The 72,089-nt window shown below is 43.7% G+C and overlaps 2 protein-coding genes across 2 annotated transcripts in view; both read left to right on the forward strand.

The window, feature by feature from the left end:
• LOC126273429 (uncharacterized) overlaps positions 1 to 12,092 on the forward strand; it is a 19,416-nt gene extending 7,324 nt beyond the window's left edge. The window contains exons 2-4 of the mRNA XM_049976980.1: positions 4,007 to 4,117; positions 5,884 to 7,854; positions 11,972 to 12,092. Of these exons, the coding sequence (XP_049832937.1) occupies positions 4,007 to 4,117; positions 5,884 to 7,854; positions 11,972 to 12,092 (2,203 nt within the window). The remainder of the gene's footprint in view (positions 1 to 4,006; positions 4,118 to 5,883; positions 7,855 to 11,971) is intronic.
• A 14,700-nt stretch (positions 12,093 to 26,792) lies between these two features.
• LOC126272432 (GPN-loop GTPase 2-like) lies at positions 26,793 to 58,800 on the forward strand. The gene is made up of 6 exons (XM_049975303.1): positions 26,793 to 26,972; positions 31,038 to 31,169; positions 31,277 to 31,482; positions 57,314 to 57,428; positions 57,520 to 57,715; positions 58,020 to 58,800. Exons 2-6 carry the CDS (start codon positions 31,049 to 31,051, stop codon positions 58,309 to 58,311), a joined length of 930 nt encoding a protein of 309 aa, XP_049831260.1. The 5' UTR covers positions 26,793 to 26,972; positions 31,038 to 31,048; the 3' UTR covers positions 58,312 to 58,800.
• The last annotated feature ends 13,289 nt before the right edge of the window (positions 58,801 to 72,089 follow it).

Below are 72,089 nucleotides of genomic sequence, written 5' to 3' on the forward strand. Positions count from 1 at the left end.
TGTTTCAAGGTACTCCTCCACGATGGCAGCTCGGTGGGGACCTGCATTATTATCCATCAGGAGGAAGGTGGGACCCATTGCACCCTTGAAAAGCCAGACATACTGGTGCAAAATGACGTCCTGGTACACCTGACCTGTTACAGTTCCTCCGTCAAAGACATGCAGGGGTGTATGTGCTCCAATCATAATCCCACCCCACACCAGCAAACCACGACCTCTATACAGGTCCCTTTCAAGGACATTAAGGGGTGGTGTCTGGTTCCTGGTTCATGCCAGATGAAAATCTGGCAGGAATCACTGTTCAGACTATACCTGGACTTGTCTGTGGACATAACCTGGGACCACTGTTCCAATGACGATGTACTGTGTTCTTGACTCTAGGCTTTACGGGCTCTCCTATGACCAGGGATCAGTGGAATGCACCTTGCAGGTCTCCGGGCGAATAAACCATGTCTGTCCAATCATCTGTAGACTGTGTGTCTGGAGACAACTGTGCCAATGGCTGCCGTAAGGTCCCGAGCGAGGCTACCTGCGCTACTCCGTGGCCGTCTGCAAGCACTGCTGGTGAGATATCGGTCCTCTTGTGGTATTTTACACTGTGGACGTCCCATACTGTAGCGCCCGGATACGTTTTTCTGTCTGCTGGAATCGTTGCCATAATCTTGAGATCACACTTTGTCGCACGTGGATGGCCCGTGCTACGACCTGCTGTTTGACCAACCTCCTGTCGCCCTAGTATTCTACCCCTCATAAAGTCATCAATATGTGTTCTTTGAGCCATTTTCAACACATAGTCACGATTAGCACGTCTGAAAATATCTGCACACTTATTCGCTGCACCGTACTCTGACATGGACCAACACACCTCTGCGTATGTGGACTGCTGCCAGCCCACCTTGCGACTACCAAAGGTCAAATGCACCACATGGTCATACCCCAAGGTGATTTAAACCCGCAAACTGCCCACCAGAGCATTGTTTCACCATGTATCAGCATTATCCTTAATTTATGAGCATGAGTGTATTTCAGAAATGCTAGCAGGGGGTAATTGTTTTCTTTCAGCTTCTTCATTTGCATGGTCAACAATTTTCTGTACTATTTCAGGAGTGAAAAATTTCTTGAATGGCTCACGTATACATGTTACTTTCCCAGCAGTAGTTATTCCCTGAAGTTCACAGACTGTGTTGGCAAAATCCCTTTTACAATGCCTTGGAGCTTCTGCAAGATACACTCTACCAGAACTTGTAACATATTTGTTTGTAGCATTACGTACATGGCTTGTTTCTTCTTCATCTTCCACTACTTCATTATTCGCTTCTATGTCTGTGTGATCCAACTCGAAATTACTGAAATCTGATAATTCGTAGCCTGGTAAAAGTTCTGCAAGAAGTGCTGCATCGTTGAAGCCTCTAAACACATTTCAGAAAATCCACTTTACAAGGAAAATGTTTGCTCTGTCGTGACAATCTGGTAATAATAATATTTGCTTTGTAAATAAAAAATGCCTTCTCTGGCTGCACTGTAATTTTTTCCTCTCCCAGATGCTCTTCGCCTCCCCCCCGCACTTTAAGGCATCATAAGTGGGACACTTTTGTTTTGTTACTTCTTATTTGTCGATTATAAAACAGTTCACCTCTCACTTTTTATGTAAATACGTGGTTACTTACAACAGTTTTTTGTGTCTTTAGTTGGCATCTTCATTTCCTTTCGTCAGGTCACATGCTGGAGGCTGCTCTAGCAATCTATTTACAAAACATAAGCATGCTTTTATGCTACGAACATTTTTCTTCCCACTTTTCATTTTGTTTGTCCTAGATGTTCTGGTGCACTGTCAGTCTTCTGTCACCAACATAGACATTTTATCAAATTTTGAACTTCAAAATGTAACTACTTTTAGTTCATTGTGTATCCCATCTTGTTTGGTTAAATCTCAAAGATGATACCTTAAAGCGAAAAAAGACAAAACACACCTTGGGGAATAAAAAAGTGCAGCAGGAGAAGGCATTTTTTTTTATTTACAAAGCAAATATTTCTGTGCTTGCTGCAGAGAATGACCACACAAACTAACTAGTTGCTAATAATAATGGGTAGTAATCAACAATGAAAATGAGACTCAACAATTAGACTTCCAACAAGACACTGTAAAACTCACATTTGAGGTTGCCAACTGAAATTTAATAAAAGAAAAATATAAAGACAATTTTTCTCCATGCTTGGCAAAATGTGCCTTTTTACGGGCAGTTTTGGTATGTGCTTGGTGGTTGTGGGGTTAAATGTTCAAAAACCTTAAACTGTGCACGTTATGAAATAAAAAATCCTCTAAATAATATTATTATTGAATCACAGCTGGAATCTGGAAAATCATATAAATACTTGGGTGTAACAGTTAGTAGGGATGTGAGTTGGAACAATGAAATAGGCTCAGCTGTGGGTAAAGCAGACAGCAGACCTTGGTGTATTGGTAGAATACTAGGAAAATGCAATCATTCTACAAAGGAGATAGTTTACAAATCATTCATTTGACCCATTCAAGTGCATGGGACCCATACCAAATCGGACTAGCAGGGGAAATTGGATGAAGGGCAGCACAAATGGTCAAAGGTTTGTTTGACCCATGGGAGTGTCTTGCAGAGATGCTGAAGGAACTGCACTGGCAGACTCTTGAAGAGAAACGTAAATTATTCCAAGAAAGCCTACTTGCAAAGTTTCAAGAACCAGCTTTAAATCCTGAATCTAGGAATATTCCTATGTATCTCTCGTGTAGGGATCATGTGAACAAGATTATTTTAATTGAAAGTGCACGGAGACATTTAACAATGATTCTTTCCATGCTCCATAAACAAATGGAATGGCAAGAAATCCTAACACAGTTCTTAGGTAGGGACCCACCTTTTTGTAATGAATGTCTTGAATTAGCCTAACATAGTGGTTATAGAGATGAAATATAAAGCTCTTTGTGATGTGCCAAACTTTACCTAGTTCAGAATAACAAAACAATTGATTGTTAATCGTGTATGGACAGCTGCCATAGAAGGAACCAAGCAGAGAATAAGCTTAGGCACATGTTTTCTTTTCAGCTCTCTCATGTTGTGGTGCTGATCGTAGAATATTGCAGGTGAAAATGTAACTTTTTGGGATTTATATTTGCTGTATGCTTTGAGTGTCTAAACAGCATGTATAATTAATGCAACACAATTCTTGATGTTACTACTTAGCAAATGTAGAAAATTGATATGCTATTCAATCCTATGCAATCACCTTCATTTCAGCATAACAACTGCACCCTACATCCATTTAAACCAGCTTACTATATTCATACCTTGATTTTACTCTAAAATTTTTACCCCCTCACCCCCTTTCCTCAGTAACCAAACTACTTATTCCTTGATGCCTTGGAATGTGTCCTATCAACCTATCCCTTCATTAGTTAACATATTTCGATGTGATTATAACTGCTTATATAGATGCCTGTGAATGGATTGTGTTTTAGAATTGCTTAGATGCTGGAGCAGCTGACCACAAATTAAAAAAAAAAAAATATCTTATTTGTGGTTGATTTCTGTTTTGTGAAATAGCATGTCTCAGTGATCCCGAATAAAGTTCAGAACAGATCTCCCTTTTTGAACATTTTGGTTTGCCTCAGACTTCATATCATTTTGTTAGTATTACATTTGTGAATCTTCTGTGATGATACTTTCACAGCCATAATTTCAGCAGACACAAGATTAAATGTTGGGGTAAAAGAAACATATTTCGTTCATTGATCAGTTTGCAATAGCAGCCACAGTAAGCACTGCTCTACTGAGACAAACAGGAAATGTCAAATGTTTGAAGTTTTTGTGATATGCAAATGTTTAACAATTAGTTTGTTGTCTGTAAATTTTATTGTTTACATGTGTAAGAATGTGATTTTACTTGGTTGTCATGGATTGGTTTGTAGCTGAATTTATGTCTTGTCTGAAACAAGATTAATAGAATTAAAATGACTAAAAAAGTTTTGTTTCAGAAACAAGCTGTTCGTCGTATTGACACAGTTCAAGAAGTTGGGATCATTCATTACTGTATGTAAGGAGGCATCTCGGACAATTAATGGTGTAGCAGATGTTTACCATGTTCGGTGAGTGGTGATACTACTCATTTTATTTTTGTGTTACTTGCAGCAACTTGAGAATCCATAGCTAGCAAAGAGTTGAAAAAGTAAAGGACACTATGCAGTTTACCATCTGTATCTTACGTTGGCCTTTATGGAGAATAATATTTTAGTTTTGCGTTCCTCACACAACTTTGTATACTGACAGTATGGATTGATCAAATTTCCAGTGCAGAATGCTGGCAGTTCTGCATGTCGTGGTTGTCTGCAGTGCTTAAAGTGAAAGAAGAAAATGAGCACTGAATATGTGGAAAAACCAGATGAGACCACCAGTTGCTTCTCTTATTCTCTCCCAATCTGAAAAGTCAAACACTGACTTATTTTAATCAGAACAGGAATTTACTTTTTTGCTGAAGTTTCAAATGACATTTGTCATATTTTAGAGAACTTTTATGGTTGCCCTTCAATGTAGTGTGACATTAATGCAAAGGGAAAACCTGTAGAAGTGTCAAAAGATTGAAATCCATTTTTTAGTTTGAAGAATAACCTTTGATTGTTAACCTGTTGACTTCTGTTGGTGGGTTAACTGGTCATTATCCTCTGTTCCCCACCTGCTATTGAGAAGTTTAAGGGCAGCCTCTGCGTTTTCCTTTAGCAATTAGACAAGTTCACTTGGCTCTCCAAGCCCTCTGAGTGATGACGATTAAAATAATCACACCTCTGCTCAGATGCACGCTTGCCGTTGACAAGTTTAAGTGTACAGTAGATTTTCTGGCTCTTATCTCTGTAACATTTCATAATTCAGATTCCTAAATTGTGTTTGATTATTTGGTCTATTGTGTCTCATTTTGTCACTTTCAATTTAAATTCACTTGGCAGTTCTGAGGAATATTTCACTTCTCCTTTTTTAAATATAATCAATTTGTGAACCATATCAATGTCCCCAAAGCTGTAGCTTTGATGTGTACTGCTCACATACTCTGCAATTTGTGCCATGTCACTCTTCTTAAACAAAAATATTTTCTTACCTTCTTGAACATTCCATTAACCCCCCACCCCAAACCACAGTTCCTTAGAGAATCAAACTCTCATGTATAAAACAGCTTCGAAAGCTCTTGTTTTAGGAAGAGCTAGTTTTTCAAGCATCTCAATGTTTATGATGTCAGTATGTCCTGAACTGTGACGTACAGGGATGAAATTATACAAGTGTATTCAGTGATAAATGTGGATAAAGCCTACAAATTACATTGTGAGTAGAGGTAGAAGTAAGGAAGTAATAAATCAAACTTCATACTTGATAGTGAAGTTTCAGAGCACAAATAGCCTAAATATAGTAAGTGATAAAAAAAAAATCCATTAATTATTTAGCAAGAGTTTGCAGTGAGATAAAGTTTCGATTAGTTTCTAGTTATGTGGAATTTTGATGGAACTATTAAAATGCCCTTATTTTCAAATATTGGACAAATATACTCTAGCATGAGTTACAACAACCTCAGGACAGAGTTTCTAATTATAATTCTTAAATTATTGTGTTAACTCATTAATGGAAGATTATACCCCTTAATGAGCAATTACAACATAATTTAAATTTTTAAAGTTGGTAAATAATTATATGGAAAACTGATTTTTATCCTAGTCATCAGCCATGTTTGCATCTCATCACACATATCGAACACATATCCTCTTCCCCCCTTTTTTGTGCCCATCTCCTTAGCTCCCATTTCTCTGTACATCTCCTCTCCTGTAATTCTGTTAATACTTGGGCCCCCTTCTCCCTATACGCACATACTCAGGCCCCTTACCCCTCTACCCACGTACTCGGGCCCGCTTACCCTTCTGCCCACGTACTCGGGCCCGCTTACCCTTCTGCCCACGTACTCGGGCCCGCTTACCCTTCTGCCCACGTACTCGGGCCCGCTTACCCTTCTGCCCGCGTACTCGGGCCCGCTTACCCTTCTGCCCGCGTACTCGGGCCCGCTTACCCTTCTGCCCGCGTACTCGGGCCCGCTTACCCTTCTGCGCGCGTACTCGGGCCCGCTTACCCTTCTGCGCGCGTACTCGGGCCCGCTTACCCTTCTGCGCGCGTACTCGGGCCCGCTTACCCTTCTGCGCGCGTACTCGGGCACGCTTACCCTTCTGCGCGCGTACTCGGGCACGCTTACCCTTCTGCGCGCGTACTCGGGCACGCTTACCCTTCTGCGCGCGTACTCGGGCACGCTTACCCTTCTGCGCGCGTACTCGGGCACGCTTACCCTTCTGCGCGCGTACTCGGGCCCGCTTACCCTTCTGCGCGCGTACTCGGGCCCGCTTACCCTTCTGCGCGCGTACTCGGGCCCGCTTACCCTTCTGCGCGCGTACTCGGGCCCGCTTACCCTTCTGCGCGCGTACTCGGGCCCGCTTACCCTTCTGCCCGCGTACTCGGGCCCGCTTACCCTTCTGCCCGCGTACTCGGGCCCGCTTACCCTTCTGCGCGCGTACTCGGGCCCGCTTACCCTTCTGCGCGCGTACTCGGGCCCGCTTACCCTTCTGCGCGCGTACTCGGGCCCGCTTACCCTTCTGCGCGCGTACTCGGGCCCGCTTACCCTTCTGCGCGCGTACTCGGGCCCGCTTACCCTTCTGCGCGCGTACTCGGGCCCGCTTACCCTTCTGCGCGCGTACTCGGGCCCGCTTACCCTTCTGCGCGCGTACTCGGGCCCGCTTACCCTTCTGCGCGCGTACTCGGGCCCGCTTACCCTTCTGCGCGCGTACTCGGGCCCGCTTACCCTTCTGCGCGCGTACTCGGGCCCGCTTACCCTTCTGCGCGCGTACTCGGGCCCGCTTACCCTTCTGCGCGCGTACTCGGGCCCGCTTACCCTTCTGCGCGCGTACTCGGGCCCGCTTACCCTTCTGCGCGCGTACTCGGGCCCGCTTACCCTTCTGCGCGCGTACTCGGGCCCGCTTACCCTTCTGCGCGCGTACTCGGGCCCGCTTACCCTTCTGCGCGCGTACTCGGGCCCGCTTACCCTTCTGCGCGCGTACTCGGGCCCGCTTACCCTTCTGCGCGCGTACTCGGGCCCGCTTACCCTTCTGCGCGCGTACTCGGGCCCGCTTACCCTTCTGCGCGCGTACTCGGGCCCGCTTACCCTTCTGCGCGCGTACTCGGGCCCGCTTACCCTTCTGCGCGCGTACTCGGGCCCGCTTACCCTTCTGCGCGCGTACTCGGGCCCGCTTACCCTTCTGCGCGCGTACTCGGGCCCGCTTACCCTTCTGCGCGCGTACTCGGGCCCGCTTACCCTTCTGCCCGCGTACTCGGGCCCGCTTACCCTTCTGCGCGCGTACTCGGGCCCGCTTACCCTTCTGCGCGCGTACTCGGGCCCGCTTACCCTTCTGCGCGCGTACTCGGGCCCGCTTACCCTTCTGCGCGCGTACTCGGGCCCGCTTACCCTTCTGCGCGCGTACTCGGGCCCGCTTACCCTTCTGCGCGCGTACTCGGGCACGCTTACCCTTCTGCGCGCGTACTCGGGCACGCTTACCCTTCTGCGCGCGTACTCGGGCACGCTTACCCTTCTGCGCGCGTACTCGGGCACGCTTACCCTTCTGCGCGCGTACTCGGGCACGCTTACCCTTCTGCGCGCGTACTCGGGCACGCTTACCCTTCTGCGCGCGTACTCGGGCCCGCTTACCCTTCTGCGCGCGTACTCGGGCCCGCTTACCCTTCTGCGCGCGTACTCGGGCCCGCTTACCCTTCTGCCCGCGTACTCGGGCCCGCTTACACTTCTCCCCCCGTACTCGGGCCCGATTACCCTTCTGCCCGCGCACTCGGCGCCCCCCCTTACCGCTCTGCCCGCGCACTCGGCGCCCCCCCTTACCGCTCTGCCCGCGCACTCGGCGCCCCCCCTTACCGCTCTGCCCGCGCACTCGGCGCCCCCCCTTACCGCTCTGCCCGCGCACTCGGCGCCCCCCCTTACCGCTCTGCCCGCGCACTCGGCGCCCCCCCTTACCGCTCTGCCCGCGCACTCGGGGGCCCCCCTTACCGCTCTGCCCGCGCACTCGGGGGCCCCCCCTACCGCTCTGCCCGCGCACTCGGGGGCCCCCCCTACCGCTCTGCCCGCGCACTCGGGGGCCCCCCCTACCGCTCTGCCCGCGCACTCGGGGGCCCCCCCTACCGCTCTGCCCGCGCACTCGGGGGCCCCCCCTACCGCTCTGCCCGCGCACTCGGGGGCCCCCCCTACCGCTCTGCCCGCGCACTCGGGGGCCCCCCCTACCGCTCTGCCCGCGCACTCGGGGGCCCCCCCTACCGCTCTGCCCGCGCACTCGGGGGCCCCCCCTACCGCTCTGCCCGCGCACTCGGGGGCCCCCCCTACCGCTCTGCCCGCGCACTCGGGGGCCCCCCCTACCGCTCTGCCCGCGCACTCGGGGGCCCCCCCTACCGCTCTGCCCGCGCACTCGGGGGCCCCCCCTACCGCTCTGCCCGCGCACTCGGGGGCCCCCCCTACCGCTCTGCCCGCGCACTCGGGGGCCCCCCCTACCGCTCTGCCCGCGCACTCGGGGGCCCCCCCTACCGCTCTGCCCGCGCACTCGGGGGCCCCCCCTACCGCTCTGCCCGCGCACTCGGGGGGCCCCCCCTACCGCTCTGCCCGCGCACTCGGGGGCCCCCCCTACCGCTCTGCCCGCGCACTCGGGGGCCCCCCCTACCGCTCTGCCCGCGCACTCGGGGGGCCCCCCCTACCGCTCTGCCCGCGCACTCGGGGGGCCCCCCCCTACCGCTCTGCCCGCGCACTCGGGGGCCCCCCCCTACCGCTCTGCCCGCGCACTCGGGGGGCCCCCCCCTACCGCTCTGCCCGCGCACTCGGGGGGCCCCCCCCTACCGCTCTGCCCGCGCACTCGGGGGGCCCCCCCCTACCGCTCTGCCCGCGCACTCGGGGGGCCCCCCCCTACCGCTCTGCCCGCGCACTCGGGGGGCCCCCCCCTACCGCTCTGCCCGCGCACTCGGGGGGCCCCCCCCTACCGCTCTGCCCGCGCACTCGGGGGGCCCCCCCCTACCGCTCTGCCCGCGCACTCGGGGGGCCCCCCCTACCGCTCTGCCCGCGCACTCGGGGGGCCCCCCCTACCGCTCTGCCCGCGCACTCGGGGGGCCCCCCCTACCGCTCTGCCCGCGCACTCGGGGGGCCCCCCCTACCGCTCTGCCCGCGCACTCGGGGGGCCCCCCCTACCGCTCTGCCCGCGCACTCGGGGGGCCCCCCCTACCGCTCTGCCCGCGCACTCGGGGGGCCCCCCCTACCGCTCTGCCCGCGCACTCGGGGGGCCCCCCCTACCGCTCTGCCCGCGCACTCGGGGGGCCCCCCCTACCGCTCTGCCCGCGCACTCGGGGGGCCCCCCCTACCGCTCTGCCCGCGCACTCGGGGGGCCCCCCCCTACCGCTCTGCCCGCGCACTCGGGGGGCCCCCCCTACCGCTCTGCCCGCGCACTCGGGGGGCCCCCCCTACCGCTCTGCCCGCGCACTCGGGGGGCCCCCCCTACCGCTCTGCCCGCGCACTCGGGGGGCCCCCCCTACCGCTCTGCCCGCGCACTCGGGGGGCCCCCCCTACCGCTCTGCCCGCGCACTCGGGGGGCCCCCCCTACCGCTCTGCCCGCGCACTCGGGGGGCCCCCCCTACCGCTCTGCCCGCGCACTCGGGGTGGCCCCCCCCCCCCTTACCGCTCTGCCCGCGCACTCGGGGTGGCCCCCCCCCCCTTACCGCTCTGCCCGCGCACTCGGGGGCCCCCCCCCCCTACCGCTCTGCCCGCGCACTCGGGGGCCCCCCCCCCCTACCGCTCTGCCCGCGCACTCGGGGGCCCCCCCTACCGCTCGGGCCCGCTTACCCTTCTGCGCGCGTACTCGGGCCCGCTTACCCTTCTGCCCGCGTACTCGGGCCCGCTTACACTTCTCCCCCCGTACTCGGGCCCGATTACCCTTCTGCCCGCGCACTCGGCGCCCCCCCTTACCGCTCTGCCCGCGCACTCGGCGCCCCCCCCTTACCGCTCTGCCCGCGCACTCGGCGCCCCCCCTTACCGCTCTGCCCGCGCACTCGGCGCCCCCCCTTACCGCTCTGCCCGCGCACTCGGCGCCCCCCCTTACCGCTCTGCCCGCGCACTCGGGGGCCCCCCTTACCGCTCTGCCCGCGCACTCGGGGGCCCCCCCTACCGCTCTGCCCGCGCACTCGGGGGCCCCCCCTACCGCTCTGCCCGCGCACTCGGGGGCCCCCCCTACCGCTCTGCCCGCGCACTCGGGGGCCCCCCCCTACCGCTCTGCCCGCGCACTCGGGGGCCCCCCCCTACCGCTCTGCCCGCGCACTCGGGGGCCCCCCCTACCGCTCTGCCCGCGCACTCGGGGGCCCCCCCTACCGCTCTGCCCGCGCACTCGGGGGCCCCCCCCTACCGCTCTGCCCGCGCACTCGGGGGGCCCCCCCTACCGCTCTGCCCGCGCACTCGGGGGCCCCCCCCCTACCGCTCTGCCCGCGCACTCGGGGGGCCCCCCCCTACCGCTCTGCCCGCGCACTCGGGGGGCCCCCCCCTACCGCTCTGCCCGCGCACTCGGGGGGCCCCCCCCTACCGCTCTGCCCGCGCACTCGGGGGGCCCCCCCCTACCGCTCTGCCCGCGCACTCGGGGGGCCCCCCCCTACCGCTCTGCCCGCGCACTCGGGGGGCCCCCCCCTACCGCTCTGCCCGCGCACTCGGGGGGCCCCCCCTACCGCTCTGCCCGCGCACTCGGGGGGCCCCCCCCTACCGCTCTGCCCGCGCACTCGGGGGGCCCCCCCTACCGCTCTGCCCGCGCACTCGGGGGGCCCCCCCTACCGCTCTGCCCGCGCACTCGGGGGGGCCCCCCCTACCGCTCTGCCCGCGCACTCGGGGGGCCCCCCCTACCGCTCTGCCCGCGCACTCGGGGGGCCCCCCCTACCGCTCTGCCCGCGCACTCGGGGGGCCCCCCCTACCGCTCTGCCCGCGCACTCGGGGGGCCCCCCCTACCGCTCTGCCCGCGCACTCGGGGGGCCCCCCCTACCGCTCTGCCCGCGCACTCGGGGGGCCCCCCCTACCGCTCTGCCCGCGCACTCGGGGGGCCCCCCCCTACCGCTCTGCCCGCGCACTCGGGGGGCCCCCCCTACCGCTCTGCCCGCGCACTCGGGGGGGCCCCCCCTACCGCTCTGCCCGCGCACTCGGGGGCCCCCCCCCCCCCCTTACCGCTCTGCCCGCGCACTCGGGGTGGCCCCCCCCCCTTACCGCTCTGCCCGCGCACTCGGGGGCCCCCCCCCCCTACCGCTCTGCCCGCGCACTCGGGGGCCCCCCTCGGCGCTCGGCCCGCGTACTCGGGACCCCCTTCTCTCTCTGTCCACTTATTCAGCCTTTTTGGTCACCACAACGCCCTCAATCACCCGCTAAGTGTTTCTTTTCCGCACAGTACTGCTTTCCAGACAATAAGTGTAACACACACACACACACACACACACACACACACACACACACACACACACACACACACACTTGTATCCCCTACCCCTGAGGTAGCCATTTAGTAATAATCATACACTGCCACAGTTGGCAACTTGCCTACCATTAGCATAGTTAAAATTATAATATAAAGGAGTATGAAACGGTATGAAATCATATACCAGAGAAGCATATTTGGAAATGTAAATGGTGAGCCAAGATCCAGCATCCACACTCTGGTATTAGAGACACACAACTACTGACCAAATTTGCAGAACAGTTGGAAATGTACACCTAGCTCTCATGGTATTGCGCATGTTCAGTAGTTCTGTGCTCAGGTGACTCGTAGGTTCACACAATCATCCTCGTGTGTGTAGAATGTTCCTGAAATAATTGACACAATTTGTGAACAGTGAAATGGTGTTTTGTGTTGCTGCAGACAAACCAACAGGAGCATACCGTATCATTCACTGGTGACAGGTAGTGGCACGCATATCATGAGCTCCATTTCATACTGTGGAAACATCCTCGACATGAAATTAATTCCACCATCTGCCTAATTGGTGCTGATTAATAAGTGACATGTTTGTCTTATATCACTTAGACATGCTCGTACCATTGCCATCAGCCTATAACTGTGCGTATGTGAACTTTCCAGTCTAGAAGACATTTTTCAATACTTGGAACATCCGATGGCTGTGTTTGTGTGCCCTTGCTAATGTTTGTCTGAGAAGAGTTAATTATGTGGAGCAGTTGTGTAGTCTAAACGGAACAGCGTATGCCAACTTCCTCAAACGAATTCTTTCTCCTCTTCTGGATGAAATGCTGCTAAGAACCAGAATGCTTGTGTGGTATCAACATGCTTGACGCCCAGGACATGATGCCTGGCATTCATGTTGTGTTCTGAACCGAAGGTATCATGCCAGATGGATTGGTCAAGGAGGAACAGCTGCTTGGCTTGCTAGGTATCCTGATTTAAATCCTTTGGACTTTTTTGTTTGGGGATGCATTAAAGATGTCTAATGCAATATTCCAATAACTTTACAGGACATGCAGGAATGTATCGTGCTTGCTTGTAATTATCTTCAGCCAGACAACACTGGAAGCAGTAAATAATTCTTTCATTCAGTGAGTGCCGAAGTGGCTGAGACTGGTCAAAATGTTCATTCTAGTACATTGGAATGTTCAGAAATTTCATAGAATCTTCCAAAAGATTGTAGAATGTTGTAAATCTTGGAGGTAATCTGGAAGTAATAGGAGCTGCATTACTTACATGTAATGGACATTTTTGGCAAATGTTTCCAGTTATTCTAAAATCAACTCCAGCAAATGAAATGCATGTGTGAAGAAATCATTTTGTTGGTCTCTAGTGAGGGATGTACAATTAAGAGCAAACATGTGAGTTCAACTTCCCAATGACGAAGTAGTGAAACATTTTGTTGAAAAACTCTTAAAAATTAGTGAAGGCACCCACCCAAATGATCATGTAAGTAGCCAGATCGAGCTTGTAAATAATTTATATAACATTGCCAACAGACAAAATGAATTATTAGATAAAGTTATTGTGAACATTGTTCAAAATTACTCAAGTTGATTATTTGAAAGAGCCATTTTAGCAGCAAGAAATTGAGTAGTTAACAATATTAATTTAAAAATTCAAAACAAGAAGTGGTTGTGAACAGTTATCAACCAATATAATTACAGTGAAAATAATATCAAGCAAAGATAAAGAAAAAACAGCATTTCTAAAACATTCTTGAATGTTATTTATTTTAGAAGATTCTAGAAAGTTTCCAATTTTTTTTAAAAATGTTCTTGAATGTTTTGGAGAGTTCTCAGTGTTCTATGAAGAAAAGTGATTGGCAGAGTACTTAATTTCAGATTAGTGTTGTGATGAATGCTTCAGTAGATTTGAAGACTGTGGAGTATTTTTGAGCATTCGAAAGTACCCTTTAGCATGGCATTCTAACATTTTTATGATTTTCTATTTTTGAGTGTTCTCAAGTGGTTTTCGAATGTTTGCAGAAAACGAATAAAAATAAAAACGGTGTGGAGTGGGCATTTTTTAGCTAGTACATATAATAAAATTAGATTCAGACACAAATTAAAATCGTATCTGCTTGACAATTCCTCCTACCCCAGGCAAGAATTTTTAAATATAGTGGGTGAGTCAGTACGGAAGTTACATGTTTTGAGGGGCGATAGTAGTAGTGATTCGGAACAAAAAAACTTCATATGGACATATCCCCTATTCCGAGTGGTTTCAGAGATGGAACACATATTATATCACTTTTGTACGTTTTTCGTGAATAACTTGAAAACTGCACCCTCCGGTGAAAATGTACCACAGTACAAAATTAAACTATATTAAATTTCCTACAAAAAAGGTCCTGTTCATTCTCTCTCTCTCTCTCTCTCTCTCTCTCTCTCTCTCTCTCTCTCTCGAACTGATGGTTTGTGTGAAGAGCGAGCGAGAATTTTGGAAAACTCACTCGACGCACATGTGCTGTAGCTTGTATTTTTTGTAGGCTAGTTGAGACGACCAGTTTGATATGGGATACTACCTCAAATTGGCCTACGAAAACTACATAAGCTACAGCGCATGCACGTGGAGTGAGTTTTTCAACATTTTTGTGCTCTCTTTGCACAAACCATTAGTGCTAAAGAAAAAATGAATAGGATCTTTTATATAGGAAATTTAATATACAGAAGTTTAATTTTGTACGGTGACACGTTTTTGTTGGATGGTGTGGTTTTCAAGTTATTCAAGAAAAACATACAAAAGTGATATTAAATGTGTTCTATCTCGAAAACCATTCAGAATAGGGCATACGTCCATATGAAGTTTTTTGTTTCTCCTGACTCATCCTGTATATATCTGTGTGTGTGTGTGTGTGTGTGTGTGTGTGTGTGTGTGTGTGTGTGTGTGTGTGTTATTTTTCTACACAATCTTCCTGTATTTCAACCCACCTTGTCCAGTGTGTCACACGTTTTTTGATTCTATTTGAAAAAGTTTTGTGGTTGCACCTGTAACCAAGTTTGCACCGCTTCAACGACTTCTGCATCAGTTGTGATTCATCTTCCCCTGAGCGCTTCCTTCAATGGTCCAAACATACTGAAATCACTCAGAGCCAGGTCTGGTCTGTACTATGTGTTGTGTGGCTGGTGTTCCAGCAGTTCGAATCTTAACTCCATTATTGTTCCTCCCATCCATTTGGCAGAATGTGGTCGAGCGTTATCTTGCTGCAAGGTGACACATTTTTGCAGTTTTTTGTGTCGTTTGAATCTGATTGCAGGTTTCAGTTTAGTTTGCAACACATCACAATAGTTCTCACTGTTCACAGTTTTGCCATACGGGATGAAATTAAAGGCCAACACATCTTCCATGTCCCAGAATAGTGTTAGCATTATCTTACCAATTGATGGTTGATGTTTAAATTTGTTAATTTCTGGCGATGATGGGTGTTTCCAAACCATGCTCGCAGCCTTACTTTCCGGTTTGTGATGATGCTCCCACATTTCATCTACAGTAACGATTTGCTGTAAAAATCCATCTCCCTCGCAGTAATAACAGACCAAATGTTTTTGAGAGAAGTCCATCCTTTGCGCCTTACGCTGTGCTGACAGTTCATTTGGTATCCACCTTGCACACTCTTTGAGAAAATTTAGACAGTCATATAAGGTTGAATATGTGGAATCATGACTGATATGTAAAGTATTGGCAATTTCGTCCACTGTGATTTGTCTGTTTTCCATCACCATACCCTCAGTGACTACCAAATTTTCGTCCAATATTGACATCAGTGACCTGAACGATCTTTCCTCATCATATAGAGAAGTTCTTCCATTTTTATATCTTGCTTTGTGATAAACAGCTGTCACCGCACTGTGCTTGCATTTGACTAATAATTTCTGCAGGTTTAACACTTTCCACGGACAAAATGCGAATCACTGCCCTCATTTCCTCCTTGGTGCAGATCGACAATGGAGCCGCCATGCTTCACCATCTTCTACAATATGATGACTAACACGTGAATAAGAATGACATGTTGTATAGAATTTTTGCAAATGATAATACTTCAGCCCTGGATACTAGTAGTGTTACCAACCCCTGCTTTACTTTCCGACTTCCCCCTTGTATGTATATCTAGTGTACTTCGGTATAAATCACTACATGGAGATCAAGGGGTCGCTGAATACATATTTTTCACTGAGAAAATAAACTGTAATTGAGGACCATTTTAACAAAACTCAACAAACGCCATTTACAAAATTTTACAGGGGAGAGAGTTTTTAGTTGTATTCAGTATTGACGATTCAAAGAATATAATACTGGTTATCCACGTAGATAGGGGTTGAGGAAAGAATAATTGAAATTCATCACTACCATCCTATATTTAGAAAAAAAATTTGCAACTTTCCAATTTTTTCAGATCTACACATATACACTTTTGTGCATGTTTCTTCTTATGCCAGGTTTTATAAATGTACATTCTAAGCATTTAAATTCAGTGGGTATATTACTTTTTGTAGACAGTATCAGCATAAGAAGTTTACAATGTGTGTGTGTGTGTGTGTGTGTGTGTGTGTGTGTGTGTGTGTGTGAGAAGCTTAAATGACAGCTAAAGCAATATTATGTATTTTAACACAATTTTTAGGTTTAATACTGTATTAAATCCAGAACAATACTGAAACATGGTATTCTTTGATTTAAAAGTTCTTTATAATACAGAATTTTGTCTTCAGTATTACTGGCATTCCCTTGTACAACGTTTGAGTAGAACTCTCTACTTTCCTGTGAATCATTTTCAAAAAAAGAAACCAATTTCTTCACATCATTAGATTTATTTTTGCTTCTCTGATGGCAGTCGAGGTGCTTCAAACATTATTGGAGCAAATCAACATCTACCAGTGAAGCAAAATAAGTATTTTGAAAAAGGTGTTTTGTCCTGGTCATCCGTCTTCCTACATAATGCAGTACTCTTGCCTCAAATACCTTAAAAAGTAGTTTGGCTTTCATTACACATTTGGAAATTGATTTCTTATTGTGACTATACCAATCTTTATCCAAAACTTTAACCTCCCCAATTTTCCTTACATGTCTTCATTTCTGAGGGCAGAGCGATTGTTTCATGTTTTCTTAGTTATTTTTCAGTATGGTCAAAAACAATGTCAGGAGGCAAATAGCTACACCCATATATTGAGAAATAATGCTCAGTACCTTTAAATACCTTTGTAACTCATGGGCATTGCCATCTTTGTGTAGTATTTGTTTTGGTAGTAAAAAAAAAAAAAAAATCTGAGACTAAGATTATCTGCGCCTTCTTTCATTATATCTTGCTCTAAAGGCTTGGTACCACACCTACACTTATTGTCAATATACTATACAGGATATCAAGTGAAATTTGTAACTGGATTGAGGGCTTTTTGATAGGGAGGGTACAGCATGTTATCTTGGATGGAGAGTCATCGTCAGGTGTCGAAGTAACATCGGATGTGCCCCAGGGAAGTGTGTTGGGATCCTTGCTGTTCATGTTGTATATTAATGACCTTGAAGATCATATTAAGAAGAAAATCGTGCCGTTTTGTAGATGATGCAGTTATCTAAAATTAAGTCTGTCTGAAAGAAGCTGAATAAATATTCAGTCAGATCATGATAATATTTCAATGTGGTGCAGTGAATGGCAATTTGACATATATGTTCAGAAATGTAAAAAAAAAAAAAAAAAAAAAAAAAAAAGTATCTTATGACTATAATATCAACGAGTCGCAGATGAAATTGGTGTAACACTTTGTAGGGGTATGAAAAGGAATGATTACATAGGCTCAGATGTGGGTAAAGCAGCTGGTAAACTTTGGTTTATTGGTGGAATACTGGTGAAGTGCAGTCAGTCTACAAAGAGGATTTCTTACAAGTCATTTATGCAACCCATTCTAGAATACTGGCCAATTGTGTTGGACCTGTACCAGATAGGACTAACAGGGGATATTGAACGTACACAGAGAAGGGCGTCACGAATGGTCACAGGTTTCTTTGACGCTTGGGAGAGATGATGAAGAAACTAAACTGGTGGACTCTTGAGAATAGATGTTAACTATCCTGAGCAAGTTTACTAACAAAGTTTCAAGTAACTGCTTTAAATGATGACTCTAGGAATATATTACAACCCCCTACATATCGCTTACACAGGGATCATGAGGTCAAGATCAGAATAATTACAGCATGCAAAGAGGCAGTGAATCAATCATTCTTTCTGTGCTCCATACATGAATGGAATGGGAAGAAATCGTAATAACTGGTACAATGGGACATACCCTCTGTGATGCGCTTTGTGATGGTTTGCAGAATGTGGGTGTAGATGCAGAGGTAAAGAATTTAAATAGTCTCTCTCAGAAGATTCAATTTCATTTTCCCCCCATTCTGAGTCAGTCTCAAGCTATATCTGGTTAAATGCTTTGTGTGTTTTCCTTCGTATTTTAATATCATACAGTTATACAGCTAGTGCTGTCTGGAATAAAATACTTCTCCAATAAACACTTTGAGATAAGGGTTGGTCCCACCAGCAGTCAAAACAGACTGTTTCAGTGATGTTTTTATTTTCATGTAAAATATTGAAAAATCTTTTTGCTTTTATGTTGTGCAGCCTATATTTAGTTCTTATATTATTTTTGATAAGAGATCTATTTTTAACTCTACAACAAAGTATAAACAAGGTGAGCAACTATCAGGATTTCCAAAGCCCAGGTGGAAACATTTGTAGAAGAACTTTTTATAGTTCAAAAGAGAGTGGCCCAACAACTTTTGTTTAGTTTGAGAAGTTTTGTAGCTTTCATGCATTTTTAAGATTTAAGTCTGCTAAAGATACAACTGCTAAACATTATTTATAGACTAATAAGGTGATCTGCATTTATACTTAAGTGTGTCTTTCTTAATTAATTGTGCTCTTCTTCATCTATTTCCTGCAGCTTGTGAGCTCGTCCACATCTATTTTCCTTAGGTAGTACACCCTCCTGCTTGTATCTTTTGGCAGTACACCTGGGATTGCCACCAGACACTCCTGGAAAAATATGTATGAAATAAATGTAACCTGTTCAGTTATTTGCATTCTGCAAATTTTTAATTCAGACTATAAATAAAATCAGACTTATCTGTCACTTTTCTGAAAGTTGGCGCACGTAGAGGAATATCTCAGCCTCCTCCTTTTATGTAGTATCAGATTGACACATACCTTTGTTTACTTTCATCGCCTTCCTTCCTTCTGTGTCTTTTATGCAAAATCTCTCTCATGTATCATAGTAATAAATCCTCCTGTTCAGCTTCTGTCTTACTTCCATACAGGATGTCTCCAAAATGACCAAGATCATTGAAACACCAACATCCTGCTTCGCATTCCCCTCCCCCCCAGTATGGGTGCAGTCTATATTCAGATCTTCATTTGAGTGTGTAGTCGTGCATTTCTTACTCTTTTGCCATTAATGACTCTTTCTTTTTCTTCCACTTTTTCCTTCCTGATCTGTTTAAGAACATTCTGAATCTTTTGACATCCTAATAATGTTCCGGCATGAGTGTTCCAGTTTCCAAAACAGTGGTTGAACAAGAAAAAAGAATCATGCAGAACAATATGCATTGTTGTGTAACAGTCATTTAAGCTGTATGATGCTGTGAGATTACCTGGCAGTTATTGCAGATGAGTGTAAAGACTATTAAATTTAACTTTTAAATTTTATGTTCAAAGTTTCAACCATACATTATACAAGAAGGATTAGTTTAGTTTTGTGGAATCTTGAAAAATGGAGGTGTCTACTTATGTGAAAATTTACTGGATTCAAGCACCTTTTTCAATGGCAAATATTAAGTTTTGTCAAATTTTCTATTATTCATTGTGTGAGGCAAAGTACCAAAATACGTTAAAAAAAGCATTTTGAAAGAAAAATGGGGTTTTTTGAGTTTTACTAAAATGGTCCTTGAAATTAAAGCTGACTTGGTCCACATCACAGTAAGAGATTGCAGTACATACACAAATAACTAAACTAAACTTAGCTCGCAGGTGAAGAGTCTCTTGCATTGGGCTTGCACAACCTGACCGTGTACAAATTGGTTGATACTGCACATCTTTCCCAACTGTCTTGCCTATTTCCAGACATCTATCTTCTGAGTCTCCAGATGTGTTCCTTTGTACACTGATGCTGAAACAATGTGATTCAAATCAGTACTGTGCAGTAATATATGCTTGTCACATATTACACAGCCAGCACTAAACTGGCAGTCAGTTAAAATTTTGCATCGATCATAAATATTTGCAAGCACTGATTTTACACAAACATATAACTGCTTGAGCAGGCTGCAGATCCACAGTGTTCATCAATTAGGTGATATGCCATTAAAATTGTCAAGCAGTAAAGATTCATAATGAAATTCCTTTTAGTTTAGTTTAGTTTAGTTTATTTATTTATTTAACCTGGCAAGATTAGGGCCATCAGGCCCTCTCTTACATCTAACCAGGCATTCTACTTATTTTACAGTCATATGTTTCAGTAGGCATGTTAAACTACATCTAATACAAAAAGTGAGATAAACAATTAGAAAGGTACACCTCGAAAAATACATTATTGAAGAGAAAGATTTAAGATAGGAGTGCTGGCAGCAGGGAGTATGAGGGAGACTCATGGAGAAGGGAGGAGAAGAATAGAGAGACATGATGAAACATAATTAAGGAAAATAAAAAGGAAAAGGAGACTGCGTGGCTAATAGAGATAGATGAAGAGGAAGGCATCTCAGGAGCAAGATAGGAGACGCTGGCTTTGCTATTTGACAGATGAGAGGATTGGCCTTGCACATTAATTTTGTGGAGAATTTTATGCGGATGATAGTAGGAAATGCTTCAACTTCTTCTTAAAAGCAACAGGAGATTGAATTTTCCTCAAGGTAAGGGGCAGTTTGTTCCAGAGGCGGACAGCGGCAACTGAGAAGGAGTTTGCAAAAGTTTTTGTTTTGTGAGTGGGCACAGTTAGGATACCAGATAAGAGTGACCTCGTGTTTCGATTATGATGGCATGACAGGTTTTTAATCTCTGAAGCTAGGTACTGGGGTGCTTGCGCGATGAGGAGTCGGTGAAGTAGACATAGAGTGTGGTAGTCACGCAGTTTGTCCGGCCGCAGCCACCCTAGCTCGGAGTATGAAGCACTAACATGATCATATCGGCGAATGTTGCAGGTGTAACGCACACAGGCATTCATGGTTAGCTCTAGCCGTCTTTTGTTTTCACTACTCATGCCTTGTTGAATCACATCACAATAGTGGAGGTTCGGTAGAATGAGTGCTTGCACGAGCTGGCGTTTCAAGTCCTGTGGGAATATGTTCCGAAACTTTTTGAGAGCATAGAGACAAGCAGACGTCTTTCGGCACACTGCGACTGTATTCTCCGCCCAGTTGAGATGCTCGTCCAAAGTTACACCCAAGTTCTTCACTGTTTTCTGATATGGTATTGGAGTACCTTCGAGCAGAATAGGAGGTAGCCGTTCGCGGAAATCTGAACTTATTAATTTCTGATGGGCTATTAAGATTACTTGTGTCTTTTTTGCATTTAATTTAAGCCCCAGGTTTTTCGCCCATGTCACTACTGAAGACAGATCATCATTCATCAGAGCGATTGCACTGTTAACGTCTTCAGGCCTGACGCTTAGGTAGAGCTGGAGGTCGTCGGCATAGAAATGATGTTTACAGGAGGACAAAACCGACGAAATATCGTTGACATATAAAGAAAACAAAAGTGGTCCTAAGACTGATCCTTGTGGCACTCCCGAAGAAACATGTTTCCAGGAAGATTTTTCATTTGCGCAGACAACACATTGCTGTCTGTCTTTTAAGTAGCTTTCAAACCATCTCATTGCACTATCAGAGAAATTAAGCTGTTGCATTTTTCTGAGTAATATGTCAAAGTTAACAGTGTCAAAAGCTTTGCTGAAGTCCAGTAGCGTCAATATTGTTGCCTTTCGATTGTCGATGGCATATTTCAGGTCATCAGTTACTTTAATTAGAGCAGTGTTTGTGCTGTGATGTTTACGGAAACCGGATTGAAATTTGTCATATAGACTGAATTCATGCAAGTGTTCAGTGATTTGGTCATGAACAATATATTCCAGTGCTTTGGAAACAGCAGGCAGTATGCTAATTGGTCGGTAATCACTAGGCAGTTGCGGGTTTTCGACCTTAGGGATGGGTCGAATTATTCTTCTTTTCCATGCAGTGGTGTATATTCCGTTCACGAGGGAAAAATTAAATATGTCAGTTAAGACAGGTACTAAGATATCGGCAACATTCTTTATCATGGTTATACCGATACTGTCGTTGCCTATTGCATCAGAAGAGATTTTCATTATTGCTTTTCTTGCCGTATTTGTTGTTACATGTTTTAGATGGAAGGTATCGTTGTTAGTTATTCTGTTTGGGGATTCTTGTGGACGGTAATTATCAGCCGTGCTGGTATTCAGAGGTGCAGAGAAGAATTCATTTAATTCGTTAGCTGACACATGAAAAGTAGTTTCCGATTTTGGCTTTCCGACCCCCAAGCTACGGAGATTCTTCCATAGAGTCGTGGGTGTCAGATCGCTGCATACAAGGGAGCGAGCGTGCCTGATTTTGGCATTGCGAATGCATTGTTTCACTCTGTTCCGTAGCTTTCTATATTCTTCAAAACGTTCGGGTTTCGGATCTGCCTTGAAACGCCTGTGGGCAGCATCCCTATTAGTCATCATTTGACGTAATTCAGCTGTCAGCCATGGAGCAGGAGATTTTCTTACACGGACTGTGCGCACAGGTGCATGTTTGTCATAGAGGGCAGTGAGTTTATCACCAAGTTCATTAATTTTGCCGTCGATTGTAGGTTCTCTGATTATTTGATGCCATGAGATTTCTGAGCAATCGGCTGTTAGAGCGTCAAGGTCAATACGTTTCATGTTCCTACAAGTTATGTAACGCGATTTGATCCTTGGGGGCTGCACAGAGTAGGCCAGGAATATTACATCATGTGCTGAGAGGCCAGGGGCCGATGATTGACCAACAACTCTTACTTTGTCAGTCTGTTTCGTTGCGATCACGTCTATAAGAGTATGACTGTGCGCCGTATGGTGTGTAGGTTGTAATGGAAGAATGTTCATGCTATTGCAACTGAACAATCTTCTTAGGTTTATTGCGGAGGGAGTGTCTCTTAGCAGGTCTATGTTCAAGTCACCCATTACGATGACATGTTCGTATTGACACTGAAGTGAATGTAATTCCGACTGGAAGGAACTCATTGAGCTTATTTTTGGCGGCTTGTACACGACGCCAGTCAAGAATTTCCGACTTTGTATATTTATTTCAATGAACATGAATTCAGCCTCTTTTTCTTCAGCAGGATTTGACGTAGATAAGACTTTCGCTTTGAGATCTGTTCGTATATATGCGCCGACCCCGCCACCTCGCTTTTTTGATCTGTCTGCCCTAAGAAATGTGTACCCTGGGAGATGAATAGATGCAGAGGATATGTGTGGTTTCAACCACGTTTCGGATAAGAGGATTACGTGGTAGTTTAGTTGGTGGAAGAGGAGGCTAAGTTCTTCGTAATGCGCAGGTAAAGACTGAATGTTGCAGTGAGCTGCTAAAAGCTCGGACGCGTTCCGCTGAGCAGCCTGGATTAGGGTGGCAGACTGGTTTGTCCCTTTGTTAGGCACTACCTGCCGCGAGGGGCACTGACCGGTGTTTCCGCCAAGTGACATATTACAGGGGTGTCCGAGATTTTGCGCGCCCTGTTTGTGACTCCACGAGAGCCGAAAGAAAAGCGACTGCAAGAGATTTCCTGAGGTTGCGGGAGTATAGAAAATGGATTAGTGGTATTCGGTGCAGGGAGAATATGACCAAAATGGTGACAGCTGTGTGTCACTGAGTATCCTATGTAGTAAGAGGAATAATGTAATTAGAGTATTTGAAACAGCTTAGGGTGGAAATAAGGGAAAGAGGAGTGATTTAAGAGGCCGATGCTGCCAGCAGAGAGCAGTAAGCTTAATATTTAATAGAGTATTGTAGGAAGCTAGAATTAAATTGAAATTTGCTAAAGTGATACTGATAGTGATTTTTGTTATGAACAATTTAAACCGAAAAGATGGTTGACTAATGAACTAAAGGAGAGACTAATAATTGCAATAGAACTATTACAGAATGGAAGAGAATAAACTGAGAAAATGAAAAAAGTATTAGCAGTAACTAAAACTAAGCAATGGCTACAGCTAAAGACACAAAAAAATAGTAAAAAGTTAATACAGTTACAAAAACAATTAGTTGAAGGTACAAATAATTAAAAAGTTAATACAGTTACAAAAACAATTAGTTGAAGGTACAAATAATTAAAAAGTTAATACAATTACAAGACTATATCTGAGTATAGGACTGTTAAAATTTTCAAATGGTGTTAAGTTTGACTTTTGGCTCGAGTAGGTTCACTTAATACTATTTAGTTCTGTCATGTTTGTGACTGTCTTCTTTCCAGCTGCAGTCTTAATGATTACTCTGCCATCCTGAGTCCACACATTCTGAAGACCGAAATGGGATATGGCACTGTTTAAAATCTTTAGCCGCTCGTGTGTCAGATCTTCCCTTATTGTAATCCCTGTCCTTGCTAACTACTTCTTCTGGGTAAAGATCTCAGCCCTTTTTCGGTACGACACAAATTTAATTATTATTGGACGAGGTTTGGTAGTACCTGGTAGTTTTCGTCCCACCCGGTGGCTCCTGTCAATGTCTGCCTTGGTCACTTCGACGCCTAATTTTTCACGCGCAACCTGTATAAGCAGGTTGTCCGTGTCTTCTTCTTTATTTTCTGCTACTCCAAACAGTCGTAGACTATTTCGCCTTTGGTACTGTTCTAGCTCGTCTGTGGCGGCAGATAGTTTCACTTCCAACTCTCGTGCCTTTTTCTCGTATTCAGACACAGACTTTTTTAGTGCTGTAATTTCGGCAGTATTGGCCTCAACAGTTTCACGCATTTTGGCCAATACTGCTGCCGTTACAGTATCTGATATGGTGCCTGCTATCAGATCGAGATTGGTTTTATCGCGAAGCGCAGCGTTTACCTCAGAGCGAACCAGCTCCGCTATACCGGGAGCCGCGGCCGCACCTTCCGCCAGGAGCAGACCCGCCGCACCTGCTGCTTCCCCGCTGCTGGACGCGCTGCTGTTGATTCTTCTGTTTACCATTTTGTCGCAGATATTAGCGGAGCACAGAAAAAAAAATAGCACTACTGCACAGAACACTGTTGTTTACATGATTTCCACTTGTACTAGACATCACCACCTGCGAGAACACCTTCGAATTCGACTAAATTTCGCGAGCCGAACTTAACACGTGTTACACTGCAGCCGCCATGAGCTTGGACTTCAAGAGGGAAGATGAGAAACAAGAGGTTTCCGCAAATCATCAAGATGGAAGTTATTGTCTCGGTTGGCCAGTTTCAGTTGTATTTCAACTGCTTTGGCAACAGAATCCCAGTAAGATGAGGCTATGGACAATATCATAACTTTTTGTAAACCATGAAATGCCCAATGGAAATAGAATCTTCAACTTCGATAGGTTTGTTATGCTGTAGAATTAAACCCAATTTTTTGGCATGTGGGTAAAAAAAAAAAGTGTTTTAGATTGGAAGGGAAAACTTAAATATTTGGTTCTCCCACAATATCTGCCAAAATAGAAACCTGTTTTAAACATTCAGAAAAACATAGAGTACACTGCTTTCAAAAAAGAAAGCATAAGATATTCTTTACATAAATGTGAAGTTATTGTGGCATGTTGAGGACATCAATTCCAAACTTCAGAAGGTTGATCGTACCAAAATGAAAATACTTGACATGAATGCACAGTGCTGCCTGTGGTGTATTTAACCTTGGTGTAAAGTCATCCCTGATATTAACTTTAACCTTTAAATGCTTCTGATGTTAACTCATGATCCGTGTAACATGTAGCTTTGTTGCCTCCACTGGTGTTACATTTAGAGATTTTGCTGTGCCAAAGGGATTAGTTTAATTTGAACATGATGCTTAATTAAATTTGAGAGCTTATTTCTTTTTGTGTACTTGATTTCCTTTGTTTTCGGATGTGCATATATATTCACTGAGCGTGTCCATTTCAGTTTTACAGTTATTTTTAAGTGATTGTTGTAGATTTTGTGTGGTTTCGTGTGGTTTGTGCATGATTTGCCCCACTTTAAAAACTTAAAAGTTGAGAAAGATCACTAACTTTTGTGCCACACTGTGCCAGATTTTATAAATTGCTAATTACTTAACATCCTATGGACCAAGTTAAATCAAATATGATCACTTCGAATGCTGTAGGCAGTAATTTTCATAAGAAGTGCCAAATATACTTTAATATGGAGTAAAGAACTCCATACACATTGTGGTGTACCTTCCAGGTATTTCTTTAAGGTTACTGTACAGATTCTCTCTCAGACTTTTTTTTTTTTTTTAAGTAAGTAGTAAAGTAAAGTAGGCCTGCTGTGGTGCACAAACCAACCCTCAGGTTGTGGACAGCATACTTTGAAAATGTTTTGCAAGACCCTCCATGCAGTTAACCTCCATAACTATTTCTCAGTCCAGCCATGAGTTCATAAAAAGTGGTGTAGCAATGTGTAGTAAAACTGTTCATTTCTGCCCTCTCAAGTTTGCAAAATTAAAGTTAATTCTTCCCTGGGTTACTGTTGTGAATCAGCACTTAAAATGGTCTCCTACCTGCCCTGTGCCATACTCTTGCAGACTTATGGGGTGAATAAGAAAAATCATGTAACTGATTTTTTATCTGCCAAAGTTTTTATTTTTTTCAAATGACGGTATTGTCCCATTTAAAATAGTTCCCTTCTGCAGGTATACATGATCTTGTTATGATGATACTGTGGTGAAAAACTGAAAGCAAAGAGGGAAATTAGGGCCATTTCATTCCCAGAGTACATGAAACCCTAGTAAATTTGTTAATGTAGGGAAATGTGTATCATAAAAATTGTGTGTTGAGACCATGTCTTGACTACAGCAAGCAGGTTAAAGTGTGTATAGGTTGCACTAGTTATACAGAGATGAAGAGGCTTGAACATGATAGACTGGTGTGGGTATTTGCACCAAATAGTTTTTGGGCTGAAGATCACAACAATTATTTTATTGTGTAGCTACTAAGTGCATCTGGTTACTGTTAATTACTTTCACTTACAAAATTCATTAAGGGTGAATAATTATATTTTCCAGGACCATTCAGGGTTGTGAAAATGAAGACTGGGAATTGATGTGTCGCCATATTGCAGAGCACACATGTATGCCTAAGCCAGTGCTTTTTTCTGTATCTTTGAAAAATTATGATTTGAAAACTGTGAAACTTCTTAGAGAAATCATACTGAAGAACAAAATCTGGTGACACTGTGGCTTGCGTAAGTGTACTTTATAATTGCACATTGTCATTTTTAATGTAGTGTGAGATTTGGACAACAGTTCAGATGGTGCAGGTAATGCTAAATTGTATTCATGGAATGGTGTAATGAAATCTACTGTAGTTTTACTCTGCATTATGTGATGCCATCTATCTGTCCTTACCTGTAATAGAATGTTTTATTCTAACTATATCTCACAGTGGGGAAGGGTGGGGGGGGGGGGGGGGGGCAGGGTGGTCTCATTTCACAGTGTACATAATCATATAATGCTGGAACAGTTCCAGAAAATTAATGCAAAAACTAATCCAATATTGGTACTTTGATTACCATGAAAAATGTGTAATAGCAAAAAATTAATTTTCGTATGTTGCTTATTTGGATTGTGAGAAGGTTCATGTTAAGTTTCCAGATGTAAAAATTACTTCCACACATTAAAAAAAAAATAATAGAAATTAATGTAGAAAAGTAAACACAGTGCTAGTATCTGAGAATCACATTTTTTTGAGTAATGGTAGGAGTAAACAGTCACTGTGTAGTTGAGGCATTGGTACACGCAAACAAGATTCTACATAGTCACAGCTGACTACATTGTACCAGCACTGCAGCTTGGCATTTGTCTCTTATTCTTCTCTCCTTTTTAATTTTGGTTAGTTGTATTTTTTTTCTTAATAAACTTAAGTATTTTATTTTTTCTTGTTGTTATTTCAAATTTTTTGTTATGAGTGATGCTTGGGGGAGGGAAGGGGCTTATTAATGAAGCTATAAATGTGAGAGCAAATATAGTCACCAGAATGAATTTTTCAACACTGCAGCAATGTGCGCATCAACTTTGAGTCTCCCTGGCAGATTAAAACTGTGTGCTAAACTGGGACCTAAAGACCCTGGAATCTTGCTGTCCATGGCCAATGCTCTTGTAGGCTCAGCCATAAAGGCGCAACTTATGACTTGCCCTTACAGCTTTGCTTCCACCAGTACCTCTATTTTGCCTTCCAAACTTCACAGAAGTTCTCTTGCATAGTGTGAGGGATTTGCACTCCTGCGAGAAAGGAGATTCCGGAAGGTGTGATGGAAGCAAAGCTCTGAGGGTGGGTCATTGTGCCTGAGTAGATCAGTCAGTAAGAGCTCTGCCTGTAAAAAGTAAGATTCTGAATTAAAGTCCCGGTCCAGAACACAGCTTTAACTTGCCAAAAAGTTTTGAAAATTGCTACTACAGAGTAAAAATTGGTTCTGGAAACCATAACCTAAGCTATTTATCCACAAATATCTTATTTTTCAAGTATTCTAGTCTCATAGAGTATACAGAACTTATTTGGAGTGTGGAAGGTAGGAAATGCTATTTCATAGCTCTATGAACTAAACATTTATGTATAGGAGAATATAGAATTGTGTATTGAATTATTTCCACAGAATTTAATTTGGTCTTCGTGTGCTACCATACTTGTACTCCACATCTTCCTAATAAAAGTCATACATGGGTACCATTACCTTCCTGTAGCTTCTGTCTCCTGGATAGTGGCCACCGATTTTTGAACACAAGAATTTCTGAAAGGGTACAACATTCAGAGTAAATTGCTAAGTTGCCTGCCAAAGTCAGCACCGATATGTTGAAGAAATGGCTTTCTTTACACCCCTGGGTTGGCACAACTGCCCAGAGTTTGTGCAACCAACTTGGAGCAATTAATATTTGTGCAAGGGAGGTGGTGTGTAACTGTTTCTTTTCTCATACAAAATGCTCAGATAGAAACAGTTACTGGAACAGTCATCAGTTAATAGAATATCTGGAAACACTTTCAGATTTGATTTAGATCTTAGGTAGAGGGAGGTGGTTCCCAAATGGATTGCAGATATTATGCTGGACAGGAATCATAGAAATATCTCAGTTCAGATTAGTTAGATCACCCGATGTTGACAATAATACCCTACTAATATGTTGTGAGATTTCTAGGATTCTATGAGTGGTCCATCAGGATACCACTCGGGGATATACAGGGTGGTCCATTGATCATGACCGGGCCAAATATCTCACGAAATAAGCGTCAAACGAAAAACTACAAAGAACAAAACTTGTCTAGCTTGAAGGGGGAAACCAGATGGCGCTATAGTTGGCCCACTAGATGGCGCTGCCATAGGTTAAACAGATATCAACTACGTTTTTTTTTTAAACAGGAACCCCCATTTTTATTACATATTTGTGTAGTATGTAAATAAATATGAATGTTTTAGCTGGACCATTTTTTTCGCTCCTCCATCATGTTGGAAGTACATCGTCATTCTGTCATGCAGCAAAACATCTTGTAGTAACATCGATAGAACATTACGTAGGAAATCGGCATATATCGCACCATTTAGTGGGAGCCAATTATCCTTCCTCCCATAATGCCGCACCATACATCAACCCGCCATGATCGCTGATGTTCCACTTGTCGCAGCCATCGTGAATTTACTGTTGCCCAATAGTGCATATTATGCCGGTTTACGTTACTGCTGTTGGTGAATGATGCTTTGTCACTAAATAGAACGCGTGCAGAAAATCTGTTATCATCCCATAATTTCTCTTGTGCCTAGTGGCAGAACTGTACATGACATTCAAAGTCGTCGCCATGCAATTCCTGGTGCATAGAAATATGGTACGGGTGCAATCGATGTTGATGTAGCATTCCCAACACCGACGTTTTTGAGATTCCCGATGTCGCGCAATTTGTCTGCTACTGACGTGCGGTCGCGTAATTTGTCTGCTACTGATGTGCGGATTAGCCGCAACAGCAGCTAAAACACCTACTTGGGCATCATCATTTGTTGCAGGTCGTGGTTGATGTTTCACATGTGGCTGAACACTTCCTGTTTCCTTAAATAATGTAACTATTCGGCGAACGATCCGGACACTTGGATGATGTTGCCCAGGATACCGAGCAGCATATATAGCACACAGTCGTTTTGCATTTAGATCACAATAGCCATACATCAACACAATATCGACCTTTTCCGCAATTGGTAAACAGTCCATTTTAACACGGGTAATGTATCCTGAAGCAAATACCATCCGCACTGGTGAAATGTTACGCGATACCACGTGCTTATACATTTGTGACTATTACAGCGCCATCTATCACAAAGCGAAAAAAAGTTGTCCAACTAAAACATTCATATTTCTTTACATACTACACAAATATGTAATAAAAAATGGGGTTCCTATTTTTAAAAATGCAGTCGATATCCATTTTACCTATGGCAGCGCCATCTAGTGGGCCAACCGTAGCGCTATCTGTTTTTCCCCTTCAAGCTAGATGAGTTTCATTATTTGTAGTTTTTTCGTTTGATGCTTATTTCGTGAGATATTTGGCTCGGTCACTAATAATGGACCACCCTGTACACAATTCCCAAGAAAATATTTCTGTACCCTCTAGGTGAAATGCCACTAAAATAAAAGATAGGTTTAGTAGTATTCCACATCCTTTTGTAATCAATATGGTTGACAAACATAAAATGATATAAAATGTTTCAGTTAATCTCTATAGGTATAGCATAATTATCAATGACTTCACAGACAATTAACAAAGTATAATCTAATCCTCAAGAAATCACAGCTTTATCAGCTATGAGAAGGCATGGATAGGCATCATACGGAACACAAATCATTAATACAGACAGATTTTTAGACAAAAATATTTGTTGCTATCTCCTGTCTTACGAAGTGTTTAAGCTCTTCATTGTCCAGTGCACTGTAAAAGAGGATTGCTACACAAAAGGGCAGTGACGATGAATTTACATGCATGCCATTGTTCACAAAGGGCTAAATCACTTAAAAAATGCTTTTATCAGTACGAAGTTGTCATCTGGTGTTGTTATAAAAAACAGTTAATTCCTAACTTGTTCTTCATACTCTGTCAGTTACTTACTGTTTCTGGAGGAAGATAACATACCTTACTGAAGTGGAAATGTTCCGTTCTCATTCTAACAAAATTTAAAATCTTGTTTTCGTCGTAATTCTGTCATTGTGACCGTGCTGTATTTAAATAATGTGCTTCCTGTTTCAGGCATCATTAAAAATAAAATGTTGTTTTTTAGTTTTAGGAAACATGGCTGCGATTTTTGGACAACTTGTTATAGGACCTCCAGGGAGTGGAAAGACAACATACTGTCAGACAATGGGCCATTTTCTTAAGAGTATTGGGAGGAAAGTTTCAATTATAAACATAGGTAATTTCACTCAAAACTTCTTTAAGAATTTGAAATGAATATCAAAGTCTGTGCCTTGACATAATAGTATGCCAAACAAGTATATAGTAAAATTCCTTTATCTTTAGATCCAGCTAACGATTCCCTGATTTATGAAGCAGCAGCTGATGTATCAGAGTTAGTTACCGTGGATGATGTGATGACTAATCTGCACCTAGGACCCAATGGAGGACTGATGTTTTGTATGGAATTTTTGGAGAAAAATGTAGATTGGTTACTAGAGCACGTGTGCCGCTTGAAAGATTCTTACATTTTATTTGACTGTCCTGGGCAGGTAGGTAATAAATAAAATAAAAAAATTATGAGTATAGACTATTGATTTGTTAAATGAGCTTTACAAGGTGGTGTCATCGTACACCCCCTCCTCAGAAATATTTATTTTTCTGGGTAAGTTAAGGTAACTGTAGCAGGTACTTATTATGATAAGGTTAAAACACTCACAGCAAATTAATATGAGGCTCTGAAATCATTGATTGTAGTTTTGGATAACAGGGAAAACTCATCACAAAAGTGAGTTCCACTGTATGGAAAGTTGTGCCCAGGTTAGCAGAATCAGTTTTCAGTAGGTTTTCCAGCAAAGTGGGAGAGTAATGAACTCTTAATTTTCTGATCAAAGTTGAAAGGTCTTTCTACTGTCAGATCATGACCGAATCCTGTTCATGCAGGTTGAGGCACCGTGTTGCATGTTCCAAGCTACAGTTATGGTACGTTCATGCACATGCTTTATGCCTGAAGAAAGCCTGTATTCTCCAAATTGTGTATCTCACTGGATTACATAGATTTTCTCTCTTACCACCACCACCACTACCACCACCAGCAGCAATTACAACTGGAAATAAATGGAATAAAAATTAACTCACTACAATTGTGTTTAATGCACCACCACCAGCGATTACAACTGGAAATAAATGGAATAAAAATTGACTCACTACAATTGTGTTTAATGCTTGCAGTGGCTATGACATTCGCAGCAGAGCTTACAGAACACTACTGAACCTCATTGATCATTGGACAGGGCATGACGTAGGTGCACAGAACAAGCCTAAACTCGACTGTCACTATTCATGACTCCAATTATAGTAGCTTAATCTTTTTGTTCTTTACAAGAGTTCCTTACATCTCTGTAAGCAGTGCTACTGATCTATATATACTGTTACAGGTTACGTGTTTTCGTGTTCTTTTTATTTTTATATATATAAACTCTGTTATTGTTTTCTGTGTAGCGAGTCTTTCCAGGACTGAAGAGCTGTGGTTCACAAGGCCCCATGGAACTTGAGATCAAAATTAGGTTACTTCACTGATACCTTTGCATTATATCATCTATCTGCCATGGTTGGAAGATAAGTGTGTCTACCCTGAGACGAAGTTGTCCCATGATTCTAGTTTCAATACTTCATTAATCACACTCTGTTTCAGTGCACGCCATTGATTGTTGTACTGAAATGTAATTTATGTAGTTGTTTTTTAAACAAATCATTTTCAGCTTAGTGCTGTGTTTTCTCATAAAAAATATTGCTCTATTGCGTAAGAACAGCAATAAATAAATTTAAAATTATTGGTTATATCCATCCTTAGGATGATGTTTGGTTTGTGGCTCACTTAACTGTGCAGTCGTCAGTGCCTGTACAAGGTCCCAATTTTTACACAGTCCAATTTTTAGTCAATCCGATATAGCCACTGTCACAATTGGTGGTGGTGGTGAAATGATAAAGACAACACAGGCACAGCACAAACACCCAGTCCCCAGGCAGAGAAAATCCCCAACCCAGCCAGAAATTGAACCCGAGACCCAGTGATACAGAGGCTGCAACACTAGCTACTAGACAACAAGCTCTGGACGTCCTTAGGATGCTCTATTTGCTGCTCTACACAGGAGAGAGTGGGGACTCGAGACTTTTGCGGGTATGTACATGGTGAAGTGTGGCCTTCAGCCATTGCAATGCTTTCTGTCCTCCCGCTGTGTTGCAATGGTCCCGTTCTCTCTCTCTCTCTCTCTCTCTCTCTCTCTCTCTCTCACGCACACACACACACACACACACACACACACACACACACACACACACACACACACACACTAATGACACCAGTGTCTTGACATTGATCTGTTGCTATTCCTTAGGTTCTAATTACACTGCTCTCAATTTCTTAGGTTCTAAATACATTGTTCTCACTTTGAGTAAGACTGAATGTGGTGCTATAAATTTTGAAAGTTGTGCACACCATTTGGGGAAGGCCACCTTAGAAGATCCATGGCATAAGATAACACAGTGTTCCTTGTTATGTGGACATTTACTGCAGCTTTTATGATGTGGTTAGGTAACAGCTCTTGGATCAACCGTGCATATCCATGATTCATACAACTTCCCCACTGCTGTTAAGTTGTTTGACAAAAGGTATTAGCTGGTTTTCACTTTCTGAAAGCAAAAATGGCCTTCAAGCAGAGATGCCATCGTTAATGGAATATTGAGGCATAAGTAAAACACCTGTCAGTTGTTCATTCCGCCTGGGGGTTTGGTGGTTAGAGTAGGCCCAAGGTATCCCCGCCTGTTGTACGGGGTGTATATGACCCGGGACAACCGGGAGATCCAGGAAAAACCCGGGAATTTTTTCATCCGGGGGAAAACTGGGAAAAACCTAGGAATTTTTTCATCCGGGAGAAAACCAGGAAAAACCCGGGAATTTTTTTCATCCGGGAGAAAACCGGGGAATTCTTTTGGAATTCCAGAAATTTTTCATTGTTTTAGTTTTTAGTTAAATTTTTGGAATTTTGACTGGTAAGAACAAATACTCTAACAAAGGATATTACTGTATCCTGCTTCTGCAGAATAATACTGCAGGAACAAAACATGAACGAGAGGAGAAAAAAAAACGAAAATAAAACTTAAGTCGCAAAGGAAATGCGCTGTATACAACAAAACACAGTGCTCATACAACCGTCTGCCAACAGCAAAGTGTGTCAAAGGCTTTTGGAAGACTCTGCAATGCTTCTTAACAACAAATTGCCTCCAATGAGTGTGGCGTGACAGCTGTTTACATTATATTTGTTTTAATGCAAGATCTTTTAATGTTGTACACGTACGAACATACGGCCTTCCTGCGTTATCGTAGCTGCGCAAGTGCAGTGACACCTGTTACTTGGCGCTCCCTGACAACTGCTGAACCGAACCTATTTCTAACAGGTCACAGGAAAATATCGCGAATGGTGGTTTGAAAAGCGTTACTTTGAAAGTTAATTTCCTTTTATGCAAGATGAACTATGTGTGAGAATGTACAATGAATTTCTTAAATCACAGAGTGTTTGACTGTCATTCAAAAATCAACTCTTTGGGGATGACCATCTAGAAGAATTTCTAGCCCAGAAAAGCAGACATTTGTGTCGTTATTAAAAATTTTACTGGCACAATTATGTGATGTATGTTAAAGTGTAACACTCGTGAAAGAGATCAACATAATATGTGGAAGCTTAGCTTCTCTTGCAACTCATTAATCTTGAAGACCAATATTATATGTGAAAGCTTTTCTTGTAACAACAATATGTATATTAATTTAAATCATTAACTTTCCTTATTTGTGTGTTCGTGCTACTTAAGAGTGATTTTGCTATTGGCTAACTGCATCAAGTGTCCTATGCTGTCATCAGCTGGCGAGATCACATGACGTGAGCTATGGCTGGCTCATGAAAGTGCGTCGCAATCTCGATTTCAATGCTTCGGAAAGTAACATGCGGTGTTTGGTGGAATTCAAATTTATACTTCCGTAACATGAAAATATGCAGCGTATATGTTGCTGCACATCAAAGATCTTTCCAAAACCTGTTTTTTTCCCCTGAGTTTCATTTTCTAAAGTGCCGGGTAATTTTACATAAGTGTATAAAAACATAAAAAATCAAAGAATTTAGAAGTTTTACAATGCTGAGGAAAAGTATAGTGTCACTTAACAAGGAAAAAGTGTATTTTCATCCTGGTGAAAGTGTGTTTTCAACCGGGAAATCCGGGAATTTTTTTTCTTTCTCCATGTATACACCCTGTTGTAAGATGCGACTAAAAGGAGTCTCACACTTCTCGCCCATGCAAGTTCAGGTCCCATTTTATGGATTGACCTGCCACTTTACAAAATCTATAGAAGTGTGAGCCATATGGGGGGGGGGTGCCTTACGTGGTGCAAGAGTTATCCATAGTGCCCTTAGATTTGATCTACATCTCTATCTACATGACTACTCTGCAGTTCACATTTAAGTGCTTGGCAGAGAGTTCATCGAACCACAATCATACTATCTCTCTACCATTCCACTCCCTAACAGCGTGCGGGAAAAACGAACACCTAAACCTTTCTGTTCGAGCTCTGATTTCTCTTATTTTATTTTGATGATCATTCCTACCTATGTAGGTTGGGCTCAACAAAATATTTTTGTATTCCGAAGAGAAAGTTGGTGACTGAAATTTCGTAAAAAGATCTCGCCGCGACGAAAAATGTCTTTGCTGTAATGACTTCCATCCCAATTCGCGTATCATATCTGCCACACTCTCTCCCCTATTACGTGATAATACAAAACAAGCTGCCATTTTTTGCACCCTTTTGATGTCCCCCGTCAATCCCACACCGCGCAGCAATATTCTAACAGAGGACGAACGAGTGTAGTGTAAGCTGTCTCTTTAGTGGACTTGTTGCACCTTCTAAGTGTCCTGCCAATGAAATGCAACCTTTGGCTCGCCTTCCCCACAATATTATGTATGTGGTCTTTCCAACAGAAGTTGTTCGTAATTTTAACACCCAGGTACTCAGTTAAATTGACAGCCTTGAGAATTGTACTATTTATCGAGTAATCGAATTCCAACGGATTTCTTTTGGAACTCATGTGAATCACCTCACACTTTTCGTTATTTAGCGTCAACTGCCACCTGCCACACCATACAGCAATCTTTTCTAAATCGCTTTGCAACTGATACTGGTCTTCGGATGACCTTACTAGACGGTAAATTACAGCATCATCTGCGAACAATCTAAGAGAACTGCTCAGATTGTCACGCAGGTCATTTATATAGATCAGGAACAGCAGAGGTCCCAGGACGCTTCCCTGGGGAACACCTGATATCACTTCAGTTTTACTCGATGATTTGCCGTCTATTACTACGAACTGCGACCTTCCCGACAGGAAATCACGAATCTAGTTGCACAACTGAGACGATACCCCATAGGCCCGCAGCTTGATTAGAAGTCGCTTGTGAGGAACGGTGTCAAAAGCTTTCCGGAAATCTAGAAATACGGAATCAACTTGAGATCCCCTGTCTATAGTGGCCATTACTTCATGCAAATAAAGAGCTAGCTGCGTTGCACAAGAGTGATGTTTTCTGAAACCATGCTGATTACGTGTCAATAGATCGTTCCCTTCAAGGTGATTCATAATGTTTGAATATAGTATATGCTCCAAAACCCTACTGCAAACCGACGTCAATGATACAGGTCTGTAGTTAAATGGATTACTCCTACTACCCTTTTGAACACTGGTGCGACCTGCGCAATTTTCCAATCTGTAGGTACAGATCTATCGGTGAGCGAGTGGTTGTATATGAGTGCTAAGTAGGGAGCTATTGTATCAGCGTAATCTGAAAGGAACCTAATCGGTATACAATCTGGACCTGAAGACTTGCCCGTATCAAGCGATTTAAGTTGCTTTGCAACCCCTAAGGTATCTACTTCTAAGAAACTCATGCTAGCAGCTGTTCGTGTTTCAAATTCTGGAATATTCCATTCGTCTTCCCTGGTGAAGGAATTTCGGAAAACTGCGTTCAATAACTCCGCTTTAGCGGCACAGTCATCGATAACAGTACCATCGGCACTGCGCAGCGAAGGTATTGACTGCGTCTTGCAGCTTGTGTACTTTACATACGACCAGAATTTCTTCAGATTTTCTACCAAATTTTGAGACAATGTTTCGTTGTGGAACCTATTAAAGGCATCTCGCATCGAAGTCCATGCCAAATTTCGCGCGTCTGTAAATTTTAGCCAATCTTCGGGATTTCGCGTTCTTCTGAACTTCGCATGCTTTTTCCGTTGCCTCTGCAACAGCGTTCGGACCTGTTTCGTGTATCACAGGGGATCCATTCCATCTCTTACCAATTTATGAGGTATGAATATCTCAATTGCTGTTGCTACTATGTCTTTGAATTTGAGCCAGATCTCGTCTACATTTGCACAGTCAGTTAGGAAGGAATGGAGATTGTCTCTTAGGAAGGCTTCTAGTGACACTTTATCCACTTTTTTAAATAAAATTATTTTGCATTTGTTTCTGGTGGATTTGGAAGAAACGGTATTGAGCCTAGCTACAACGACCTTGTGATCACTAATCCCTGTATCAGTCATGATGCTCTCTCAGCTCTGGATTGTTTGTGGCTAAGAGGTCAAGTATTTTTCACAACCATTTACAATTCGCGTGGGTTCGTGGACTAACTGCTCCAAATAATTTTCGGAAGATGTTTTCTGCCTACCACCGGTTATGAACAAGTATTTTTGCCAACATATCGAGGGAAGGTTGAAGTCTCCACCAACTATAACCGTATGAGTGGGGTATTTATTTGTTACGAGACTCAAACTTTCTGTGAACTGTTCCACAACTACATCATCGGAGTCTGGGGGTCGGTAGAAGGAGCCAATTATTAACTTAGTTCGGCTGTTAAGTATAACCTCCACCCATACCAATTCGCACGGAGTATCTACTTCTACTTCACTACAATATAAACCACTACTGACAGACACAAACACTCCACCACCAATTCTGCCTAATCTATCTTTCCTGAACACCGTCTGAGGCTTCGTAAAAATTTCTGCAGAAATTATTTCAGGCTTTAGCCAGCTTTCTGTACCTATAACGATTTCAGCTTCTGTGCTTTCTATTAGCGCTTGAAGCTCAGGGACTTTCTCAGCACAACTACAACAATTTACAACTACAATTCTGACTGTTCCTTGATCCAAGCATGTCCTGTATTTACCATGCACCCTTTGAGATTGCGGCCCACCCCGTACTTTCCCGAGGTCCTCTAACCTAATAAACTGCCCAGCCCACGCCACACAGCCTCCGCTACCCTTGTAGCCGCCAGCTGAGTGTAGTGAACTCTTGATCAATTCAGCGGAACCCGAAACCCCACCACCCTTTGGCGCAAGTCAAGGAATCTGCAGCCAACACGGTCGCAAAACCGTCTGAGTCTCTGATTCAGACCCTCCACCCGGCTCTGCACCAAAGGCCCGCAGTTGGTTCTGTCAACGATGCTGCAGATGGTGAGCTCTGCCTTCATCTCGTAAGCAAGACCAGCAGCCTTCACCAAATCAGATAGTCACTGGAATCCAGAGAGAATTTCCTCAGATCTAAAGCGACACACGTCATTAGTGCCGACATGTGCCACCACCTGCAGCTGGCCGCACCCTGTGCTCTTCATGGGATCCGGAAGGACCCTTTCCACATCAGGAATGACTCCTCCCGGAATGCACACAGAGTGCACACTGGATTTCTTCCCCTCCTTAGCCGCCATATCCCTAAGGGGCCCCATTACGGGACTAACATTGGAGCTCCCAACTACCAATAAGCCCACGCTCTGCGATTGCCCGGACCTTGAAGGCTGAGAATGATCCTCTGAAACAGGGCAGGCAGCTGCATCTGGCTCAACCAGAGACAGTGCCTGAAACCTGTTTGTCAGATGCGAGGCTTTATGATCAGCCTCCGGGGACGTCTTTTGCTGCCTCCTGGTTCTCTTGTCATGGCTTTGCATCTCCACCTGCAATTCAACTATTTGGGTGAGGACACTTTTCCGGGGTATGTCATCTTCTTCAGTTGTTTCCTGTCCTCTTTCACTCTCATGACAGTATTGGATTTCTCTGCTCAAAATATCCAGCACGGTAGCCAGTCCATTGTGGTGGGGCTGTCATGTACCCATTTGGTGGTAGCCTCCTGACAACACAGGTATCACACTGTTGATGCCTGAGCTGTAGACTCGCAATGTAAGCCAAGAGTAGATGCCAGTCTTCCTGGGGCATCAGGACTCCCAGCAGTGGCCATCATACCATGTGGTGTTTGCTGTGGCTGGGTGGCGCCCGTGGGGAGAGCCCATGATCAGAGTGGGTGGCATCAGGGCAGATGACCCTCAAGAAGTGGACTAAGTCATCTCTTGCTGGTGACCATACGGCACCAGCAGTCTCTAAGACTGGCAAGATCGAGTACACTGCTGACAGGTATGACCTTAAATTGCTTCCCTACTTCACTACACCATGGGAGGAACGTAGGGCTACAGAAAGAAGAGAGCCATATTTGCCTCAGTATTTAGTCTATAGCAGAATAGACGGGGACTCCTTTCTACCTATGAAACCTCAGTTTTTTGTTGAACAATTTGAGGATACGTTGGGGAAGTGACAGTGCTGTCCAAGATGAGAAGCAGTGCAATCTTGATTCAGATAGCATCCCCAGCCCAATCCTGGGTGTTTCACTTGTGACTGGTTGGGTGATATTCGTGTTTCTATCACTCCCCATAAAAACCTCAACATGGCCCAGGGGATTATTTTCCATCACGACCTCCTCTAGCAGTCTGACACGAGCTCCGCATCAGTCTAAATTGGTGGGGTGTTCATTTCATCTGGCGTGTTTACAGGGGACCCAAAGACAAAATGGTTGCTACCGGTTCCTTCATCTCGGCCTTTGAGGGTGATTCATTACCTGAAAAGGTCAAGGTGATGGTTTAGCGCTGTGACATTGAACCATACGTTCCTCCCCCTATGCGGTACTGTAAGTGCTGGTAATTCAGGCACTTCCAACGCCACAAATCAAGACTGCAAACGTCCACTACATCCAGATACTCCCTGTGTGCCTCCTCCCACTTGTATCAACTGTGTAGAGCAGTACTCCCCCTGCTCACCAGACTGCACAGTACTTCAAAAGGAGCAGAAAAGCATGGCGTACAAGACCCTGGATTGGTTGACTTACCAAGAGGCTAAACGTAAATTTGAATGATTACACCCCTTCGGTTGATGTCCACATGTGCTGCAGCTACATTACCATTGCCATCATAAGTACCAGTCGTACCACACACTGTGCCGCAGTGGTCCGTCCAAACCTCCAGAGTACATCTGCCCCCTTGATGGTAGGGCGGAAAATGTCCTTCCATGGCTCCCAAAGTACCTACTTCGGGAGCAAGATCTCCCCCTCCCCCCAAATGCTGGGGACATTGGTCCTCTCTCTCCCAAAGTCTCCACTAACGCCACAGCGGACACTCGCCAGTGGCTAAAGGAGCCAAAAGCTGCTGGACAAAGAGCTTCACGGTCTTCCTCTGTGCCAAAAGCTACTTCGGAGAAGTCCTCCCAGCAAGTCCCTAAAGAGAAGCAAGAGGGCAAGCAAACAAAGAAGTCTGCTAAGAAAAAGGACCCTCTGGTTCTGGTGGCCCCAACACCACCTCTCCCTACCAGTTCTGCACCTGAGGATGAGGTGGAGATCTTAGTGCCCCTGAGTACCTGGATCTCACTGACGCCTCATCCACAATAGGGATGTGTATGAGGGAATATAGAATAGTTGTAGGTAAACAGCTAGAATTCTCTCAGATACAGATTTATTCACACTTGGCTTCTACACAGATACAAGTCCGGAGTCTAACTGCCGTTAGTGTCCAACATCCTGCCCAAAGCCCTCTCCCCAAAGATAGCACACTTACACACTGAACAAATATCGATATTTATGGCGCTCTAAGCCACAAAGCCCCCTCCCCCTCCGCACAGTATGGAGTACGTCCCTGCGAACGGGATGGGTGAGAAGTTAGGAAGGTAACATACAGTTCTTCTACGTCAGGAGGAAGTGGTCGACCGGGGGGTGAAATCCCGGTACGTCGACGGCGGCTAAAGACAGCGTCCCGTCCTGGAGTGGAGGTGTAGCACTTCGTCAGCCGGCAGGCGGAGAATAACCTTGCCAGAAGGCCTAACAAAGGCACGCAAATTGCCACACGCAGCACTTCTGCTCAATTTAAGCAGCACACCACACAGCATTCTGCACTTTCTCCCTCAACATTGTCACATGCGAGTACCCCACACACCGTATTGCCATCTACGATAACAGATAATTATGTATGTCATTAGGGTGTACATGTGTTGTGAAATCTCGGGTGGCACCTGTACGAGCAATGGCAGGGAGGTGTGGGAAAGCCATGGCAGGGGGAAGCATCTGCTAAGAGGGGGGTGGCAGGTGCACTGGACTGCGCAGGAGACAACCTCGGGCGATCAGCTGACAGACGAGGGAGCATGACCGAAGGCAGCGAGGAGCCAACGTGGATCGAATGGCGTGGCAAAGAGCTGTCACACGCAGATGGTAACACAATGGTAGAATCAGAGTGGTTGGCAGTTCGACTGCGAGGGCTGTGAGGAGTGAAGCCCCGAAAAGATTGCCCACTCGAATTAGATGAACGCAAGAGAAGGAGCAGTGCTCAGCAGAGAAGCACGCTGTGGAGAATCAATACCCAAATGCATGGTATGGGATGATGGATGGCTGCTCGAAGCAGGAGTGGGAGAAATAGGGGCAGAATCAGGGAGGTTCACGTGAGGCTCAATGAAAGCTGGTTTCACTCGGTTGAGTGAGACTGTGGTTACAGAGTCTTTTATGAGGAGATCCATGTTATTCTCAGAGCATTTGACGACGTTGTAAGGACCTGTGTAGGACGACTGAAGCGGGGCTTTGATTGAGTCGTTTCTGAGAAACACGTACTCACAAGAGTCTAGCGCGCGCGGTACGTACACACGTGGAGGTGTATGGGCAGCCGGAGGTGGCAGCTGAATTTTGCTGCAGTGCAAGCGCACCCGCTTGAGAAGTGAAGGGAGTTCAGAGGGCCGTGGAAGTGGGGTGGGAGTGACTAATTCTCCAGGCAAACTCGGCTACAGAACCCTTGAGGTCTTCCTTGAAAGTCGCACGAAGGCCAAGAAGCACAAAGGGCAGTGCCTCTGTCCATAGTGTGTCATGGCAACGCAGGGCAGACTTTAAGGTGCGATGCCATCGCTCGACAAGCCCATTGCTTTGGGGGTGGTATGCAGAAGTATGAATTTTGACAATACCACACATTTTACATAAGTCAGAGAAAACTGAAGACTCGAATTGTTGCCCCTGGTCAGTGGTGAGGTAAACAGGTGAACCAAATCTAGAGATCCATGAATCTAAGAATGCTCGACTTACTGTCTCAGAGGTACTGTTCGGAATAGGCACAGCCTCAGCCCACCGAGTCATCCTGTCAATAGCTGTAAACAAGTAACGGAAACCCTCGGAGGGGGGCAATGGGCCTACGAGGTCGACATGAACATGGTGAAACTGGCCTGGCGGTTGGGCAAAACAGCCAAGGGGTGGGGAAGTGTGCCTGGAAACTTTGATCTGTTGACACAACATGCATGCCCTTGCCTGAGACTGACAGTTGTGGCACATGTCTCTCCAGACAAACCGTTCAGCTACCAGACGGGTGGAAGCTTTGACACCGGAGTGTGCTAATGTGTGTAGTTTGTCAAAGACCTGGCGTGGAAGGGGCTTAGGAATGAATGGCCGCAACGTACCAGTCAATTCATCACACCACACTAAGTCAGATATGCCAGGGAAAGTAGAGCGTACCGGTTGGAGAGAGGAGCTGTGGTTTGAAATTAACTGCATGGTATCGGGGTCTGCCAATTGCAACCGAGATAGGTCCGACAAGTCAATTAAGGTTGTGACAGCACCAACACACGAGAGAAAATCAGCAACCATATTGTCCGCTCCTCGAATGTAGCGAATGTCATTCGTAATTTGCAAGATGTAATCGGTGTGACGAAAGCTTCGTGGTGGCGGATCAGCCGCAGGATTTTTTATGGCAGGAACCAACGGCTTGTGATCAGTGAGCACAAAGAAATCTCTTCCCTCAACATCAGTTCTGAAGTATCTTATCGCCTCGTAAACTGCAAGTAATTCTCTGTCGAATGCTGAGTATTTCTTCTGCGCGTTGTTTAGCTTTTTTGAGAAAAACTGCAGGGGGGCCATAACACCATTGTATGTCTGACCCAGTACTGCGCCGATAGCATTGTCACTAGCGTCAGTAGTGATAAACATTGTGGCATCCGCACTTGGGTGAGCAATAGTGACAGCGGAGCCCAACAGCTGTTTGAGTTCGTTAAATGCCTCGTCCATGTCTGGTATCCATGGGACCTGGCGGGTGCCAGAAGTTTGTGGGCCAGCGAGAGCATCTGTGAGAGGAACCTGCACCGCAGAAGCAGCTGGCAAATGTTTTCGTTAATAATTAACTGTTCCGATGAACCTGCGTAATTCCCTATAGGTCTGAGGGCGTAGCATCTCGAGAACAGGCTTGATCTTGTCCTGCGGTGGTGTCAGTCCGTCCGATGACACAACATAACTTAGGAATGTGACGGATGACTGGTGCAATTGAGTCTTTTTATTATTCAGTTCAATACCAGCGGCTGCTAAAATATCTGTCACGACTTGAACACGCTCCTCAATCTGTTCCAAAGTAGAAGCAAAAACCAATATGTTGTCCATGTATACGAAACAAAAGTCTAGATGGGATAAAGTTTGATTGATGGAACGCTGCCAAGTTTGGGGGGCGTTTTTCAACCCAAACGGCATAAATTTGTATTGGAACAGCCCGAAGGGAGTGGTTATGGCAGTCTTTTCAATATCCTCCGGAGCCATGGGAATCTGATGAAATGCATGCTTACAGTCCAAAACAGAGAAGTACTTTGCACCTGCGAGCACATGATTGAAGTCTGCAATGTGTGGGACCGGATAGTTATCAATGATGGTGCGGGCATTTAAACGCCTATAGTCTTCGACCATACGCCAAGTACCGTCTTTCTTTATGTCAAACAGGATAGGACTAGCCCAGCAACCGGAAGAAGGTTCGATTATTCCCTTTTGTAATAGATCATCCAATTGTTCTTTTGCAATTTTCATAAATTCAGGCTCGAGGCGGCGTGGGCGTTGCGATATAGGCGGCCCATCGGTTAGACGTAACCGATGAACCAAGCCATTAGTGACTACTGCAATACGTGGTGCAGCATGACAGTCAGATGTCCATGAAGCGGAGCAGGCAGTGGCGGTCGAGCAAAGCTGTGGCGCTGAGGGCACGGCGGAGCGAAAGGAATATGTTTGTTAAGGGGGGGTAAAACGCAGTATTTTGCACAAAATCTAGTGACAACTGATAGTGCTTGAGGAAATCAATTCCAAGCATAGGTTCTTCAATTGTTGACACTAGAAACGTCCACTCCAGCTTGCACTCGGGCGAAAGTTTCACTGTATACAAAGTGGAACCAGAACACTGTAGGGTAGACAAGTTCACTGCACGAAGTACTGTTTTGTGTGGTTGCACTTTATTGGTTGCTAGGTGAACAGTAAGGTTGGGCAGGCCTGTGATCCTGTGGGTAGTTGCTAGGTGACGGAGTATGTGCCCCAGAGTCTTCCATAGAGGCCGATGCACTGTCGTTGCAGGGGGTTGAAGGTGCAGGCAGGGCGGCTAGTTTAACAAACTTATTAGTAGCACCAGACAAAAACGTGGCATCAGAAAGCATCTTAGTGCGGTCACGTCCAGAATGCAGTGCACGGAGCTCACGTTGCCTGGCGGAGTATGCTCTGTCGGCGGCGCGTAAACATTCATTTACTGACCTATCTTCATATGCAGAGATTGCAATCTGGACAGGCAAAAGCAGCTTTTCAGTCTAGATTTCTGCGAGCGTGTCATCGACGAGAAGACGGATGCACCGCCACAGCTGGGATGGAGACCTGTCGCCGAGACGCTCTTCATAGATGAGCTGTCGCACATTCTTTCTCCTGGTTTTAGAGATGCGCTCCAGTATCGTCTGTTTCGCCACAGCATACTTCCCTGCTAGGAGGGGGGGGGGGGGGCGTGCTTTGACCAGATCGTAAATTAAATCGACGCAGTTGTGAAGATGGTTCATAAGGCAGGTGAAGCGTGCGTCGTCGTCCAAAGCACAGGCATTGAATGGTTGCTCAACCAGGTTAAACCAGAACTCCGGGTGAGCGGGTTTGAAGTCTGGTAGTTTCGGCAGATTCGGCACTGCAGTCACTGCGGAGGTGCGCCTATTACTTCGGACGGAACTAGAGCATGCAGAAGATAGCGAGTCTGAGTTATTGGTGTCCCGTAATGCGGGAATCACGAAATTCACTTGACGGTGGGGAGGGGCTGAGAAGTGACAGACGCTTGAACGGTCTGAGGATCGTAGTCAAAATGTACATTCCCATTGACGTGGTAGTTCGGAGAGAAGCCACAAGTACTTAAGTACGCCGGTGAATGTCCGGTATGCTATTCACTCAACCGTGAGTGGTGGGGCTGGTTGTAGATATCGGAGTAATTACTGTTCAGCACAGGATTGTTGACTTGATTAGAAGCAACACAAGGATCCCACACACGTCCACTAGGATGCACACTCGGTGTGATATTTGCTGTTTGGCGAGCATTGAACACCTGTTGACTAGCCGGCGCGGAAGGATACACACGCGGCGGGAACTGATTCGAGTTTGCATTTACTACTGGATTTTCCAAAGTAGCAAAACCTCATTCGACACCACGAACTGTATTGAATTGTGCATTCGACACAGGAGTAGGAAAGTTCCGACCAACATTCTGTGGAGAACACGTGGGAAGGTCTAGGCTAACAAAGCCAGAGTCCACGATCGTTGGCGGTTGGAAGAAACTGGCGGCACTCGATGAATTGCACTGCATGTTCTGGCTGGAGGATTCCGAAGATTCTTGCGGCATGTCCACTACGACGGCAGGAGTGCTGGAGAGATGTTGCTGAAATCCGGGCGGCGGTGAGTGCTGAAGGGCCATTGTCTGGAGCTGAACAAAGGCCGTCGCGATCGCGGGGTAACCCGACGCGGTAGACGCGTAAATAACCTTCGGGCGGTAACTCGGACGCGAATTACACAAAAAACGGGGTCACCAGTGAGGGAATATAGAATAGTTGTAGGTAAACAACTAGAATTCTCTCAGATACAGATTTATTCACACTTAGCTTCTACACAGATACAAGTCCGGATGCTAACTGCCGTTAGCGTCCAACATCCTGCCCAAAGCCCTCTCCCCAAAGATGGCACACTTACGCACTGAACAAATATCGATATTTATGGCAGTGCACACCATAGGTACAAATACTCAGTCGGTGGCAGCAGGTGACCCTGTGGGACATTACAAGAACCGTAGCAACTATAATCGAGTGTCAGGTGAGATTTTAACAGCCATGTCCTCTTGTGGGTTGGCACCGTGGTTACTGACCAAGATGGCATTCACTCGGCCATTGATTTATCCTCTGCAGCTCAGAATTTCTCCCATCTGTCCACTGGAGAGCCCACAATGACTTGTGTGGTAGTGACCACTTTCCCATCTTCCTGTCACTCCCCCCACACCATTCCCCAAGACGTCTGCCAAGATGGGCTTTAAACATGGCAGACTGGGAAGCTTTCACCTCTTCTGTCGCCATTGAATCTCCCCCACATAGTACCATCGATGTGGTAGTTGAGCGAGTGTCTTGAACGATCATTTCTGCGGTTGAAAACACGATCCCTTGTTCTTTATGGTGCCCCCGGCAGTAGTCAGTAACTTGGAGGTCACCGGAAATTGCTGAGGCCATTAAAGAGCATTGGTGAGCTCTACAGCGGCATAAGTTGCCCCTTCCCTAGAGCACTAATAGCTTTTAAACGGCTCCGTGCCTGCATTCGACAGCTCATAAAAAGACGGAAACAGGAATGTTGGGAGAGGTACGTCTTGGCCATTGGGTACCATACGTCAGATCAGACATGTTTGTGGGTACCAGACCCCAAAGGGTGTCACTGGCATTAATACCAATGATGTGTGTTACCTACGGACACATACACAATTGCTGAGCACTTTGCTGAGCACTATGCTCAAACCTCTGCATCAGAGAATTATCCCCACCCTCAAATGTTTAATGGAAAGGAAAGATCTCTCCTTCACTGAACATCACAGTGATCCCTATAATGCTCCATTTACAGAGTGGGAGCTCCTCAGTGTCCTTGCACATTGCCCCGCTCCTGGGCCAGATCAGATCCACAGTCAGATGATCAAACATCTCTTGCCAGACTACAAGCGACATCTCTTCATCATCTTGAGCCAGATCTGGTGCAATGGCATCTTTCCATTGCAGTGGTGAGAGAGCACCATCATTGCAGTGCTTAAACCTGGCAAATACGTGCTTGATGTGGATAGCTATCGGCCCTTCAACCTCACCAACATTCTTTGTAAGCTGTTAGAACGTATGGTGAGTTGGCGGTTGTGTTGGGTCCTGGAGTGACGTAGGCTTCTGGCTCCATGCCAGGGTGGTTTTCTCCAGGGTTGCTCTACCACTGATATTCTAGTTTCCCTTGAGTCTGCCATCCGAACAGCCTTTTCCAGACGCCAACACCTGGTTACCATCTTTTTTGATTTACGAAAAGCTTTGAGACATGACCTGACGACATCATATCCTTGCCACTTCCAATTTTTATCCAAAATTTCCTATCGCTCCATACTTTCCATGTCCAAGTTGGTGCCTCCCATAGTTGCCCCCATATCCAGGAGAATGGGGTCCCGCAGGGCTCTGTATTGAGTGTATCTTTAAGTGGCCATTAACGGTCTAGCAGCAGCTGTCGGGCCGTCCATCTCACCATCTCTGTACGCAGACGAGTTCTACATTTTGTACTGCTCCTCCAGTACTGGTGTTTGTGAGCAGTGTCTACAGGGAACCATCCACAAGGTGCAGTCATGGACTCTAGCCCCCCATGAAGTTGTGTGTCATGCTCTTCTGTCGGAGTTGTGCCGTTTGTCCGGTACCAGAACCTTACCTAAATGAGGCGTGTTTTTTAATTAAGTACAATTTTGAAATTAAAAAGACGTGCTAAGATATCTCAATAATTTTATGTTTACATGAAAGCGTGTCCCTTAATTTACTTTTCTACATAATTTCTGTCAATATTGAGGCACTTGTCATAACGTTGTACCAGTTTTTGAATACCCTCCTCATAGAAGACTGCCACCTGACTTGTTAACCATTTTATCACCACTGTTTTGACTTCGTCATCATCTCGAAGACACTGACCGCCCAGGTGTTTCTTCGAGTGCAGGAACAGATGGTAGTCACTGGGCACAGGATCGGGGCTGTATGGAGGATAATCTAGAGTTTCCCATTGAAAAGATGTGATGAGACCTTTGGTCTGATTTGCCACATGCAGACGGGCATTGTCTTGCTGCAAAACGGTGCCCTTGCTCAACTTGCCATGTCTTTTGTTCGGAATTGGAACAGTGCAGATTGTGCAATGTCTTACAGTAAGCTGCTGCATTGATTGTCTCATTACGAGGCAGAAATTCCACAAGCAATACTCCTTTTCTGTCCCAAAAAACTGTTCACATGATTTTCTGGGCAGAAATTGTTTGCTTAAACTTCATTTTTCTGAGTGAATCTGAATGCCACCATTCCATGGACTGTTGCTTTGATTCTGGTGTGACATAGGCCACCCATGTTTCATTGCCCGTAACAATTTGGCTTAAGAAATCGTCACTGTCATGCTATCGCTCAAGGAAAGTCAATGCACTGCCTAAATGTTTTCACATCTGTCAACCTTTTTGGTACCCAACATGCGCACAGTTTTTGATAATTCAAGTGCTCGGTCACAATGCCATACAAAACACTATGAGAAACACTAGGAAAGTCATCCCACAAGAAGGAAATCGTAAATCATCTGTTTTCTAACACCTTATTGTCCACTTCCTGCAGCAAACTTTCATTAATGACCGAAGGACGCCCACTCTGTTGTTCATCATGCACATTTGTGTGGCCATCTTTAAATGCTCTCACCCACTTTCTTACCACTCCATCACTCATAATGTTTTCTCCGTAAACTGCACAGATCAAATGAATATTGATCGCTTTTAGGCCTTTATCACTAAGAAATCTTATAACAGCCCATACTTCACAGTCGGCGGGACTCACGATTATTGGAGGCATCTTAAACACTCAGTACACAACGTAACCAAGGAAGTATAAGACTGTAATGGTGTCAATGCATAGACAAAAGATGTAGGTGCCCAGTGCCCATGCGCAGAACGCCGACTGCAGCGCTGCGGCAAAACGGTATTTACTTAAAAAACATGCCTCATAACGATCCACTCATGGTAGTGGAGACATACCAAGTCTTAGGACAGGATTTCGCCTGATACATGTGGCTTCCTCATCTTTGTCGGCTGAAGCAGAAGTAGTGGCAGCGCCTCAATGTCCTCTGCTGCATGAGCAACACCAACTGGTTTGCAGATCGCTCTACGCTGCTGCAGCTCTTCAGAGCCCTTGTTCAGTCCCGCCTTCACTGTGGGAGTCTGGTTTATGGTTTGTCTGGTTTATGGTTCAGCTGCGCCCTCAGCATTGCATTTACTCGACCCACCACTGTGGCATTTGACTGGCAACAGGAGCCTTTAGGATGTGTCCGGTGACCAGCATCCTGGTGGAGTCTGGAGTCCCTCCATTGAAGGCTAGGTGTGCACAACTGCTCGCCAGTTATGTTGCACACATTTGTAGTTCTCCTGAGCATCCGAATTACCATCTCCTTTTCCCACCCATGGCAGTTCATCTCCTGCATTGGAGGCCCAGGTCAGGGCTTAAGATTGCAATTTGCATCTGATGTCTTTTGTCTGAAGTGGAGTCCTAGCCTTTACCACCTATACTCGAGGTCCATTCACATACACCTCCATGGTGTACACATAGGCTGAAGCTTCATCTGGACCTTTCACATGGTCCTAAGGACTCAGTTAACCCTGCTGCTCTCCGCTGTCACTGCCTCTCGGTTCTTGATATGTACCGGGACCGTGAAGTGGTTTACACCGACGGCTTGATGGCTGATGGTCACATTGGCTTCACATGTATTCATGGAGGACATATTTAACAGCACTCCTTGCCAGATGGCTGCAGTGTTTTCACTGCAGAGCTGGCGGCCATTTCTCATGCTCTTGACCGCATCCGCTCATGCCCTGTCAAGTCATTTCTTCTCTGTACAGACTCCTTGAGCAGCCTACAAGCTGTCGACCAGTGCTACCCCCGTCATCCTTTGGTGGCGACTGTCCAGGAGTCCATCTATGCCCTGGAATGGTCCACTCATTGTGTGGTGTTGTGTGGACCCCAGGCCACATCGGAATACCAGGAAATGAACTTGCTGACGGGCTGGCCAAACAAGCAACACGGAAACCGCTTCTGGAGATCAGCATCCCCATAACTGACCTGTCATCATTATTATGCCACAGTGTTTTTCAGCTTTGAGAGATGAAATGGCATAATCTCAGCATGCACAACAAACTATGTGTCATTAAGGAGACTACGAATGTGTGAAAGTTCTCCATACAGACCTCTCGCAGCGACTCTTGTGTTTCTTTGCCAGCTCCACATGGGCCATACGTGGCTAACACATGGCTACCTCCTCTGTCGCGAGGACACACCTCGATGTCACTGTGGCTCACATATGACAGTCATCCACATGTTGTTGGACTGCCCACTTTTAGTCCCTCTGTGGCAAACTTTTAACTTTCTCAGCACCCTACCTTCGGTGTTGAGTGACAATGCCTCAACAGCAGATTTAGTTTTATATTTTATTCATGAGGGTTTTTTTTTACTGTGCCATATAAGGGTGAGCATATAGCCTTCTCTCCGAGGCCATCACCCTCCCTCCATTTTAACTCTGTTGCAATTTCTTTGCATTTGTTTGTCTTGGTGGTCATCTTTCCCTACATGTGTTCAACTCGCCTTGTCTTTTTGGGGTGGACATTGTAATGTGTTGCAGAGTGGCTTGCTCATCCTCTTTTTACTATTGTGATCAGCCAGCCCAGACCATCTAATCTATGGTTTAAATACCTCCTTCTGCTTTTCCTTGTGGTGTATGTTTTCCATGTTTTTTGTTTGATCCATTAATTTTCTTTTTAGGTGTGGTTCCCTATTCCTTTTCCTCCTTTTACTTTCTCAGACATACTTTGGGTGTTTTTGTACCTTGTGCCTTGCTTGCATCAGGAAAAAGGGACTTACGACCCTTTAGTTTGGTCCCTTTATACCCCAAACCAACCAACCAACCCTGCTTCGACAGGATGCAAGCTCAAGAGGGTGAGCCCTCGAGCAGAGTAAGTGGTACCATGGGAAATATTTTGCACATGGAATGTATGAAATTTATCCCACAGAAGTGGTTGAACTGGTTTGACCATCTTTGCAGGCAGGAATCAAAGATTAATTACTTACCTTCAGAAGGAGGACAAGCTGGGAAACAGGGTTTGAGCAATTTACCAAAGTCAGTGGACTTACTCTCACAGAGAGCAAACCACACTTCTTTGATGAGTAGATAGAAGCTAAATTTGGAAAGTTTGCTTCTCTTGAAGAAATGAGAGGTGAATCTACAGAGTGTATCACAATTAATGGCGTAAACCCGTACAGTTGAAAGTACACAATACTAGAAACATTAAAGTCTCGGTAAACGTAGGGTCAAAAATGCTCACCTTAAGAGTTACTATCAATTTTTCATCTTCGATACTGTGAAACAAATCTCTTCTACTGCAATCTCTTTGCTTTCCATATTTTGGGAGTGGCAATATGGACCAAAACAAGAAAAAAATTTCCAGTAAACATATGCTCTAAAATGCATATGTTAAGAGCTATGAGCACTTTTTCAACTTCACTACTTTGAAACATAACTCTTCTAATGAACAAATGCTCATAACTCTCAAGGTATACATTTTAGAGCACATGTTTATTCGACATTTTTTTCTTGTTTTGGTTCATATTGTCATTTCCCAAAATATGGAAAGCAAAGAGCTTGCAGTAGAAGAGATTTGTTTCACAGTATCGGAAATGAAAAAGTGCTTGTAGCTCTTAAGGTATGCATTTTCGACCCTATGTTTACTGAGGCATTTTTGCTTCTAGTATTGTGTAGTTTCACTTGTGTGCATTTACACCATTAATTATGATACACCCCATATAATGATTAAGGCAGCCACTGAAATACAGTTACAAGCCTATGCTTGTTATACCATAGGGAGATATACCTGTTAAAATCAATCCCAACATAAGTCCAAACAGGACCCAGAAGATCTTTTTTTCACCGAGATATACTAATCCAAACAGATAAAAAATTCCAGGCAAACTAAGAGCGTTGGGAAATGCCATTATGTTCACCACAGTCAGAAAGGACGTAAGGGTAACTGGATGGTCACACCAACTTTAATATTGACATTGTAAGGGAACACCCTTCCTGAGAAGATGGAAGTTGTAGTATAGAGAAGCGGAATTACTGTGTAGATTCAATCACACATGTGGGCTTTTGTACCGATTTCGCCATACGGCTACCTGGTGTACCTCAAGACCTATCTGAAGTAATGTCATGAGCACCCAAATGCCATTTCCCTGTTGACAAGCACACCAGTGCCCAAACTGTTCAGGTCTAATTTTCAGCAAATACTGGATTGCCTTACTTATGTTAGAGGACATTCAAAGTACAGATTGCTTTCTCCAGTTGCAGTCACACCAAGCATCACAACCACTATAATAGGCATACCTCTTACCTTGATCTAAAAACAGACTGCTAGGTCCATCTAGCATCTGAGAGAGGGGCAGTTACCTCCCTTGTACACTAGCCATATGTCAGCAGCAGATACCCATCTTCTGGTACAGCAAGAGATTTGGGATCCTGATTGGCGTCACAGGAGAGGAGAACTTCCCATTACACACTCTCTTCTGCAAACTGGTAGACTATCAAATTAGCTCTACTCAAATGAAACAAGAAACTCAAATTCCAGGTCATTGGGCAGCCCAGTTTATTATCAAACCAGAAATAAGGTCTTGGAAACCCTTGCAAGACTCCAAACATCCTGAAGAGAAGAGAAATGAGGGAAAACAAAGTGAGATCAAATAAGATATACATATTTAGAAAATATGTAATAATACGCAGCAATACAGATAACCTACCAGTGGTAAATATATCTATTAATATGGACAGCTTACCTACCATACAGGTGGCACAAGATCAGACTGTGGACCACTCTGTTTCTCTTTCATCTTTGCTAGCCTCAACCTCCAATAACCAACTCAATTACAATGAAACTTTATTGGGTGTTGTCACCTTTTTGCAGAATTAACCCTTTAACTGCTCTGGACGTGTTAACGCAAGTGCCTTTGTACCTGTCCCTGTGTGCTCTGGACGTGTTTACGCTTGCCCCAAGTCCTTCTACCCGGTTTTCTGAACGCGACTATGCGTACACACATTCACAGTACCAGGTAGAAGGACTGATGGCTCACGTAAACACGTTAAGAACACACAGGGACAGGTACAAAGCTGCGCGCCTTAACACGTCCAGAGCAGTTAAAGGGTTAAAGCTGCTAACACCATTACGTCTTTTTGTATGTATTGTTGTATGGATGTCTCAAGAATGTAGCGAAAAATTTAGTTTGCATATGTCAGTAACAGTTTCTTTGAATACTGTGCTCTTCCTAGTGAATATTAGACCTACATCAGAACTCCCTCCACCAAAGCTCCTCTTGTGTGCAGTACATCTTTCAGTAGTCTCTAGGCAACACTAAAATGCTTTCCCCTTAGTGTACGACATCTCAGTGCAGTTATACAACTGTTACAGAACAGGAGCCTCCTTTGTCTTCCTTTGAATGTATAGTGATGTTGGCTTTCTAGGAAATGTCATCATGAATCAACCTAGGCAGCCTTTGTGGAGGAACTGTGTACACTTCCAGCCCCAGAGCTGATAAAAACATATGTGCCACTGCTTTCTGCATAAATGGGAGGATTGGCAAACGAATGTGCACTCGGTATTTCTGCCTGGGGGCCTCATCAGAGATGTGGCGGAGGCCCTGCCTGTTGGGTGCAGCTGTCTGCAGGTTTTGGCTCTCATTGTCACCGATGACGTCTGTCACTTGGGTTGTAGGCCATCCTCAGTTTGTACAGGCAGCTGGCAGAGTTGATGAAGACTGCTGGCCTCATTAATGGGGTGCAAAAACAGCTCACAGTTAGCAGCATCATTCCTAGAGTAGATTGGGGTCCTTTGATTTGGAGCAGAGTGGAAGGTTTCAGCCAAAGACTGTGTTGATTCTGTGATGGTCTTGGCTGCAGATTTATAGACCAGTATTTGAACGTGTTTATGCTCCAGCAGTGCTGTTGGCACATCACATCTTGCCATTCACTAGGTGTCGTGTTGAATTTATGCTGCAGCCTCAGTGCTGGCTCATTCCTGCTCACTAATTGTGCTGGAATTTCGCTTTTTGCCTTGAACCTTTACCATGCATCTGTTCACATCACTAGTTGAGTGGATTACTTGCAGCAGGTGAAGCAAAACTATATTCTTCGCATAGTCTGGTGACACACAAATTTTAGTTTATCGCACCAAAAACATGGTTATTAAAGAGGAGAAATAAGATGATATCCTTTGGATGTACATTGTTCACACATTCTGTCAAGAGCTGAAAGAATTATACGGAGAACTTATTTAGACAGTTACGAAAGTCACAATAAATTTTGACTTTATTTTGAATATTATTAGATCATAATAGTTAAAGATATGGAGATTCAACCTAACATTTTAATGTAATTTCTGTGGAAGGGTAATTCAAACACCTACTCACTCACAGGTAATATTTTATCAGTTTTTATCTACATCCTCTTCATGTATTAGACATGCTACTTTTAGATACTTGGTGTTGATTTATCATCATCGTCGCCGTCGTCTGAGAGAGGAGGAGAAGAAAATGGTAAATTGGTTGAAACAGAGGACTAGTTTCCAAAAATAATTGCACCGGTGCTATCCATCATGAAGAGATTGAGATGATCTGTATGCCAAGAGTACCAGATAGGCTTCTGTCCATACAGTTATCTGTAGAGTATGGATGTAAATGGATATATATGGTGCTCAAGAAAGTACGCTACGAGAAACAATCAAATAAAGCACTGTCACGAGTGTTCTAGGGAAGAGTGATATGACTGCTCTTATTCTCTAGATACATAAATGAATTGACAAACAAGGTGAGCAGGAATCTCACTGTTTGCTGATGACACTGTATGGGAAGGCATTGTCATTGAGTGCCTGTATGAGGATACAAGATGATCTAGACAAAATTTCTAGTTCATGTGATGAGTGGCAACTTACTCTAAATGTAGAAAAAATGTAAGTTAATTCAGATGAGTAGAGAAAACAGTCCTGTAATTCTCAAATATAGGATTAGCAGTGTGCTACTTGGCAAAGTCATATTGATTAAATATGTAGGTGTATCACTGCGAAGTGATAGGAAATCAAGTGAGCTCATAAGGACGGTGGTAGGGATGGTGAATGATCAGCTAAGATTTGTTGGAAGAATTTTAAGGAAATGTGGTTTCTCTGTAAAGGAGATTGCATATAGAACACTAGTAAGACCCATTCTTTTGTATGTTGCTGGTGTGTTTGGGATCACCATTAGGTCACATTAAAGGAAGACATTGAAGCAGTTCAGAGGCAGGCTGCTAAATTTGTTACTGGTAGGTTCAGTCAGCCTGCGAGTATTTGGAGACACTTCGTGACCTCAAATGTGAATCCCTGGAAGGATTTCTTTTCATAAAGCGCTGTTAAGAAAATTTAGAGATGTAGCATTTGAAGTTGACTGTAGAATGATCCTCCTGCCACTGTCATACATAAGGCCCATGAAGATAAGCATGACTATTAGTGGTACAAAGTACCATCCACCATGCACCACAGGGTGGCTTGCAGAATGTGTATACAGATGTAGATATAACACATGTCCCAACAAAATCAGTAGGTTCAAACATAAAAGTATCTCCAAACAGGAAGACCAGCCTAGGTGCTACTGTGAAGTTGTTGTGGTTTAACACCTTCTTGTCAAATTCCCATATTTATTACATTTATTGCATTAATTATTGCTAACACAATCCCTGACACAGATCATGGCAGATAACAACACATACTGTTAACACTACTATATTAAAGTATAAGAAAATGCCTTCTATGACAAGATCTGATTTATGAGTCAGAATATTGCATTAAACGATAGCTACAGCTGTTGTAGAAACGTATATCCCAGGGGCTCTCTGCCCTTTACATTTCACATATCTTTTTGCACAGTCTTCGACTCTGTTTTCACTGCCATTTTTATTACAGTCTCACGTCAGTTATTATTTTCATGCAGTGCAAGGACCACAGCTTAATGCCTGGGAACTCTTTGTTCCTCCAGATGAAAGAAAAATGCCAGTGAACACCTTCTTATTTTTCTTCCTTGTAACTTTAGCATTACCTTCCTTGCTCTCAGTGTAAGAGGGGAGTAGGAGTATGCCATAGTCATATTCTGCAACAGGTTTGTCACCTGGGTTCCCATCCAGAGCCATCTATTCAATATGTTTGGTAGCTACACTCCCAACTCCCCCCCCCCCCCCCCCCCCCCCCCCTCCTCCCAGTACAGGAGGTGGCCATGCACGTCACTCGTTCAGTAAATTCATGACTAGCTCCTATTGGAGAAGATGTTTTAGGGGCATAGCTCCATCAATTCAGTATATTCAGCAGCAGCCCTCTGTTTCAGAGGGAACCACAGGGCCTTTGAGACCGCCATCCAGGGACCCGACTTTGTGGTGTGGCAAACTCTTGGACTTGGTTGCAGACATAACCTCCTCACAATGACATGCCATCTGCTGTATCACCATTACCTCTTTTGTATCATGTTCTGGGGATTGATGTACTAAAAACATCTGATAACTCATATTCACCGTGGATGTGTTTGTCGAATGGTTCAAAATATGAGAAATGATGTAAAATAGATACTACTGTGTATTTGCATGCTATTGTATTATTGAATGGAAGGCAACTGCCAGCAAATATGCTATGCCCCAAGAGGAATGGTTAGTATTCAGGGATATGACAGGAATGATTATGTAAAGCAAAAAAGTCTAGTAAACGTGGGCTTTATGATCATTTCTGTCATATACCTGAATGCTGCCCATTTCTCTTGGAACACCCTGTACATTATGAACGTGGGTTATTGTCACCTGTCAGCAAAATTTTTGGTTCTGGTTTCAGTAAAAAATACAGTGTTCTTATTTTCAGGTTGAATTATACACTCATCATAATTCAATGAAAAATATTACAGAAAAACTAGAGAAATATGGTGTTCATCTGTGTGCTGTCCATCTTGTAGACTGTCATTACTGTAATGATCCAGGTGAGCAGAACAAACTTGTGTATAAAAGAAAGAGACAGGGACCATTTGTGCCAGTGAAATATTAAACTTTCCTCACTTTCTGTCTTCATAGGGAAGTTTATCTCAGCACTGCTGCTCTCCTTGTCAGCAATGTTGCAACTAGCGTTGCCACATATCAATGTTCTGTCAAAAATAGACCTTCTTTCAAAGTACAGCAGCAAGTTACATTTTGGGTTGGATTTTTACACAGATGTCCTTGATCTCAAGTATTTACTGGACTGTTTGGATGAAGATCCATTCACAAAAAAGTAAGAATTGATCATTGATTAATAATTCAGTAGTAGTTTGTTTATTTGATTGCACCATAAAATTTATTTGAAGAGCTGCAGAATGCCTGGATCTATCGTCCTGAGGGCTACTGATTCACTGTAATACCAGATTTTGTTGTACAGTAAACAATTACTAATAACTTAATTAGCACACCTAGTTGCTATATGGGTCACATCTGTGCACATAACTATTAGTAGTTGCTAAGATGATTGTACTTGTAATTTTTTTTTTAAATTTAAGCTCATTTTGTAAACAAACAACTAGAAATTATCTTTGTTTCAGATACAAAAAATTAAATGCTGCAATAGTTTCATTAGTTGAAGATTTCAGTTTGGTATCATTCATACCCATGAATATTGGAGACAGACAGAGTATTCTCAAAGTAAAAAATGCTGTGGACAAAGCAAATGGATATATATTTGGAGCGGGGGAGCAACGTAATGTGCAAGCGCTGCTTGCATGTGCTGTGGGAGCTGATTATGAAACGGGTGAAGATATGGACAGATTTACGGAGGGTGCAGTAGGTGATGATGAGGATGACGACGATCTTATGATGAGGGGTGTATGGGCATAAACTGTGTGTGTTTCACTAACAGATCACACAATTAGCCATCATTGATAGCAAGATTTTATTGAATGGGCAATATAGGTATCTGCGCATTTGTATACAGTGCTTTTGATAACGTTACATGAACTAATCCACTCTGTACATCTTTAACTTCACAGTGTGTGTATTGCTTCATTTATAGATAATTTTTCAGATTTGTATTTTTGTAATGTTTTGAGTTTCAGTAATGAATTTGGATGTACAGTTTTCTAAACGGTGGAGAAATATGGAGATTAACTGATTTAGCTCTACATTCTCCATGCTTATGTTTGTGCAAGTAATTGCAATGGTGTTGCAGTCTTTGTAAAAAAATAAATTAATTAAAAACATGAAAAATAAACCTATTTTGCTGTGGCACACTGGACTTAAATTAAAATTTATAGGTGCAGTAGAATGGAGAAAAATATTATCCATCAATTATTGGTTATGTTACAAAATAAATGCATTCAGATAGCAGTCAGTTTGTTACTTATGTTTGCCAAATAGGTCATCATGAACAAGATAGCAGCATCCAATGAGTAATTGTGTAAAATCTCTGTCCATGACTTCATTTTACACAGAAAAGATGTACATATTTGAAATTCATAAAAGATGTTATGTTAAATGAAAATATTAAAAAAAAGAATTTTATAATTATTTCATCATATTAACATTGGAAACATGTAGATATGAATATCCCATATTATCCAACATATACACCTATGTGGTGGCTGAAAACAATGTATGAAACGTCAAGACAGGTACAATATATGTGTGTATTTAAGTTTGCACAAGAGACCTAGAAAGTTACTGATACACATGTAAAATGTGTATATGGCCACAAAGTATACAAAAAAGTATTGTAATTCTCAAAAAAGAAACTACATGATGTGCCTGATGATCATTTCATCCAAATTTATGTTACATTCTTCAACAGAAATGTTAAGTGTTTCAGACCCATGAAGTTCTTTCAGACCAATCAAGTTCTTTCTCAAAGTAGCTTACAAAGATACCACATTTTTATTTATTTACTTTATTTGCAATTCAGTACCTCGATCATACAATTTCTACAACTTTTCTATGCTTGTACGTAGAGACAGGAGAAAATCATTTTCTTTTATTGCCAATTTCTGTGTTAGGTTTTGCCAAGTTTTGGTGTTATTTTCTTCTGGCTTATTTTTCAAGAACGACATGTTCTTTAGTTTTGTTTTATTTCATTGTTTTAGAGAGTTATGTTGCGAATAAAAAATTACATTATGTTTATTGAGATGAACATTACACATTATTGACTAAAAAAGGAAACATTTATATAAAATGTAATCAGTTAAATTGTTTAATTCCATTGTATGGTCACTGTTTCTTACTGTATGCGTCTTGTAAAATTCCGAGGCTTGTTTGAGAACTTGCTCTGAGAAAACATCCCGCCTGAATCACAGGCACTGCGCAAGGTGAGTTTGATGGTGGGGCTGGGGCTACCACCTCATGGCCTCCTGATCTGCTTGTTCCCACTCAGCTGGAGTGCCCAGTTTTAAGGCACAAAGAACATGCCTTTCACCCTGTTCCGTTAGCTACACACCATTCAGGGTGTATTTCCTGGGGACCCTGCAGTGCTCACCATTGTGGATATAGGAGTTCGATTTCATGGCAGAGATGCTAAGAGATTGCAGGGGTGCTTCCTTAGGTTTTAAAGCTCTGACCTCTTCAGGCTATACCAGCCTCTTGGTAAATAAAATGGAAGAAAACCAGAAGAAAATAGAGTGAACCTATTGACGGAATGAATAATGGCAGACTACCTGACAGTCAGAATTATTATCAAATAGGCTGAAGAAGACTGGGAAGGCCAAAGGAAAGGTACATGAAGTGTGGACCAAGATGATGACAAAGAAAAATACTTACAACCATACACTTAAGAGTTTTTCAAAATAAAGAATTACTGTAACTTCAACATTCTCTTCTGAGACATTATGTTGTTGATCTGTCAACACTTCTTTGTAGTGTGAAAACAGTTGCCCAGATTGTGTATTTGAAGATGAAAGACATTTGGCAATGTCCACATTTCCTGCTGGGGGACAGTTGCTGAGTTATAAAGGGTTTCTCTCTCTTCAGAATGTCTGCACAATTGAGACCTGCCATTCGATATATACAAAAGACTATTTGCTATGTCAGCATTAACAGGGTTCTTCGCTCCCCATTTCATCCACCCATGGTTAAAACAAAAAATTAGGAGTGTGAACAGTAGGCTCGTATGGAACTGAGGCCCAAAGAGCTGTTTGCCTAAATGAAAGGGGCAACCCAATGAACCTGCTGGAAGTATTTGTCCATTCACTTTTCTCAAAAGCTTGCAAGTTACCTCACCAAAAATTCCTTTTACCACAGTAATGCAGAGATTTTACTCTAGATAGAGGTAACAGGTTATCTGCTGATGTAAAATTGTATCAAAAATTGTGTGTGTGAGATTTGATATGCTGCAACCATTAAACTGCATATTTTTGTAGAGCAAATATAAAAATGTAGAGATGCTGAGCCGCAGATAGGCACAACAAAAAGATTTTCACAATTAAAGCTTTTGGCCAGGCAGCTAATGTTGTTACATTCCATCCTGTATTTTCTATTGTTTGAAGAAACAAAAAGGCAGAAGTGAATACAGGTGTCCAGAATAAGAGACAGACGAAGTACAAAGTGGCTAAGCAAGAATTGCTAGTGGACAAGGCAGGGCTGTAGAAGCATGTTTGATTAGGGGAAAGATAGATCTCACCCGCAAGAAAATAAAAGTAAAGTTCAAATAAAATAAATAAGCTTTGAGAAGAATCAATGACATTTCAATTTTCTAAGGTGACGAAGGACTTGCAAGGGCAGTTATAAGTGATGCATAATGTCTTGAGAAATATGTTAAAAGATGGATATCAACCTAAGTAAAACAAAGGCAAATTAAGTTCTGAGGAATTAGATTTGGAAGTAACACTGAAAGTAGTATTTTGTTATTGTTGTTGTTTCAGTCTTCAGTCCAAAGTCTGGTTTGATGCAGCTCTCCATGCTGCTGTATCCTGTGCAATACTCTTCATCCTTGAATAAATACTGCAGCTTACAGCCCTCTGAATCTGTTTTCTTCATTCATCCCTTGGTCTTCCTCTATGATTTTTACCCCCCCCCCCCCCCCAATCATCTCCCACTTATTCCAGTACTAAATTGGTGATCCCTTGATGCCTCAGAATGTGTCCTACCAACCAATCTCTTCTTCTGGGCAGGTTGTGCCACACATTTCTCTTCTCCCCAATTCTGTTCAGTACCTCCTCATTAGTTATATGATCTACCCATTTAATCTTTAGCCATCTTCGGTAGCACCCCATTTTGAAAGCTTCTATTCTCTCTTTTCGTTCCATGCGTAGCTACACTCCATACAAATACTTTCAGAAAGACTTTAATCCATACTTGATATTAACAAATTTCACTTCTTCAGAAGCACTTTTCTTGCCATTGCCAGTCTACATTTTATATCCTCTCTACTTTGGCCATTATCAGTTATTTTGCTGTCCAAATAGCAAAACTCACTTACTACTTTAAGTTTATCATTTCCTACTCTAATTCCCTCAGCACCACCTAATTTAATTTGACTACATTCCATTGTCCTCACTTTACGTTTTTGGTGGTCATCTTATATGCTCCTTTCAAGACACTGTTCAACTGTTCTACCAAGTCCTTTGCTGTCTCTGGCAGAATTAAAATTTCATCGGCAAATCTCAAAGTTTTGATTTTTTCCCCCTGGACTTTAATTCCTGCTCTGGACTTTTCTTTTGTTTCCTTTACTGCTTGCTCGATATACAGATTTAATAACATTTGGGATGTGCTACAACCCTGTCTCACTCCCTTCTCAACCACTGCTTCCCTAATGCTCCCTACAAAACTGTCAAGAACATCTGGCTCTCTGTCTATCCAGGTCCAATCACCTTAAATTCCCCCTGCCAGGGGACTTCCTCTTTCATTCCTTTCCTCCTGTCTGTGCCCATCTTCTACTTTTCCTTCTCTTCCTACTGTTGAATTCCAGTCCCCCATGACCATTAAATTTTCGTCTGCCTTAACTATTTGACTAATTTCTTTTATCTCATCATATATTTCTTCAATCTCTTTATCGTCTGTGGAGCTAATTGGCATAAGAACTTGTACTACTGTGGTGGGTGTGAGCTTTGTGTCCATCTTGCCTACAATAATACGCTCACTATACTGTTTATAGTAGCTTATGTGCGTTACTATTTTTTTATTCATTTTTAAACCTAGTCCTGCATTACCCCTATTATATTTTGTATTTATAACCCTGTATTCACCTTACCAGAAGTCCTATTTCTCCTGCCTCCAAACTTTGCAAATTTCCACTGTATTTAACTTTAACCCATCCATTTCCCTTTTTAGATTTTCTAACCTACCTGCTCAATTAAGAGATTTGACATTCCACACTTCAATCCATAGAAACTAGTTTTGTTTCTCGTGATAACGTCCTCCGAGTCATCCCACCCAGAGATCTGAATGGGGGACTATTTTATGTCAGGGATATTTTATCCAAGAGAACACTGCCGTCATTTAACAATGCAGTAGCGCTGCATGTCCTTGAGAGAAATTACATATGTAGTTCCCGTTGCAGCCGTTCACAGTACCAGCACAGTAAGGCCATTTTGGCTGACATTACAAGGCCTGCTCAGTCAATCATCTAGACTATTGTCCCCTGCAACTACTGAAAAGGCTGCTGCCCGCTTCAAGAGCCATGGATTTGTCTGGCCTCTCAAAAGATAACCCTCCATTGTGGTTGCACCTACAGTGTGGCCATATGTATCGCTGAGGCACGCAAACCTCACCACCAACAGTGAAGTCCATGGTTGATGAGGGGAAAAGTAGCACATCATTTTGTCGTTTGGGAAGCAAAATTAACATGATGGTTGAAGGTGAGAGGATGTAAACTGCAGGCTAGCACCGTCAAGGAACTCATTTGTGAGAAAGAGAGTTTTGTTAGCATCAGTTATAAACTGAAGCTTTCTTTCTGGAGCTATTTGTCTGGAGGGTGTACAAAAGTGAAAAGTGAGCAATACAATAACACAAGAATAGAACAGAAGCTGTTGAAAAGTCATGCTACAGAAGAATGCTAAGATTAGATGGGTAGATTAAATAACTATTGAGGTGCAGTTGTATTGCATTGGGAGAAACAGAAATTTATGGCATAGCTAATAGAATGGACTGTTAATAGGACACATTTTGATGCATCAAGGTATAAATTTGGTAATAAAGGGGTGTGTAGGGTTAAAAATTGTAAGGGAAGAGAAAGTGTTGAATACAGATACAGATTCAAATCAATGTAGGTTGATTTAGTTATTCAGAGAGATAAAGTATGTGCACAGGGCAGATTAATGACGAGAACTGCATCAAATCATGCTTTGGACAAAATACCATAACTTCATTTTGATAGAACAGAATTATAAATATAAAAACTACTACAAAAACAAGCTTTATTATTTATTTATTCAAATTTCATTGAAAGGTAGAGTATTTTTGATAACTTGACATCCACTGTGACAGTGAGGTGCTCTGCCCCGTCTGTAGGTTATTTGACATGATATATTCATAAATAAATTTTCAGTCCCTGTTGATTAATCATTCTGACATCCTATATGTAAGTTGCCTAGTCAAAATAATTGTGTATGTTATAGTTGACATAGATTTGATTTTCTTTCTGCAACTTCTTCTGTGCTGGAAGCTAAGTAGTCCTGTCTTAAATCCGTCTTTCAAGAAATGATTTAGAGGCTGTCTTCTTTAACATCAGTATAGTGACCAATTTGTTTCAATACTCAAACACCTCACATAATATTTCCAGACAAATGAGCTGTATCAATGCAATTTCATTTTATATTAATCTTCCGACATTCATTCTCACTTGAATAACAGCTAATGTAAAAGAAATGACAACCAAAACAGTTTCTGCTGTTCTAGAGACATTGCACTTGTCACAGCAGCTCTTTTTCCATGATACGCACTATATCTACAAGGCAGGATTTGATGACTTGGAATAAACTGCCCAAACACTTGTACCATGAAATGTAAAGATTGCTGTCATCATCCCGACGTGCAGATATGCTGCCTCCATCTACTCCAAAATACTTGCACATAAAGAAAACAAATTTCCAGGCAGAATAATATACAAACTCATTACTTTATTAAACTTTTATGGTGGTGTTCAGCAGTGGCTGGCATACTAAAGGAGACATATCAAATATTCTTGGACTCATTGAAAGATTGCCAGCCCCTAGCACCAAGCATTGGTTAAAGCTTTCTTCTGAAATGGAATTTTCCGAACTGCATCAGTGCAATAAATGGGAAACCTGGAGGTAAAAAGTCCACATGACAGTGGATGTTTGTATTACAACTACAAACAATACTTCTCCATTTTACTTGAAGCTGTTGTAAAAGTGAACTGTGAACTTGTTGGCACTGACATTACCGCAGAAGGGCAAAAATGTAACTCGAGCAACTTCTGAAGTTCAACATGGTTTCAACTACTAGACTGGGGTCACCTCAATCACCATGGAATGACCCATTCTGGGAAAAAAAAACTCCCCTTGTTTTAATTGGGATGATGTTTATCTCCTATTGTACTGCTTGATGAAAACCTTTTCGAGAGAAATTCTGATGGCAGGAAAAGAGTGCGTGATGAAGCAAGCTGGGTTCTCCTTACTTCCTCTCTTGTTTTGCCATCTGCTTCCTTAAATTCTTTTTATTTTCATTTTTGACTATTTACCATTAACATGCATGAGTGTAATCTGCCTTTCCACAAAAGAGAAAGGTTGGCTTTCCATCTTAAGGAATATAGCATCAGGTCTAATTTTGTGCTTAGTTTTGTGTATGTAATTAATTTCTTAATTTATTTTTACCATCCCTTATTAATTCCCTTTGTTATAGGGTGAAATCAGTAAATGTTTCGTGACTTAGATTCTATTGTTGACTTATAAACAAATATAAATTCTGTACTAATTATAAACATTTGGAAGAAGAACTAGGATATGTAAAGTACTTATTTGGCTCTATTTGAAAACATATTAGCAAAGCCAACCCTTAATTAATTCCAAAATAATTATCAGGTTTTTTTATTTTTTATTTTTTTTTAAATTCGTGTAACCTTTGTGGAAGAAGAAACCATTAAAAAGAAGGAATTTTTCTATGTGTTCAGTTAATTGAATAAGTTATGTTTTAATTTTAATTTCTGTAACTTAAACATCAAACAGTGTATAGTTTCAGTACCTATTATCAAGAGGATATATAAAGGACCGATTATTGGTCCCAAGACAGTCAATCTACAGCTGATTTTGAGGGGGGAATTATGAACTGTTTCAAGTAACAACAATGCATCAAACTTTATGGCAGATTAAAACTGTATGCCGGACCTAAACTTGAACTCGGGACGTTTGCCTTTCGCAGGCAAGTGCCCTACCATCTGAGCTACACAAGCACAACTCACGCCCCATCCCCACAGCTTTACTTCTGCTAGTACCTCGTCTCCTACCTTCCAAACTTTACAGAAGCTCTCCTTTGAGCTTCTGTAAAGTTTGGAAGGTAGGAGACGAGGTACTGGCAGAAGTAAAGCTGTGGGGAGCTTCTGTAAAGTTTGGAAGGTAGGAGACGAGGTACTGGCAGAAGTAAAGCTGTGGGGATGGGGCGTGAGTTGTGCTTGTGTAGCTCAGATGGTAGGGCACTTGCCTGCGAAAGGCAAAGGTCCCGAGTTCGAGTCTCGGTCTGGCACACAGTTTTAATCTGCCAGGAAGTTTCTTATCAGCGCACACTCCGCTGCAGAGTGAAAATCTCATTCTGGAAACAATGCATCAACTTAACAGTGTAATTAGTGTAACACAAATAGGCCATGTGTTAAAATAATGACAGTGTCTGTACAATTTATTTGAGAAACAGTGTCTCACCTACCGTATTATTCTGCAAGAACTGTAAAATATGTTGTTAGGTTTTTACTGCTGATGGATGTTAAACAGCAAACTATTGTAGCAGTATGCTGATGTTTTCCTGCAACCTATTGATGAGGGTTATCAACATTTGCCAATAGTGAACTGGCTATATAACTGTGTAATATTGAAGGGGTGTGAACAGTGAAAGTAAAGAAATGTGAAACGCAACTGTTGGCTACATCATTTACAGCAGTCAGTGTTGAACTTCCACCTCCCATTTTTCAGCCAGTATAACAATGCAGTACATTGCCCTGAGGACTATCAACTAAGAAATAAAGCAGGTGAATGTCAAGTGTACGACTACAATCTTTGGAGAGATCGCTGAACTGTTGAATGTGTGCTTGGCGTAATGTAATCAAAGTGGAGAGAGTTGCATAAAAGCTATTGAGACTGATGTAACTTGTGCCTTAATAATTACAAAACCAGTATGTATTCTCCATAACTTTGTGAATTGAGCATACACAAACTTCCACAACTCAGGAAGATACTGACACAGATTTTGTACCAACTTTTAGTTCAATGGGACCTTGGCATCAGCAGAAGTGGTTCGATGCCCTGGCAGATAAACTGTCTGCATCAAAACATTATAGAACATGATAGTCATTAGATGGAATGTATTCAGGATTGAATTTATTACAAAATTAAAAATACCAGAGCTATCAGTTTGCATTCCAGCACCTTCCCACATCATCTTTAGAACCATAATCCTTTCGTAAAGATCATGTGCTGCATTCCACAAACGTTCCATTTTGAAAACTGCTTTCAAACGATGGAAACTCCAAGTAGGAATATCACCAATGTAGGAAAAGACAATTGCTACTTACCATAAAAAATACATGTGAAGTTGCAGACAGGCACAGCATCAAGAGGTTGTGGGGCAAAAAAGGAGAGGAGTGGGGAAAAGACTGGGAGAAGGCTGCAAATGAGCAGGGTTGGAGATGAGAATGGGAGGAGATGATAGGACAGAGGGGATGGAAACTCTTGGGTGGAGGGCATGGGGACAGGATGTTGTCACAGCACTACACTACCCTGCATTGCTACTGGTGGGTCTCCCGGACCCTGACTTGTGTGAGCGATTCGTTTTCATGAGGTTCACAACACTGCACACGAGCAGTGTTCCTTGTAGCTTCCTACCTTACACAGCTGTGCGATTTGCTCATCAAGTGATGGCAGAAGTCCACTGTCTAGGAGTGCTTGTAGTGTGTTTGGGTCTGTCAGACCGACCATAGCAAGTAAGTAAGTACTTGTTGGGGCTATAGGATCCAGAGTAGCAATGATGGTATCGTTTGTCCCAACACAAATCCGTTTGTAGTACACACGTCAGCATATCAACCGACCTCTCAGAAGATCTGTCAATAGACTTGCAGGAGTTGAACAGCAGGATGATGGAAGTGTGAACCAGAGTACGGTGCCTAAGAGAGGATCGTGCTATGGGTGTGAAGATAGCAAAATGCAATATATTTGTTACAAATGCTCTAAATTTACGTGTCTCAAAAAACTCTCAAGTTTACTTTGTAAAGAATGCATGTAGTGGCCTGGTGTGGTAAAACGACATGTGGAAACAGTATGTTCAGAAGACATTGTGGAGGCTCGCTTTACTTACATCGTTTTTGTACATGTTTACTACTCATCTGTCCTTACCTGAGTTTGGTTTTCATAGCTTTCATTGTTCTACTTCATGTGCTATGACACACGACACTCACATTGTGCAACCATTGTGTCCTGTATGGTATGTAAATGCTAGTATCATTGTCTAATTTGCATACGTAGTAATGAAGGGTAACAATTTACTCAAACCCAAAGCAAAACGTGTTTCTTTACTTCAGCTAGACAACATATGTGTATGTGAAGCCCTTTTGTGCTCCCTGTCCTTAACAAATCAGACTGATATGCAGGTTGGGTCTGTGAGACCCCTCGTAGTAACGGTGGTGCAAACGAGCACAGTAGCATTGCAGGGTTAACCATACTGGACTTGTCAAAGACCTACTCTCCTCCTACCAATCCCTGCAATGGAAACACTTATCTGCCGCCAATCCCTCCAGCCAGAACCACCCTAATTCCAACTTTGAATTCTGCCTCTTACAGTTCATACCACCAACAGCTATGATCCTCACCCCCTCCCACCTAACCACTTGATGGTCACCTTCCAGGAATTCCTTACAAGTTAGCCTCACCATCCTTCCCAAGATCCGTTCATCCGAGCACCAACGTTCCAGTAGAAGAAAGAACAGCCATACACAACATCAAAACAAATTCTGACATAATTATCCTACTTGCAGACAAAGCTTCCACAACTGTTGTTATGAATCGCAATGACTAACTGGCAGAAGGCCTCCACCAGTTATCAGATTCCTCCACTGTAAACTCTGCCAGAGTGATCTCATCCCAGAAGACCAACAAAAACTCCAGTCCCTGCTTAAAGCCGTAGGCCCTTCACAAAACCTCTCCCCTGAATCCATTTCTCTCCTAACCCCTATGACACCCTGCACACCAACCTTATACATGTTCCCCAAAATCCACAAACCCAACAATCCTGGAACCCCATTGTGGTTGGGTATTGCACCCCCATTGAAAGAATTTTGGCCATCTTTGACCAACACCTCCAACCAGTTGCCCATAAAGTAGGCTCCCACTTAGGAGCCAGTGAGGTGCATCCAGTGTGGCCATAGCCTAAATGCTCTTATAAATGATCACACTTATTTTTCACATTCATTCCTATGCAGCCAAGTTGTTGTTGTTGTTGTTGTTGTTGTAGTATTCAGTCCTGAGACTGGTTTGATGCAGCTATCCATGCTACCCTATTCTGTGCAAGCTTCTTCATCTCCCAGTACCTACTGCAACATACATTCTTCTGAATCTGCTGAGTGTATTCATCTCTTGGTCTCCCTCTACGATTTTTACCCTCCACACTGCCCTCCAATACTAAATTGGTGATCCCTTGATGCCTCAGAACATGTCCTACCAACCGATCCCTTCTTCTGGTCAAGTTGTGCCACAAACTTCTCTTCTCCCCAATCCTATTCAATACTTCCTCATTAGTTATGTGATCTACCCATCTAATCTTCAGCATTCTTCTATACTTCCGTACAAATACTTTCAGAAATGACTTCCTGACACTTAAATCTATACTCGATGTTAACAAATTTCTCTTCTTCAGAAACGCTTTCCTTCCCATTGCCAGTCTACATTTTATATCCTCTCTACTTCGATCATCATCAGTTATTTTGCTCCCCAAACAGCAAAACACCTTTACTGCTTTAAGTGTCTCATTTCCTAATCTAATTCCCTCAGCAGCACCCGACTTAATTCAACTACATTCCATTATCTTCGTTTTGCTTTTGTTGATGTTCATGTTAAATCCTCCTTTCAAGACACTATCCATTCCATTCAACTGCTCTTCTAAGTCCTTTGCTGTCTCTGACAGAATTACGATGTCATTGGCGAACCTCAAAGTTTTTATTTCTTCTCCATGTATTTTAATACCTACTCCGAATTTTTCTTTTGCTTACTTCACTGCTTGCTCAATATACAGATTGAATAACAGTGGGGAGAGGCTACAACCCTGTCTCCTCCCTTCCCAACCCCTGCTTCCCTTTCATACCCCTCGAGTCTTATAACTGCCATCTGGTTTCTGTACAAATTGTAAATAGCCTTTCGCTCCCAGTATTTTACCCCTGCCACCTTTAGAATTTGAAAGAGAGTATTCCAGTCAACATTGTCAAAAGCTTTCTCTAAGTCTACGAATGCTAGAAATGTAGGTTTACCTTTTCTTAATCTTTCTTCTAAGATAAGTCGTAAGGTCAGTATTGCCTCACGTGTTCCAGTGTTTCTACGGAATCCAAACGGATCTTCCCCGAGGTCGGCTTCTACTAGTTTTTCCATTTGTTCATAAAGAATTCGTGTTAGTATTTTGCAGCTGTGGCTTATTAAACTGATTGTTCGATAATTTTCACATCTGTCAACACCTGCTTTCTTTGGGATTGGAATTATTATATTCTTCTTGAAGTCTGTGGGTATTTTGCCTGTTTCATACATCTTGTTCACCAGATGGTAGAGTTTTGTCAGGACTGGCTATCCCAAGGCCGTCAGTAGTTCCAATGGAATGTTGTCTACTCCGGGGGCCTTGTTTCGACTCAGGTCTTTCAGTGCTCTGTCAAACTCTTATACTCTATATACTCCTTCCACCTTTCTGCTTTCCCTTCTTTGCTTAGAACTGGGTTTCCATCTGAGCTCTTGATGTTCATACAATTGGTTCTCTTATCTCCAAAGGTCTCTTTAATTTTCCTGTAGGCAGTATCTATCTTACCCCTAGTGAGATAAGCCTCTACATCCTTACATTTGTCCTCTAGCCATCCCTGCTTATCCATTTTGCACTTCCTGTCGATCTCATTTTTGAGACATTTGTATTCCTTTTTGCCTGCGTCATTTACTGCATTTTTATATTTTCTCCTTTCATCAGTTAAATTCAATATTTCTTTTGTTACTTAAGGATTTCTACTAGTCCTCATCTTTTTACCTACTTTATCCTCTGCTGCCTTCACTACTTCATCCTCTGCTGCCTTCACTACTTCATCCCTCAAAGCTATCCATTCTTCTTCTACTGTATTTCTGTCCCCCATTCCTGTCAATTTTTCCCTTATGCTCTCCATGAAACTCTGTACAACCTCTGGTTCTTTCAGTTTATCCAGGTGCCATCTCCTTAAATTTCCACCTTTTTGCAGTTTCTTCACTTTTAATCTACAGGTCATAACCAATAGATTGTGATCAGAGTCCACATCTGCCCCTGGGAATGTCTTACAATTTAAAACCTGGTTCCTAAATCTCTGTCTTACTATTATATAATCTATCTGATACCTTTTAGTATCTCCAGGGTTCTTCCATGTATACAACCTTCTTTCATGATTCTTAAACCAAGTATTAGCTATGATTAAGTTGTGCTCTGTGCAAAATTCTACCAGTCGGCTTCCTCTTTCATTTCTTAGCCCCAATCCATATTCACCTACTACGTTTCCTTCTCTCCCTTTTCCTACTGCCGAATTCCAGTCACCCATGACTATTAAATTTTCGTCTCCCTTCACTATCTGAATAATTTCTTTTATTTCATCATACATTTCTTCAATTTTTCAATTTCTTCGTCATCTGCAGAGCTAGTTGGCATATAAACTTGTACTACTGTAGTAGGTGTGGGCTTCGTATCTATCTTGGCCACAATAATGCGTTCACTATGCCGTTTGTAGTAGCTTACCCGCATTCCTATTTTCCTATTCATTATTAAACCTACTCCTGCATTACCCCTATTTGATTTTGTGTTTATAACCCTGTAGTCACCTGACCAGAAGTCTTGTTCCTCCTGCCACCGAACTTCACTAATTCCCACTATATCTAAGTTTAACCTATCCATTTCCCTTTTTAAATTTTCTAACCTACCTGCCCGATTAAGGGATCTGACATTCCACGCTCCGATCTGTAGAACGCCAGTTTTCTTTCTGCTGATAACGACATCCTCTTGAGTAGTCCCCGCCCAGAGATCCGAATGGGGGGACTAATTTACCTCCGGAATATTTTACCCAAGAGGACGCCATCATCATTTAATCATACAGTAAAGCTGCATGCCCTTGGGAAAAATTACGGCCGTAGTTTCCCCTTGCTTTCAGCCGTTCGCAGTACCAGCACAGCAAGGCCATTTTGGTTGTTGCTACAAGGCCAGATCAGTCAATCATCCAGACTGTTGCTCTTGCAACTACTGAAAAGGCTGCTGCCCCTCTTCAGGAACCACAC

This window comes from Schistocerca gregaria, chromosome 5 (assembly GCF_023897955.1).
Source record: "Schistocerca gregaria isolate iqSchGreg1 chromosome 5, iqSchGreg1.2, whole genome shotgun sequence".
Classification (NCBI taxonomy): domain Eukaryota; kingdom Metazoa; phylum Arthropoda; class Insecta; order Orthoptera; family Acrididae; genus Schistocerca; species Schistocerca gregaria.

What these genes read in the sequence shown, in the direction of transcription:
- LOC126272432 (XM_049975303.1), top strand. Translation starts at nt 31,049, where the DNA reads ATGGCTGCGATTTTTGGACAACTTGTTATAGGACCTCCAGGGAGTGGA. An exon ending in TCATTACTGTAATGATCCAG is followed by an intron (nt 57,429 to 57,519) that starts GTGAGCAGAACA and finishes CTGTCTTCATAG; the next exon opens with GGAAGTTTATCTCAGCACTG. An exon ending in GAAGATCCATTCACAAAAAA is followed by an intron (nt 57,716 to 58,019) that starts GTAAGAATTGAT and finishes TCTTTGTTTCAG; the next exon opens with ATACAAAAAATTAAATGCTG.